The 71,163-nt window shown below is 41.6% G+C and overlaps 4 protein-coding genes across 12 annotated transcripts; 2 read left to right on the forward strand and 2 right to left on the reverse strand.

Moving 5' to 3' along the window:
- Positions 1 to 2,418: 2,418 nt before the first annotated feature.
- On the reverse strand, positions 2,419 to 7,001 carry LOC129830220 (epithelial membrane protein 3-like). Its single transcript, XM_055892606.1, has 5 exons — positions 6,797 to 7,001; positions 4,937 to 5,027; positions 4,690 to 4,792; positions 4,454 to 4,594; positions 2,419 to 3,113 (listed from the first exon to the last, which is right to left on the reverse strand). Exons 2-5 carry the CDS (start codon positions 5,012 to 5,014, stop codon positions 2,938 to 2,940), a joined length of 498 nt encoding a protein of 165 aa, XP_055748581.1. The 5' UTR covers positions 5,015 to 5,027; positions 6,797 to 7,001; the 3' UTR covers positions 2,419 to 2,937.
- A 712-nt stretch (positions 7,002 to 7,713) lies between these two features.
- On the forward strand, positions 7,714 to 40,852 carry ccdc30 (coiled-coil domain containing 30). 3 transcript variants are annotated; one of them, XM_055892607.1, is made up of 28 exons: positions 7,714 to 7,804; positions 8,596 to 8,787; positions 10,239 to 10,421; positions 10,961 to 11,081; positions 11,294 to 11,484; positions 11,643 to 11,732; positions 12,449 to 12,532; positions 13,005 to 13,158; positions 14,856 to 14,927; positions 17,169 to 17,284; positions 17,512 to 17,603; positions 18,011 to 18,203; positions 18,385 to 18,486; positions 18,869 to 18,994; positions 20,576 to 20,713; positions 21,141 to 21,319; positions 22,638 to 22,893; positions 23,132 to 23,254; positions 23,595 to 23,765; positions 26,788 to 26,997; positions 27,692 to 27,849; positions 29,641 to 29,806; positions 30,310 to 30,431; positions 32,399 to 32,540; positions 32,848 to 32,984; positions 36,448 to 36,571; positions 36,656 to 36,723; positions 37,755 to 40,852. In XM_055892607.1, exons 2-28 carry the CDS (start codon positions 8,767 to 8,769, stop codon positions 37,972 to 37,974), a joined length of 3,759 nt encoding a protein of 1,252 aa, XP_055748582.1. In that variant the 5' UTR covers positions 7,714 to 7,804; positions 8,596 to 8,766; the 3' UTR covers positions 37,975 to 40,852. The 3 variants fall into 3 exon arrangements, with proteins under 3 accessions (XP_055748582.1, XP_055748583.1, XP_055748584.1); XM_055892608.1 differs by having other exon boundaries at positions 37,776 to 40,852; XM_055892609.1 differs by lacking the exon at positions 12,449 to 12,532.
- A 1,399-nt stretch (positions 40,853 to 42,251) lies between these two features.
- LOC129830222 (zinc finger protein 362-like) lies at positions 42,252 to 52,277 on the reverse strand. 7 transcript variants are annotated; one of them, XM_055892617.1, is made up of 10 exons: positions 52,089 to 52,176; positions 51,234 to 51,311; positions 50,510 to 50,573; positions 50,028 to 50,247; positions 49,501 to 49,647; positions 48,949 to 49,294; positions 48,428 to 48,652; positions 47,926 to 48,004; positions 47,446 to 47,604; positions 42,252 to 47,157 (listed from the first exon to the last, which is right to left on the reverse strand). In XM_055892617.1, the coding sequence occupies exons 3-10, from the start codon at positions 50,570 to 50,572 to the stop codon at positions 47,041 to 47,043; spliced, it is 1,356 nt and encodes a 451-aa protein (XP_055748592.1). In that variant the 5' UTR covers position 50,573; positions 51,234 to 51,311; positions 52,089 to 52,176; the 3' UTR covers positions 42,252 to 47,040. The 7 variants fall into 7 exon arrangements, with proteins under 7 accessions (XP_055748592.1, XP_055748591.1, XP_055748587.1 ...); XM_055892616.1 differs by having other exon boundaries at positions 50,028 to 50,274; XM_055892612.1 differs by lacking the exon at positions 51,234 to 51,311 and having other exon boundaries at positions 52,089 to 52,277.
- A 6,673-nt stretch (positions 52,278 to 58,950) lies between these two features.
- LOC129830224 (tumor necrosis factor receptor superfamily member 1A-like) lies at positions 58,951 to 70,768 on the forward strand. Its single transcript, XM_055892618.1, has 9 exons — positions 58,951 to 59,285; positions 59,922 to 60,015; positions 60,957 to 61,073; positions 61,510 to 61,624; positions 62,874 to 62,989; positions 63,531 to 63,692; positions 63,977 to 64,002; positions 65,616 to 65,724; positions 67,803 to 70,768. Exons 1-9 carry the CDS (start codon positions 59,268 to 59,270, stop codon positions 68,165 to 68,167), a joined length of 1,122 nt encoding a protein of 373 aa, XP_055748593.1. The 5' UTR covers positions 58,951 to 59,267; the 3' UTR covers positions 68,168 to 70,768.
- The last annotated feature ends 395 nt before the right edge of the window (positions 70,769 to 71,163 follow it).

Genomic DNA, 71,163 nt, shown 5'->3' on the forward strand with positions numbered 1-71,163 from the left:
TGTATCATTTAAGACACTGATGATTATGACAAAACTGAACATTTGTTTTTAATTCTTATATGGGAACTTTTTTGTACACTGAGTGTACAAAACATTAAGGACACCTGCTCTTTCCATGACAGACTGACCAGGTGAATACATGATCCCTTATTGATGTCTCTTGTTAAATCCACTTCAATCAGTTTAGATGAAGGGGAGGAGACGGGTTAATGAAGGATTTTTAAGCCTTGAGACAATTGAGACATGGATTGTGTAGGTGTGCCATTCAGAGGGTGAATGGACAAGACAAAATATTTAAGTGCCTTTGAACAGGGTGTGTTAGTAGGTGCCATGTCAACTAAGTCACACATAGCAGTCATTGTGGGTTTTGTAAATTTTGACTCATCATGCTGAGCTCCACTGAGCATTTGACCTCTTTAACCTTCTCCATTATCTCCTGGATCATCTGCTGCATTTCTGACTTCACTTTCTTAACTGAAACAAAAATAAGTTTACAAAGAGATGTCTCATTGGTTTGTTCCTTACTAATGCATGTGTCCATCATCCACACGCAGTACATACCAACTTTTCTCCCCACTCCCCCAGTGGTTTGTCAGGCTCCAAGTGAATATGTGGTTACGGGTTACCAGGGTGATGAGATTCCATCCAGTGAAAACACTGCCAGGCTCTTCTTCTCAATGTCTAGCTGTGGCTGGGGCCGAGGTTAAGACTTCACATTGGGCAGTATGTCTAGCTTTAGATTTCTCAACAACGTCTCTGATTGTTGTGTTGACATCTACCTCATGTCTTTTCTGGAATCTCTTATTACAGAGTGGACACCGGTACTGGTCACTACTTCCCCAGTATCTACCGATACAAGCCAAGCGGAAGCTGTGGCCACATGTGGTGGTGACTGGGACTGAGAACATCTTCAGGCAGATGGAGCACACTGGTGAACTGCTGGTGGCTGCCATAGCCTGGCAAGAAAGACACATGTTGCTGTTATTGTCGTTGTTGTTGTTATTGTTGTTGCTGTTATTGTTGTTGTGTCTACCCCTAAATTTCAATGACTCCAAAACAAGTTCCAAAGACTATGAGACCAGTGTTTTCCATGTATTGTTTTATTGCTTGTACATTGAACAGTTCTAAGTATGACAGCTTGCTTGCGTTGAAAGATCAGTAGATAGCTGTATTCAGACCTTTGAAGGGGTGTCAGTAGACAAAGATGTGGTCAACAGAAAATGTTCAAACAAGTGATAGAAATACAATAGTGTTTTGTTTGAAGTTTGAGTCATTATTTGAAGATCTACTCTGTGGACAAATTACATATTCAATTAAATTACATCAAATGTTATTTGTCACATGCTTTGTAAACAACAGATGTGGACTAACAGTGAAATGCTAGTGAAATGCTTACTTACGGACCCTTCCCAACAATGCAGAGAGAAAGAAAATAGAGAAGAAAAGTTAGTGCAAAACGGGTCAATGCAGAAAGTCCGGGTAGCTATTTGGTTAACTATTTAGAAGTCTTATGCTGTGGGGTAGAAGCTGTTCAGGGTCCTGTTGGTTCCAGACTTGGTGCATCGGTACCAGTTGCCTTGCAGTAGCGGAGAGAACATTCTATGACTGAGCAGACTGAACAGTCTATGTGTCTATTAGCACTCTACTCCTCTATCTTTTCTCCCTCCTTCTCTCCCTTTCCCATATTTTCCCTTCTCTCTCCTCTCTCTGAGATTCTCAATTGGAAAAAAGTCTGTCCTCTCCGCGACTCCTCCGTCCTCCTCTCCTACCCGGAAAACGATAAGCGGTCGCCACAATAGGAGTGTCAATTCGTTTATGAAGCGAACGGAGGAGTTTTCTCCTCTCCTCGATTTCGGCCGAGGATTCTCACGTTTATCCCGAGGCTCCCTATCGAGGAAGCATTTTGAAATCCGACACACCCTCTTTGAATCAGCTGTTGTTTTTCGCAGAAGAGAAAAGCATGCACATGTTCAAAAACAAAACGCTACTTATCTTTTATGTATGCTATGTCTGGCACCACATTAAAACAAGTCTTTACTGTAACTCTATATCCAATATGCATCCCTTATGCCCTTTTGGCACATTGAATGGCAAGTGTCTAGAGTGGACGTGCATGCACACTAATGATTCAACTCTGTCTTTGATCCTTTCCTGACATAAGTCCATTGAGTTGAATTGTGTAGTGTTATCTGTTATCCTAGGTCCAGGAAAAAAACTTCACCTATAGTGACCTTGCTGCTATTTTCATGTGTGGATAGATCATTTCTGGGACAAAAACAACAGGATATGATCACTACTGGTAACTGTTACTGAATTAAATATAAAAGATGTACGTGGCGTGTTTTGTCCTGCAAAATGAAAATAAGAGCATTTCAATCAAATAAATAAAAGAGAATATAATAAGAAACAACTTCAACGCATATTCTATGTGTTTTATTTAGGAAAGTTAGAGCAGCTCTAGCTGATAGGACTACATATTGCAAGTACAAAAATATATTTCCCTATTCATATACATACATTTCAAATCAAAACAAGCTTGATTCTGCAATATATCAGGAACACTTCTTTGGCTGTTGTCATCATTGGCTTCATAAGTCACCCAGATTTACAATAAATACTGATTTGGAGCTTTCAGACTTTTTCAGACATAGATATTTTGGAAATAGGAAAAATATATATAATTGCCTGTAGCACTGTATACCGATGCTCTATAGGCTACTAAACATGCTATATTTAAAAGCTTCACCAGATTCGCTTTTATGCCAGATCCAATCAATATTTGGATTGACCAGAAATAGCTACTTCTAAATGCCAACAAAGTAACAGACCCAGATCTGTACTCATGTGGTTGAGCTCCATCGCCTCTGATATTATTATAGCTCAATGTCAACAACTATGCTTTTCTGTTTGTGCTCAGTATTCACCTCTATTCCATGGTCACTCTTTCTTACGTAGGTGGATGTACATGACCCCACTGATGAGTAGCAGCGGCACACACACCCAGGCCAGTATAAAACAGTAGCCAAAATGTCCCTCGGTCAGCTTTCTTGAGTCCTGGAGGATCTCTTGGTTGTGCAACGTGTAGATGAGAGCAGCCGCAAATGCAGTGAGACCTAAGAGAATCAAAAGCCAGAGCTAAATTAGGGGTGTACTCACTGCTTAACTTGGACTGAAATAGGTGCCGCTACTCATTTTGGGTGGAGTTACTGTTTATATTTAGGTGCAGGAGCTCCACAATAGTTTGTAGCTAATATTCTGTAAGAGGCGCAGGAGCTCAAGCAGTAGAAAAGTTGAGGTGCCAGTACTCAGCTCCAGTGAGATCCTGCCCAAGTCAAGCACTGGGTGTACTGTGACAGCAAAATGACACATGTCTGTTGAACAATAGACAATAAAGCATCTATTATATTCTTTCCTGTAACCCTCTTAAATGAGTCACATCAAGATAACTCTACTGTATACTGTGTTATGTTGTTGTCCCTGCCTGTTTCGGAGTTAAATTATTCTGTGTGCATTACCTCCCCATAATCAACAAAAAGGAGCATCAGGTGTGAGTATGTGCCCACACCAATCAGAGTGATGAATTGGCACCTCCCATCAGGTATAAAGAGCCTGAGTATGGACTGTTCTGATGAGCTGTCAATCGGTGACTGAACCAGGATAAAGATATTTGCCTATTCATAGCCACAGGAAGTAGGGGTGCTGAGGGTGCTGCAGCACCCCCTGATAAATAAATACCTATATTACAGCACCCCAGCACAAAACATCTGCCCGCGGCCATGCGTCTATTCCAAGTTCGCATAAATCATCAGTACGAGTTTGCTTCCAGCTGAAAACGATAATTTGGACGAAAAAGTCACTAAAATTATATCTTGGATGTCAGCACGCATGGCAACGAAACGCCATGCACAATTTAGGCTCACTGTTTATTTTATAGTGTCAAGAAAAGTCTAAAATAAAGGAAAGAAAAATTGAAATTAAGGAATTAAGGGGGAAGTTAAGCACCCCTATGATTTGATTGATTCCATACTGAAGAGGGCTCTGCTGAAGAGGCATTTGTTATTGATGTTGTCGTAGGCCTACCGTGGCATGTACTCATGAACAAGCTAATGGTTCGTCTTCTGGTTATTGCAAAGCGGTTGACTTGGACTGTAACAACTGACACTCTATACTAGTGTTGAAATAATCCTATACTAGACTTTCATCAAATTGCTATATTAAAACAACCGTAACACAGCACTGAAAAATCTTTCAGAGGTAGGCTGAAAGGATTTGGAGACTGCAGTATTTCACCATAAGGGGACCTCGTTGGTCTTTCACAGCACGTGTGAATGTTTGTAAACATTATCTAGCACTGGTGGTTAGGACCATGCGCTTTTTCTGACCACATGATTTTAAAAACAACTACAACAGTCCTAGTGGCAGATAGAGATGGTTCATTGTTTCACTTCATTACCTGCAAAGACTTGACATAACCCGGTGAAGTAGAATAGCCCCCCTTTGGACATTGTGAAGAGCTGCCCAAGGAAAACCAGAAAGGAAACCGAAGAGAAGACCACAGACAGCACCATCAACACCTGGACTGATTGGAGCCACTCTGAGGAAGAACAAGGAACGATGTATCAATATGCACCCCAAACTGTCAGAGAAGGGAAGATTTCAATGATTTCATGGGGTAAAAAATATGTTTACCAGTCTCCTTGGAGGAGGCACACAACCAGGTTCCAGTGTCATTGTCAAATCTACAGTTATACCAGAGATCTGAGTTCTCCATCCCATCCCATACCCACCAGGACTAAGAGGGAAAGAGAGGCAGTAAGCAAGTAAATGTGTTGTATGGTAAACACCTATTTTTTAAGAAAGGCTGAACTACTTTTATCACACATTTACATCTTAACTAACAATAATGAAATATATATTGGTGAAGTAGAGCTCTCACCTTCTCCATGGTGGCAATGAAGAGCATGGCCAAGGTGATTAGATGCAGCAGGGTCACAAACATCAGCAAGTACGCCATCTGAACAGGGTCCCTGTTAGAAAATGGAGATTGAAATGTGGCTGAAATCACAGATGGTTTACACATAATAGGCAACATTTACTGTTTCAGTTTTGGCTTGGTTGGTGTTTTTATTGGTTTGAGGGCAGCCAAAACAATATTTTGATTGTGGCAAAAAGAAACATGTGGTCTAGAATTAGTTCTTAACTGACTTGACTAGTTAAATGGTTAAATTAAAAAACTTTAAAAACATTTTTTAAATATAAAGTAATATTTGCAAATGTATGTTTTTCATCAGGTTCACATAACTGCCCCACCCCCACATCCACTTCATAACATAGTTATGCTTTCAGGGGTGTAACGTGTTTAAGTAAAAATACTTTAAAGTAAAGTTTTTGGGGGTATCTGTACTTTTTCTTTATTATTCATATTTTTTACTCTACTACATTCCTAAAAAATATTGCCTACTTTTTAATCTGATACATTTTCTCTGACACCAACATTACATTTCGAATGCTCAGGCAGGACAGCAATATGGTCCAATTCACACACCTATCAATATAACGTGTTGTCATCCCTACTGCCTCTGATCTGGTGGACTCACTAAATACAAATACTGCGTTTGTAAATTATGGCAGGGTATTGAATGGTGCCCCTGTCTGTCTGTAAATAATAAAAACAAGAAAATTGTGCAGTCTGGTTTGCTTAACATAATGAATTTAATGTATAGCATTTACTTTTACTCAGGTATCACAATTTAGAATGTTTTCAACTACTGTACTTAAGTACATTTAAAACCAGCTACCTTTAGACTTTTACTCAAGTAGTATTTTACTGGGGTGACTTTTACTTGAGTAATTTTCTATTAAGGTATCTTTGCTTTTACTCAACTGTGACAATTTTGTACTTTTTCCACCACTGTGTGCTCCTGAGCTCGAATAAATGTCACCCCAAACGCAAATGGAAAGTCTGAGCTGTGAAAATACAGGATACTCTCTTACATAAGGCCATAAAACAGAGAGCTATTTAACTATTTCTAAAACTGCTCTTTGACTGGTCTGTGTCACTGTAATAAACATGTATTTAAATGAGAGGGCGGGGCTGGTTGAAATAAAAATTGTGACAAGTTGTTTACTGAAGTAACCTCAAACTTCTGCTATGATGGAAAAGGGGAATAAGTGCTTCATAATTTGGAGGAGAAAACCGTTTGCGACTGGGATAACAAATGGTTTTAACATTAGCTTTATAACATTTAAACTTGTAACGAGCAAATCCAGGTTAATAGATCATACTCACATTATTACAACAACACTGCAAACATTGAACATAGTCATAATATAGTAGTTCTGTAGTAGTATGCTAGTCATAAACATAAAAATATAATTTTACCACAGGGGACATAATGAATTAGCCCAGCAAAAAGGGTAGAAGGATGAACACGTCTGTATAGATCTCTATCTTTAGGAGGGGCCCAATTTGGGGTGGGTATATCGTGATTGTCAAATTATACTATTAAATGAAACCAATTCCATCTGACAACTGAATGAAGGTCTTTGATGTGACGTAATGGTTGAGTTGAATGAGAATTAGCATGGAAATCAAAACATTAATAGAAAATGGTTAAAGTCACAAGCTTTCTCAATTCCATGCGTTATGCTCTGATTACTTCAGTCTGGTGATTTAAGAACATGTTTTTCTTGAATCTGAATTTGAAAAGTAGGTCTATAAAACATTTATGTAACAAACCTCTCTGGTGAATGTACTCCAGAAAGTCAGAATTATCATTGAAGAATCTCTACGCACCTTAGTTTGTGTATTTCACGCTCCTCTGAATCAAGCCTCTCTGTAAAAGTTTCCCCTCTGGTGGTCCTCTCCTTTCCTCTCTTGCCACGCCCCCTTTATTTTTTTCAATCACTCCATTTCCAAAGTTTCCATGAGGAGGAAAGGAGGAGGAATGCTGTAGAGTTTAAAAAAAAGAAACCCTAAACGCCCATTTCCTTTTAGTTGAACAGAGCTCCCTTTGCTCTGCTGACTCCCTTCAGTCCAAAATCACCATCTAAAAATGACTCAAACCAGACCCACCCTTGAGCGGTAGAACAGCAAGCCACATGAAAAGTTGTCTACTGTAAACCTTTCACTTTGAGTTAAAACCACATCTGGTGTCTGTCTATATGATCATAGTGCACTACTTATGCTCACCCCATCTTTAACTCCCAAAGAAAGATATATAAGAAAAAAGAACATTTAAAAAAAACTATTTTAGAGTGGGAGTGTGCTAGGCCTAAATGCGGCTGTACAGTACACAAACCATTATGTTAATTTTCATGGGCGTGTGGTGAGTTACAAAGTTGACTGGCAACAATGAAATAGAAATGCAAATCACGCCACAAAGCAATTCAATTAAATTACACACAGAAGGCTAAATACAGTTATAAGGCATTAATTTTCAGAGGAATTTACTGTACTGACCGAAATAAATGTGGGTGCATTCCGGCCCTGCTATTCCACATGTTGGTGTTTTCAAGTTTATATAGATACAGAACAACTACATGTATAGAACGTAGTTTTTTGTACATAGTTTTATTGTTACCATTTCCTGTTTTGCATAAAATGATAAGAGCCACAGATTTCTCCCCATCATACAATAGATAGATTTCCCCATGTATCCCCTGTATCGCCTGAATGGTATATTCCGTTGCCTAGGTGCTTGTAGAAGCGACCAAACTTGTCCATCCCTGCTGGCTACTGGATACACCAGTGAGTGTCTGCTGCACCTGAGCTTCGGCGCTAGCTAGCTAGCTAGCTAGGAATGTATGTATGTATGTATGTATGTATGTATGTATGTATGTATGTATGTATGTATGTATGTATGTGTGTGTGTATGTGTGTATGTGTGTATGTATGTATGTATGTATGTATGTATGTATGTATGTATGTATGTATGTGTTGCCTGGTGCTGGACGTGGCGGTGTAATAAGTTTGATCGAGCCAAGCGTCCAAGATTTGAAGTCGCTCAGTTGTGTCTACAACTATTAATTCATAACTTTTTGGCATGCATGCAGTCAGCGATCATTCGTTTTGCTGACGTTAGCAAGCGTTAACTCTCTGTGATTGCTAACGTTAGCAAGTCTATCCTCTCTGGCGTTGTCAGACATTTTGGGCAGGATTAGGAATTTCATTCAACTCCAGCTGGCTAACGTTGCACTGCCTCTATTTTATAGCTAGCTAGTTAACTAACTTTGTCTGCCTACTTGTTGTGAGACATTGCACCCTGAAATGTTATCAGTCAGACAGATATTAGTGCAAACTTCAGAGTTTCGTTCTCTGTAGTAGCTAACGTAACGTCAGTAACGTAAGACGATTCATAGACGCTAGCTAGTTAACTCGAGTCTAGGGATAAAGGCAGTAGAATGCCACCTTGGGTTTCTCAAGAGCAACTAACGTAGTAGCTGCTGCTGGACCATCATGACAGCTCCTCAATATAGGTTTTTAGGGGGCTAACGTTAGCTAGCTAACTATAATCGTCTCGACTAAGCCTTGCTTAGCTGTAATCGTTTGCTCATTCCTTGCTCTGTTTATAGTTGCCCTGTCATCTTTTTCAGGTGATTGACTTGGGATGGAAGTTCTAAACTACTGTCTATGGATTTCGTTGTCATGCCTTTCAAACCACAATCTGTTCAACAGTATACCATGTAGCCTGCTACTTGGTAACTTTTTACTGAAGGAAACAGTTCATCACTTACAGATGCTACTCCCTTGGATCTAGCTAGTGTATGGACATGGATCATGATGAGGTAAACTCAACCCTGAATTTGCTTATTTAAACGAGATAGGCATATATATGAAGTCAGACAGCTTGATAAGATGTTAATTTTAAAACTGCATGTCATGCAATGCAAATGTTTTAGTTGCTAAACTTCAGTAGCTAGTTCTTAGTCTAGCCCAGGGCCCTATTTGCCCTTATCCACATTCCTTTTGATTAGCTGAAGGGATTCAAGTGTGAAATGCTCTATCTAGAAACACGAATCCTTGATTGCGATACACTTTTGCAAGCCTTGATTGAATACAACTTAATTATCGTCCACAAATAATTTTACAAATACAAAAGATACACTCACTCTTAGCTGTTTTTACAGATTTCCACTAAGGTTTTTTGTGTAATACAGCTACAGGAGACAACGTTGTTGTTGTTGTTCCCTCCCGAGTTCCCATTAGTTCCCATTAGTTTCCATTAGTTTCCATTAGTTCCCATTAGTTCCCATTAGTTCCCATTAGTTCCCATTAGTTTCCATTAGTTTCCATTAGTTTCCATTAGTTCCCATTAGTTTCCATTAGTTCCCATTAGTTCCCATTAGTTCCCATTAGTTCCCATTAGTTCCCATTAGTTCCCATTAGTTTCCATTAGTTTCCATTAGTTCCCATTAGTTCCCATTAGTCCCCATTAGTTCCCATTAGTTTCCATTAGTTCACATTAGTTCACATTAGTTTCCATTAGTTTCCATTAGTTTCCATTAGTTCAGGTAAATGTGCAATGCAAAACACCTCTGTGGGATTAAATTAAAAAAACGAACAGTATGTTTTTGTATAATAATTTTTCTGTGATATGAAAGTTAAGTTCCAAAGGTTTCCAAAACCGAATCGCAAGCAAGTTTTATTAGCGTTTCTAAATGTAAAAACAGAGTGTCGGGATTGTAGTTCACATTGCCCAGCTGAGGTCCATACCTCAACCCTAGGGCTGGCTGTATGCCCTCTTGGGTACTCTAGAGATAGGGCCCTATGTGATAGCAAAGTATGAGAACAACTGACAGTTCAATTTACAGTTCAATTCCATTGCAGTTTAGTCATTGTGAACTCACAACTAGCCTAACAGAACAATTTTGACTTGGCAGTAATATATTCTGTTAGATCACAACAACAGGTGGGGGTGGATGAGACCTGATGCTCTGTGGCAGTTTGTTGAGCCATTCTGCCTACTAGCATGTTGAACAATGTCTTAGCCTTGTAGTCTCATCGTTGAATGATGAGCCGTCTCAGGTTACGGGGCTTGCAAATTACAGTATTGAATTCTATGTTAGGCAGTGTTTAGCGTTGGCAGGGGTCTCTTTGCGCATCTTCCCATGTGTCACAAAGGAGATCACATTACAGTTAAACTGCAATCACACCAAATTGTACGACATGGCCTCACCTATAAAAAAGGAAATAACTATGACGTATCATTTTGTTTGTGTTTTGTTATGGCGCTCAGGTCCCGTCGGAGTTGGATCAGATTGCCCTGCGTCTGCAGGAGGGCGGCCTAGCTCCCTCGGCAAGTGCGGAGGAGTGTCAGCGGCACCTGTGGCGTCAGCTCCTGCATTGTGAGGGAGACCTGCGCACAGCTACCCAGGAGCTGCACACACTGCGCACACAGCAGGCCACCGAGATGAAAGAGGTGAGGCACGGAGCTCAGCAGACACCACACTCTAATGACTATGAACTGACTTGGGATCAGCAATTCCCACCACAGTTATCCCACTAACCGTTTTGAAGTAAATTACACAATTGGTTCTGGAACAGTTGCCTAAGATGTAATGCACATAATAACACACCAGTCGCCACAGATGGTAGGCTAGGATCGGTTATCTCATGCCTAGTTCTAAAGAATGGTTAATGAGGCATTCATATAACATTTGTGGTGAACCTCTGGTGAATAGTCTTGCCCACAGCTATCTTGTTTTAAATCAAATCTATGACCTACTGTATTCAGTCCACAAATTGCGTTCTACATTTATTTTACATTTAACTCATGGTAGGTAGCAGTGTTTAGAACTGAAAACAGGCACCAAAAGTTCCAATTGGATTCAGTCAGCTCTGTCCAATTTAATACTGGTACTAGGAAAGTACTGGTCCGGTTCTCAATACCATCCCTAATGGGGGGTAGCCTCATCCATGGTCCAATGTCATTCATGGATGGCTGTCGGTCTGTCTCAGGTGGAGAACTATGTGGAGCACATCCGTGGCCTGCTGGAGGAGCGTGAGTCTCTGACAGCCGAGTATGAGCAGGACAACGAGCAGCTCCATGCAGACCTCCAGCAGATTAGGCTCCAGCAAGGTATTTAGGCAAGACCAATGGAAGATGTCTTCACTGGCACGCACTGTTGTCACTTAGCACACTCTGTAAAAAGCTGGCTGAACAACAGTGTAGACACAGAATCTTGCTTATTTCCATCTCCACAAATACCTGGGCGGTTGGGATTAATATCCGTTTGGGATTGGGCAAGATACTGCATTGACCCAATTGCTCTCCTTTCCACTGTCTGACAGATTCCCAGAGGAAGGAGGTGGTGGAGATGCTGGCCCAGGAAGACTTGGGTGAAATTGGCCTCAGTAGCACCAGTGAGCAGGTGGCCTACCTGCTGGTGGAGAGGGCCACGCTGTTGGAGAGACTGGAGGCTGCAGAGAGGAGGCTGGACACGCAGAGCCTCACAGGCAACCTCAGGGAGGTCCACCTGCAGGTAACGGACTATGTTTTTTTGTTGTTATTTTCTACCTCGTTGTGTTACACAATGAAAGCTGTTTTCGAATACAGTCAATAAAATGTATTTCCAAGTCACGGTGTGGAGTTTTACATGTATGCGACTGTCCTGGGGTGTGGGGTTGCCGTGTTTCACAGGACGAGCTGGATCATATTCGCCACACTATGGAGGAAGAGTTAAGACAGCAGAGGGAGACCATGCAGCGTACCAAAGAAAGCATGAACCAGGTAAAGAGGGATAACTGTAGATATCTGGGTGGAAAACCTCCTTGCTTTAGAGTAGTCAGCATCTCTCTCAGGTTGTGAAAGAAAAGAGATAAGGAAGTGAAGTCTGACTTTGAAGGACTAATCTGCAATTGCTAAATCAATTTTTGGACTTTTAAATTCATTATATATACCCATTGATTATTGAATGATATAAGTTATAAATGCCTCATGAGCTTAGTTCAATTGTCGTACCCCATCAGAACCCAAAAATACAAACTCCTTAGTTTGTAAACAGTTTGATTGTAAGCCAACACTGTATAGCCTAAAAACATGGTTAAAACCATAATTTTGATATCATGGATGGTCAGTTTAAATGGTTACATTTCTGGGTGTCACTTTCTTTATTGTTGAAACTGCAGCTTGATCCTTTAATAAATAAATAAAAGTTTCCCAAACTCGGTCCTCTGGACCCCAAGGGGTACACATTTTGGTTTTTGCCCTAACACCACACAGCCGATTCAAATAATCAACTAATCATCAAGCTTTGATCATTTGAATCAGCTGTGTAGTGTTAGGGCAAAAATCCCACTTGGGGTCCTGAGGACCGAGTTTGGGAAACGCTGATTTAGCGTTTAAGTTGATACCGCTTTGACGCAGCTGGCATTGATCCTGGACAGTGGGGATACCCTCATAGGGTCTCTTGTCAATCCTTCTGCCCCGTGGTCTTTCTTCCGAAGGAGCAGCAGTCTCCAGCTCAGAGGCCTTGGAAGAAGCTGTTTGGCCTACGCAAGTCCTCACAGAGCACACACAATGGTGCACCTGTAGGTCCCCATCTTACCTGATATATCCAACTAACCATGATACTGTAATAGCTTGAGGCAAGACTGCATGGGTCAACTTTTCTGTGGTTCTTGTTTTTCAAGTCCTATTTCAGAGCCGTACTGGCAAGGCATCCACGAAACTGCTCACATTGCTAACCCCGGAGCCTCACTAACTGTTTCAATTATTTTCCTTTTAAGACTGGCATTTTGAATGGCATGGGCATGGAGTGTTATGGGTCTGGTGGAAATTGTGCACTTTATATGAAGCTCTGTAAATGTAATTATTACCAAGAGAAACAAAGTGTCAATATGTGGTTTTTAGTTGGGTTTCAGCTTCAGTACATTTATGTACTCTTTCAGATGCAAATATATATAAACATTTTGTCCATCATTTTACCACATGCATTTGTTTAAAGTTCTAACACAGACATGGTATCTTGACTCCGTAGTCTTTGCTCTCCCTCTGTCTCAGGTCCACAATGAGGACGTATCCCAGGAGCACTCCGAGCGCCAGCGGCTGGAGAGGGATCTGGAGGAGGCATCTCGGAGGCTCTCCATGGCCCATGAGGACATCCGCAGACTGACAGACAAGCTGGAATCAGCCAAGAAGACCCAAGCCATGTGTGGTATGAGAAAACAATTATACAATATTATCTTTCTCATTATATTGTACATGTAACTGCCCATATAAAATAAAACACCAACATAAAGTGTCTTAATAGGGCGTTGGGCCACCACGAGCCAGAACAGCTTCAATGCACCTTGGCATAGATTCTACAAGTGTCTGGAACTCTGTTGCAAGGATGTGACACCATTCTTCCATGAGAAATTCCATCATTTGGTGTTTTGTTGATGGTGGTAGAAAATGCTGTCTCAGGTGCCGCTGCAGAATCTCCCATAAGTGTTCAATTGGGTTGAGATCTGGTGACTGAGACGGCCATGGCATCAAACCATTCAGTGACCACTCGTGCCCTATGGAGAGGGGGGCATTTTCATCCTATGGGGGCCTAGCCATGGTAGACAAAATAATGGCCAAAACAATGGCCTGCCCAGCATTTTTATACATGATCCTAAGCATGATGGGATGTTAATTGCTTAATTAACTCAGGAACCACAGCTGCTTTCAATATATTTTGTGTTCTTCACTTATTCAAGTGTTTCCATAATTTTGCCAGTTACCTGTAGTACCAAGCAATAACATGAACATCTTCTCAATGCTGAGGATTAATATAAATGAGAATTTAATTGATATTCCCCTACACACTTTCTTAGTACACTATTTGCTGGGCAGTTCATGGTGTAATCCTGCAGTCACACGAATACAATTAGCATTTGGTCTTATCAATCTGTGTTACGGCCCAACAATAACTGGAAGAGATACCACAAGTCAAACACATCAATACATCCCAAGTCAGAAGTTTGGCTTCTTGTCATCGGGTGGATGGTGTAAGTTGTTTGGCGTGAGTGGTGGTAGCAAGAGTACAGAGTAGGAGAAAGTGGTTGAGTTGCCACCCTGGCTGCACATTTGTGGTACCTGAAAAAGGCAGAACCCCTGTAGTGAACAGATGGGTAAGCCAGCAAATGACTGAGGATAAACAGGAGTATGCAGCAGGAAATTCCGGAAAGGAGGTGAGGCCTATTTTTATCAATGGATTGGATCATTCTGAACCCCACTGTATATATCAAAAAGGGCTATAAGAAATACTAGGAATTTAGGTAGCATACTGTATAATTAAGCAGTAACGCCCGGGAGGGTGTGATATATGGCCAGAATACCACGGCTAAGGGCTGTTCTTACGCACAAGGTAATGCGGAGTGCCTGGACACAGCCCTTAGCTGTGGTATATTGGCCATATACTACAAACCCCCGAGATGCCTTATTGCTATTATAAACTGGTTACCAACTTAATTAGTGCAGTAAAAATAAACCTTTTGTCATACCTATGGTATACGGTCTGATATACCATGGCTGTCAGCCAATCAGCATTCAGTGCTCGAACCACCCAGTTTATAATACATGTTTAACACTTACTTTTAAATACTCCTACAATATTATAATAATAACACATTGATTTCTTATGATTTTCACACACAACGGGAAAGGAGAATATGCTGCAGTGTTGCATCACCATGAAAGGATTGCTAATGTTCAGGAGGGAAGTTCATCCCTTTACACCATAACATGAGAAATGTTGGGAATTTAAAACAATTATTTTTAAACAATTTAATCAGTGTGATATTAGTGAGAGAAATGCTGGCGTAATAGAAGTGTGTAGCCTGCTCTTAAAATCATGTCACAATTTGTCATTTGTAAAAAATGTAGGACCTGAGCTTGAGCGAACTGGTCAAGAGGTGGAGAGCCTGAGGAAGGAGGTGGACAAGCTGAAGCAATGTGGTGAGATACTTATGTTGCCTTGACCTTGATAGTTCCTCTTCCATCATTTTTTTTCACAATCCATATTAACGCATTAAGCATCCCGGAGTCGCCTCTTCACTGTTGATGTTGAGACTGGTGTTATGCGGGTACTATTTAATGAAGCTACCAGTTGAGGACTTGTGAGGCGTCTGTTTCTCAAACTAGACACACTAATGTTCATGTCCCCTTGCTCAGTTGTGCACCGGGGCCTCCCACTCCTCTTTCTATTCTTGTTCGAGCCAGTTTGCGCTGTTCTGTGAAGGGGGTAGTACACAGCGTTGTACGAGATCTTCAGTTTCTTGGTAATTTCTCACATGAAATAGCCTTAATTTCTCAAAACAATAATAGACTGAGGAGTTTTAGAAGAAAGGTCTTTCTTTCTGGCCATTTTGAGCCTGTAATCGAACCCACAAATGCTGATGCTCCAGATACTCAACTAGTCTAAAGAAGGCAAGTTGTATTGCTTCTTTAATTAGGACAACAGATTTCAGCTGTGCTAACATAATGGCAAAAGGGTTTTCTAATGATCAATTAGCTTTTTAAAATGATAAACTTACATTAGCTAACACAACGTGCCATTGGAACACAGGAGTGATGGTTGCTGATAATGGGCCTCTGCACGCCTATGTAGATATTCCATAAAAAATCTGCTGTTTCCAGCTACAATAGTCATTTACAACATTAACAATGTCTACACTGTATTTCTGATCAATTTTAATGGAGATTTTTTTTAAGTTTTTTTTTTTCAAAAACAAGGTCATTTCTAATTGACCCCAAACTTTTGAACAGTAATATGCACACATATAGTTGAAGTCGGAAGTTTACATACACTTAGGTTGGAGTCATTAAAACTCGTTTTTCAACCACTCCACAAATGTCTTGTCAACAAACTATAGTTTTGGCAATTCGGTTAGGACATCTACTTTGTGCATGACACAAGTAATTTTTCCAACAATTGTTTACTGACAGATTATTTCACTTATAATTCACTGTATCACAATTCCAGTGGGTCAGAAGTTTACATATATTAAGTTGACAGTGCCTTTAAACCGCTTGGAAAATTTCAGAAAATAATGTAATGGCTTTAGAACCTTCTGATAGGCTAATTCACATATTTGAGTCAATTGGAGGTGTACCCGTGGATGTATTTCAAGGCCTACCTTCAAACTCAGTGCCTCTGCTTGACATCATGGGAAAATCAAAAGAAATCAGCCAAGACCTCAGAAAAAAAATTATAGACCTCCACAAGTCTGGTTCATCCTTGAGAGCAATTTCCAAATGCCTGAAGGTACCACGTTCATCTGTACAAACAATAGTATGCAAGTATAAACACCATGGGACCACGCAGCCGTCATACCGCTCAGGAAGGAGATGCGTTCTGTCTCCTAGAAATGAACGTACTTTGGTGCGAAAAGTGCAAATCAATCCCAGAATAACAGCAAAGGACCTTGTGACGTGGCCTGAATGTCAAGCATCACTTCTGGAGGAAACCTGGCACCATCCCTACAGTGAAACATGGTGGTGGCAGCATCATGCTGTGGGGATGTTTTTCAGCAGCAGGGACTGGGAGACTAGTCAGAATCGAGGGAAAGATGAACGGAGAGTACAGAGAGATCCCGGATGAAAACCTGCACCAGAGTGCTCAGGACTTCCGACTGGGGCGAAAGCTCACCTTCCAACAGGACAACGACCCTAAGCACACAGCCAAGACAATGTAGGAGTCTCTGAATGTTCTTGATTGGCCCGGACTTGAACCCGATCAAACATCTCTGGAGACAACTGAAAATAGCTGTGCAGCGTGTGTACCCATCCAACCTGACAGAGCTTGAGAGGATCTGCAGAGAAGAATGGGAGAAACTCTCCAAATACAGGTGTGCCAAGCTTGTAGCGTCATACCGAAGAAGACTGGTGCTTCAACAAAGTACTGAGTAAAGGGTCTGAATACTAATGTCAAATGTGATATTTCAGTTAATTTGTTATACATTTGCTAAAATTTCTAAAAACCTGTTTTTGCTTGGTCAGTATAGGGTAATGTGTGTAGATTGATGGGGGGGGGGCAATTTAAACTGTTTTATAATAAGGCTGGAACGTATCAAAATGAGTCAACAGTCAAGGGGTCTGAACTTTCCCAATGCACTGTAATAGCACTTATTAAGTAGCACTTTATCTGTGGAGGTCCAAGTGAAGCCCCTCTACACAATGCTTGTTTGTTTTCCTTAGATATGCTGGAGCTGCAGAGGGCGAAGGAGCACAATGAAAGACTGGATGGGGAAATCCGGGTTCTGAGAGAGCGAGTGCGCTCCCTGGACTCTGAGAAGAAAACCCTCTTACAGATGGTGCGCATTGACTAAACATATAAGCCTATTTTTGGGCCCTAAAATATTGGGTTACCACATATTACCTAGCTGATTCTTTGTAAGCTCGAACAGTAATGTCACAGACTGACAGACTCCCATCACTATGGGATGTGGGTAGTACTTTTATGAGCCTTGTGAAGTAGAGCGAGGCTGTGTTTCCTGTACAGAAGGAATGATGTGTGTACAACAATGTTTGTATTTGTCAGGGGGAGGGCAATAGCAGTGAGCACCCTAAAGATCTGCCTACGCTGTTGTTGACAACATCGAAACCTGAGGAGCAGGAGCAGATTCATAAAAGGTATGGATGCACCCTCAGCCCCATTGCAATAATTACGTTTATCCTGCATCTGTAGAATCATTCTGTTCAGAGGTCTTTCTCTGGTTGTGCTGACCAGGAGTCACCTCATGTCAGTCATGTCCACATGTCAGTCATAAGAAGTAGCATTCACTCTGTTCAATCAAATGTATTTAATGAAGCCCTTTTACGTCAGCAGTTGCCATTCATCAATGATCTGACATCTTTCTTGTTCTCTCTTTCTGACACTCTCACACATTTATCTTACTCCCTTGTGCCGTCTTTCTCTCTCCCTCCCCTTAACCTCCTCGCATATCTCACACTGTCTTTCTTTCTCTCCCTCCCTCTCTCTTACACACTTTTCTCACACGATCTCACTCTCTCCCTGACTCTCTCACCTTGTCCTGCAGGTGTCGCGAGGCTTTGGAGGACGTGGGCTGCCAGCTGCGGGAGCTGCAGCGGCGCATGCAGAGGCAGCAGCGGGAGCAGGAGGAGATGGTGGAGAGGAACGAAGAGCTGGAGGCGCTACTGGGAGAGGCCCAGAACGCCAGCAAGGAGGAGTCCCAGCGCCACGAGGGTGAACTCGAGGGACTGCACCGCAAGGTGGGAGAGGGGGTTGAACGAGAAGGGACAGAAATAACATAATCAAGAGAAAAATTCTCAGTACTTTTTGCCAACAAAACATAGAAAATCTCTTCACAGATTTAGACACTGTTATGGTGCTGGAGATAATGAATATGAGGTTATAAATCATAAAGTGTTCCTTTTAAACGTCCACTCACAGATTAAAACCCTAGAGGCAGAGCTGAAGAAGATATGTGCTCAGGACCAGGTACTGAAGGATGGTGGTGTCGTCGGCAGAGAGACCGAGACGTACTTACATCAGGTAGGGAAACGTTGTGCTGTTAGCTTGTAAATTTCCACACTAAACTAACTTGCCTGTGCCATTGTTTTGTCTTATCCAACTACTTTCTCAAAAGTGTCAGGCACCCATAAATGGTAATCATTTAAAACCAATGTAGCAGGCCAAAGAAGTTCTTCCCAGGCACCCAGAGACACCCAGACTGGCCATCACCTAGAGCTATTTGATTGCCAGTGACCTATTGTACATCTTAACGGTTTGTGAACTTTGAGGACAGGAGCTGTGCTTGAGTTACAAGTTTCCCCTAACCACAAAACAGGAAGGACTATCAAAATTAATTGAACTTTCATCAGTGAATAAGGACTTTTACCCACTGTGATTATGTTTTTCTGCCTCCACTACCTAGTTAAGGGACAGCAGCCAGGAGAGGGTGGCCCTGCTGGAGGCTCGTCTGACTGAAGAGAAGGATTGGAGGAGACAGCTGGAGGTAGACCTCGGCGCTGCCCAGGCTGCACTTAAAAATAACAAAGAGGTACACTGCATTGCATGCTTGGTAAAATAATGGGTTTTGCGAAGTCCAATGATGTTCAGTACCCATCAAAGGTTTGGATACACCTACTCATTCAAGGGTTTTTCTTTATTTTTACTATTTTCTACATTGTAGAATAATAGTGAAGACATCAAAGCTATGAAATAACACATATGGAATCATGTAGTATCAAAAAGTATTAAACAAATCAAAAAAATATTTAATATTTAAGATTCTTCAAAGTTGCCACCGTAACAGCCTTTCACACACGGCATTCTCTCAACCAGCTTCAACAGTGTTGAAGGAGTTCACACATATGCTGAGCACTTGTTGGCTGCTTTTCCAATCTGTAGTCCAACTTATCCCAAACCATCTCAATTGGGTTGAGGTCAGCTGATTGTGGAGGCCAGGTCATCTGATGCAGCACTCCATCACTCTCCTTTTTGGTCAAATAGACCTTACACAGCCTGGAGGTGTGTTTTGGGTAATTGTCCTGTTGAAAAAAAAATGATAGTCCCACTAAGTGCAAACCAGATGGGATGGCGTATCGCTGAAGAATGCTGTGGTAGCCATGCTGGTTAAGTGTGCCTTAAATTCTAAATAAATCACCAACAGTGTCACCAGCAAAGCACCATCACACCTCCTCCTCCATGCTTCACGTTGGAACCATACATGCGGAGATCATCCTTTCACCTACTCTGCATTTCACAAAGACACGGTGGTTGGAACCAAAAATCTCAAATTTGAACTCTTCAGACCGAAGGACAGATTTCCACTAGTCTCATGTCGATTGCTCGTGTTCCTTGGCCCAAGCAAGTCTCTTCTTATTGGTGTCCTTTAGTAGAGGTTTCTTTGCAGAAATTTGACCATACTATATATAAACCCTGGATTACAGAATTGCTGCTGTATTACTCATTGAGTGGCTCATTGAAGCCACTGGTCGGCCATTATGGCACTCCCCAGTAGGAGCAATCGTCCATAGGAATGAATAGAATTGTACAGTATTTCAATTAAATGTTTCAAGGGCAAAATTACATGTATTTTTGTTGTTGTAGTGGGGACAGTAACGTTAGTACTCCAAAAAATATATACTTTAAGGAAAATGTTTAGATATTTTCTTTTTAATGTTTAGTTCACACAATATAATTTAAGTATGCTTTAAAGTGTCTGTAGTAGAATATACTTGGCAAAAATGTATGTAGACATAAATGCATTTCTATCGCTTCCAAAATCTTTTTTACAATGGAGGAGAACCAAGATGGCTGTGCGGTGGGTTCAATACAGCACTCCCTGTCAGTCATCCAGGGTTTATACACATCATTGGTTACCTCCAATGGTTGAATTGGTCAGACTCCTCTATTGGATAGCTATCTGTCAGGGGCCTACTTTGTCCCCTGAATACATCTCGCATGGTTTTAACCTAAAGCATGTGGACAGGTTACAACAGTCTATCTCATTCATTTGGAAATACACAACAGCAATATATTTTTCCTTTGGTTTCATAGCTGTAGTTTATCTGTAGTAGTATAGCTTTAGCAACTATAGTTGTTTATTGATAATACTGTCATTGTCTGTCACCTCAAGACACTGCAGAGAGATGAGAGGGAGCTGAGGAAGCTGCGATTGGAGCTGCAGGGCCTGCAAACTGAATGTCAACAAGGGAAAACGCTCATCAAGAGCCTAACGCAAGTTAAAGGGGAAAAGGGAATCTTGGAAGAGAAAGTGAGTTGAATTCACCAAATTGCCCCTGCCATCGTTCATCACTGAATACAGTCTGTACACCATTGTTATACGTTCATCAAAAACATAAACTCTGATTCACACTATAGGGCCAAGCTGAGATATACTGGGCTGACCTGGTTAAATGCTGAAACTGCGCTGAAAAGGACAAGATAAAAGTCCAGTTTGGGCCAGCAAAGTACGGTTTGAGACGGCCCTATAGTGCGACTTAGGCAATAGTGTTGGGTTTGTGATGATCCTATGATCTATCCTTCATTGTATTCGACTGCACTGATCAAGAGACTATTGTGGCGTAGGAGTGAAGCTGCCAAACGGAAGACCATCCACTGACCTAATATAATTTTCTCTTGATCTGAATGGACAACATGTCTAGTGAAAGTGTTTTTCATTCACGTTGTGCTCATGGCAGGTGGCCCAGTTGGAGCGAGCTCAGAGCAGACTCCAGAGTGACCGGGAGCACCAGACAGAGAGCAGCCGGACCCAGGAGGACCTGAGGGAGAGCAGGACGCAGGTGGCGGAGCTGGGAGCGAAAGTGGAGCGACTCACTTCAGTGCTCTCCTGCTTGGAGGAAGAGCATTGCACACTGCGGTCATTATCTAGACAATAGATTGTGTGTGTGGTCATTATCTAGACCAGTGGTCACCAACCGATAGATCTTCTAGGCATTCCTAGTTGATCACCAAACATTTCTGTAGAAAAGCCAACGATAAAGGCTTGCGTTCCTTTATACATTTTTTATTTTGACTTTGCGCTTTTGGTGGAAGTGCACTTGATTCAGAAGCCTTGCGCGCCGGTTAGGCAAAGTGTTCCCATGTTGAACCATTTAATTTGTCTGAAGGGGCAAACTCCGCCTAATCAAGTGCGCCTACTGTCCTGGCCAATCGCATAGCTCAAATCAACGTGTCTAGTACAGCTTCCGCGACCCCACAGCAAAGTTTGATACCAGCCTACCAGAGAGCAACTGTCAAAAGAATACAGCAAAGAGCTCCTGTTTTTATGACTGAGTTCATGTTGAAGTTTTTATTCAGCGCTATCAACAAAGTTTTTATTAAACATAAAACGAGCTTCTCCCGACTCTCGCGCTGCACTGAATTAGCAGCCAAGTGTATCGATAGGCCTGGGTTTATATTGTTAGCAGCTCGTTATGTCTGTTTTAATATCAAGGAATATTTCAGTTTCTCTGGTCATAGAAACAACGTTCATTTGTTCATGCGACAGAAATAATGCGGCGCGACTGGAGTTTCACCATCAGTAGGAGGACGGTATCCCTCTGGTCAATAAACAATACAATTATTTCCATTTATGCTCTGCTGTGCCTCACAAGTAATACAACTGATCTGTTTTGTTGTCAAAGCTCAAGTTTTGAAATCTAATATTGCCTGAGAATAACAATATTAGCAGGCCAGGCACATAGCCAATATTCTGTGATAATGTAATAGGCCTACTGCCCAAAGATTATTCCTACAGAACTGGTTTTATTAATGTTGCATAGGATTACATTTTTCACGTTTAAAAAAAAAAGCGGTATATCTCGGCTTGCTTTTTGACTGTGAAAGTGATCTTGACTCAGAAAAGGTTGGTGACCACCACTTTAGACCTGACCTTTTCTTTACATAGTCATTTTGTGACTGGAGGTTTGAAATGTGATTTTTTTGTTATGTGGTACACATGATTATACAGTGAGCCTTGTTGCGGCACCGGTTGGTGTAATTGTCCTCTACAGAGTGCAGCTCTATCCCTATGATTCCTTGTACCGTTCCCTCCAATCTGTCGTCCTCACACTCCCCCGTATGGCCTTGCGGTTGTGTACTGTTAGGTTGCCATACAGTCATGCGTCCTAGTCAGGTCACACTCAATGATGCCACGGTAACAGTTCCCACGTCTGCCTGTCCATGCCAAATTTCAGGGATGAGACGGTGCAGGAGAGGAGGCGCGCCGCAGACCTCCAGGCTCAGCTGAGTGAGCGGGTCCGGGAGAAGCTGACCGCTGAAGGGGAGAAGGAGAGACTGGGCATCGAGCTACTCCGGCTCAGGGAACAACTCCAACTCTCCACCCAGACCCGACAGGAGACCGCAGGACCCACCAGGCCCAGACAGGATACCCCAGAATCCGACTACAGCTTCCTCCTAGCAGAGAGGACCAAAGACGAATGCCTCAACCAGGTACCTGGATAAGCATTCACATAGAAACATAAGGTGAACATGGTTACTTTCATAGGGTCTTAAATAGAAAAACATCTTATCTGATTTATGACAAGCCAAAGGATGTATGAATATCGAATTGTGTTGCCACATACATCAATTATCAGTAGATTGTTTATGTATCTTCCATAACAAAGATTTTGTGTCTGTCTCTGTCTTTCTGTGTGTTCTGTGTGTGTGCTCTGCGCTCCCCTCCTAGCTGGCGTCTCTGAAGTGTGAGCTGAGTCATCTGCACGCCACCCTGGAGGAGGAACGGCAGCTGGCCAATCAGCACCAGCTGGCCCTGCAGGCCCAGATCAACGAGGCCCAGGCCCGCACTAAGGTCAGTACCCAGTGTCCCCTCAACGGCCTGTCAGTGTAACTCAATCAATACTGTCACACATAATGCACTGAACAACGATAAGCCAATATTACTCAACGTTATCCCGTGACGATAAGCCAAAATTACTCAATCAAATTACTGTCACACCTGATGCTCTAAAGTCTAAGAAACAAACAGTCTAGTCCCTAATATAAACTCAAATATAAAGCCAGGGGAAAAGTGTTTCACGCGGCACTTTTTAAAATATTGGCTGATATTCTCCTTATTGAGGTGAACCAGCCCTTCCAATTCAGTGGCGTTTCTGTTCCCCCACCATCCCTCTTCCACAATGCCTCCCCAGTCCCAGGACTCCGTGCTGGGGCAGAAAGCTGAGGAGAGCAAGCAGCTGAAGCAGGACCTCCAGAGAGTCCAGAGTCTGTTCACCTCGGCTGAGAGGGAACTACGCTACGAGAGAGAGAAGAACCTGGACCTCAAGAGACACAACGCCCTCCTGGACCAGGAGAAGATCAAGGTACACTTAACACAACCACATGTTCACTGACGGCCAATTCTAACTTTCACTGACAGTTTCACTTAGTCATGCATTGATGTCAATGGGACTGAGACTTAAATGCTTAAGTGGAAGTTAGGATTCGCCCGTTAATTCGTACCACCATCGAGCCTAGACATCATTTTGTTATCCTCTTAAAACATTGTTTTATTTATATTTATATATATATATATATATATATATATATATCATATACAGTCGTGGCAAAACGTTTTGAGAATGACACAAATATTAATTTCCACAAAGTTTGCTGCTTCAGTGTCTTTAGATATTTTTGTCAGATGTTACTATGGAATACTGAAGTATAATTACAAGCATTTCATAAGTGTCAAAGGCTTTTATTGACAATTACATGAAGATGATGCAAAGAGTCAATATTTGCAGTGTTCTTTTTCAAGACCTCTGCAATCCGCCCTGGCATGCTGTCAATTAACTTCTGGGCCGCATCCTGACTGATAGCAGCCCATTCTTGCATAATCAATGCTTGGAGTTTGTCAGAACTTGTGGGTTTTTGTTTGTCCACCAGCCTCTTGAGGATTGACCACAAGTTCTCAATGGGATTAAGGTCTGGGGAGTTTCCTGGCCATGGACCCAAAATATCAATGTTTTGTTCCCCAAGCCACTTAGTTATCGCTTTTGCCTTATGGCAAGGTGTGCCATAATGCTGGAAAAGGTATTGTTCGTCACCAAACTGTTCCTGGATGGTTGTGAGAAGTTGCTCTCGGAGGATGTACCATTCTTTATTCATGGCTGTGTTCTTAGGCAAAATTATGAGTGAGGCCACTCCCTTGGCTGAGAAGCAACCCCACACATGAATGTTCTCAGGATGCTTTACTGTTGGCATGACACAGGACTGATGGTAGTGCTCACCTTGTCTTCTCTGGACAAGCTTTTTTCCGGATGCCCCAAACAATCGGAAAGGGGATTCATCAGAGAAAATGACTTTACCCCAGGCCTCCGCAGTTCAATCCCTGTACCTTTTGCAGAATATCAGTCTGTCATGGATGTTTTCCTGGAGAGAAGTGGCTTCTTTGCTGCCCTTCTTGACACCAGGCCATCCTCAAAGTCTTCGCCTCACTGTGCGTGCAGATGCACTCACACCTGCCTGCTGCCATTCCTGAGCAAGCTCTGTACTGGTGGTGCTCGATCCTGCAGCTGAATCAGTTTTAGGAGACGGTCCTGGCGCTTGCTGGACTTTCTTGGGCGCCCTGAAGCCTTCTTCACAACAATTGAACCGCTCTCCTTGAAGTTCTTGATGATCCAATAAATAGTTGATTTAGGTGCAATCTTACTGGCAGCACTATCCTTGCCTGTTAAGCCTTTTTTGTTCATAGCAATGATGACAGCACGTGTTTCCTTGCAGGTAACCATGGTTGACAGAGGAAGAACAATGATTCCAAGCACCACCCTCCTTTTGAAGCTTCCAGTCTGTTATTCGAACTCAATCAGCATGACAGAGTGATCTCCAGCCTTGTCCTCGTCAACACACTGTTTTAACGAGAGAATCATTGACATGATGTCAGCTGGTCCTTTTGTGGCAGGGCTGAAATGCAGTGGAATTTTGGGGGGGATTTGGTTCATTTGCATGGCAAACAGGGACTTTGCAATTAATTGCAATTCATCTGATCACTCTTCATAACATTCTGGAATATATGCAAATTGGCATCATACAAACTGAGGCAGCAGACTTTGTGAAATTAACATTTGTGTCATTCTCAATACTTTTGGCCACGACTGTACACTACCGTTCCAAATTTTGGGGTCACTTAGAAATGCCCTTGTTTTTGAAAGAACACTTTTTTTGGTCCATTTAAAATAACATCAAACTGGCAGCTTCATTAAATAGTACCCGCAAAACACCAGTATCAACGTCAACAGTGAAGAGGCGACTCTGGGATGCTTGCCTTCTAGACAGAGTTGCAAAGAAAAAGACATCTCAGACTGGCCAATAAACAGAAAAGATTAAGATGAGCAAAAGAACACAGACACTGGACAGAGGAACTCTGCCTAGAAGGCCAGCATCCCGGAGTCGCCTCTTCACTGTTGACGTTGAGACTGGTGTTTTGTAGGTACTATTTAATGAAGCTGCCAGTTGAGGACTTGAGGCATCTGTTTCTCAAACTAGACACTCTAATGTACTTGTCTCTTGCTCAGTTGTGCACTGGGGTCTCCCACTCCTTTTTCTATTCTGGTTAGAGCCAGTTTGCGCTGTTCTGTGAACGCAGTAGTACACAGCGTTGTACGAGATCTTCAGTTTCTTGGTAATTTCTCACATGGAATAGCCTTCATTTCTCAAAACAATAATAGACTGACGAGTTTCAGAAGGAAGGTCTTTGTTTCTGGCCATTTTGAGCCTGTAATCGATCCCACAAATGCTGATGCTCCAGATACTCAACTAGTCTAAAGAAGGACAGTTGTATTGCTTCTTTAATTAGGACAAAAGTTTTCAGCTGTGCTAACATAATGGCAAAAGGGTTTTCTAATGATCAATTAGCCTTTTAAAATAATCAACTTACATTAGCTAACACAACGTGCCATTGGAACACAGGAGTGATGGTTGCTGATAATGAGCCTCTGTATGCCTATGTAGATATTCCATAAAAAATCTGCTGTTTCCAGCTACAATAGTCATTTACAACATTAACAATGTCTACACTGTATTTCTGATCAATTTGATGTTATTTTAATGGACATAAAAATAGCTTTTCTTTCAAAAACAAGGACACATTTCTAAGTGACCCCAAACTTTTGAACATTAGTGTATATTTTTTAACATTACAAAACATACACATACAAACGACAACATACAGAAACACACAAACATTTTCATCACCACCCCTGCCCAGATCCATCTGCTCATCCACTTATTGTCATTGTGTGTTCGTGTGTGAGATGTAATTATCTTCACCACACTTACATTTGGAGTTTCAGTACACAATCATTTTGTGCTTGGGGGTTTTGAAATGTGGACTTCTTTTTCCAGGTGTGTGCGGAGCTAAAGCAGGCCCAGGCAAAGCTTTCCCAGGCAGAGCAGAGTGGCTCGGGGCAGGCTGCAGAGACGGAGCGGCTACAGCAAAGGCTCCGAGAGCTGGAACTGGAGCTGGCCCGCAGCGGGCAGAGCCGCAACACCAACGCAAGCCTGCATGAGGAGCTTCAAGCAGAGAGAGTTCGCGTCATCTCCGCAGACAAGAAGGTTCCTCAGTTCTCACTCAATACTGAGCCATCATGATTGCTTAGCGATAGTGGAACAGGCCATTTAGGGTTTTTGATTCATCATATTTTACAGAAACATTTGTCCTTTCAGTGCAAACACATCAACACATCCTGCTCTTCAACAGTTTAAGCTAGACACACCAGTCTAACTATATAATATGCAGCTTGGCTCAACTTAGTTTGCCATTAATTTTTCTTTTTGTGTTCTTTTTTTATACTTTTTTTTAAATTGTAGGAACACAAATAAAGTAAAAGAAAAGAATAACAAAAAAGATCTGGCAGTTACAGTGATCATACCTTCATCATATTAGTTACATTGACATCTTTGAATTAGACCTTTTTCAAGTACGAAACTCATTTTTCCCAGTATTCCTGACTTCTCTCTTGTGTTCTTAAAGCAAAGGTCATATGGCTCCATGTGGTGTATTTCTTTTACGATGTCTATCCATTGTGTCACTGTGGGAGGGTCTTTTTGTAGCCATTTCCTAGTGATAGCCTTTTTACTGGCTGCCAGTAGGACCTTCAAGAGGTACTTTTCTCTATTGAGTAAGTTATCAGGTATTTCACCCAATATTTCTACTTTTTAAACTATAAAGCTTTTTGGACCCTCCCAAAAGTATGTATATTCTTTCATGTAAGTGAACCCCTTGCTGTGACCTGGCTGTGTTCTATAGGTGTTGGAGCTGCAGCAGAAGCTGAAGAGTGCCCACCACCAGCTTCGTCTGGAGGAGGCCCGGGCCGGGGAGACCAGCCGGCTAGAGAGGGACAGTAGGGACATGTCCGACACCCTCTCCTCTCTCCAAGCCAGACAGCTGGAGGACCAGCTCCAGAGGTGATTACTAGTGTAAAGAAAGCAGAGGCATTGGATAGCTGAATATCCCATTGACTCGCACTGGTCAAGGGGCGATTGGTAACTTCCACATAAGTCAAATTTTCCCTTAGTCATGAATTGATGTCAATGGATTTGCCCCCAAGTGGTTAACTCATTTCAATTCAATTTAGTCTAGTTCCTCTTCCAACTCGTAGTGTGTGTGTGATAGTGAGGGTTAGTGCAGAGCCACACATTGGAGGTGTCATAATACCCATAAAACCTAGCGGTCAAACACCATACATTTTATTCCATAGGGGATTTTAGAAACACTTAAAATAAGGGCTGTGTTTGTGTAGGCTTACCCTGGCGTGACGTTTTGATAAGCATGTAAATCTCTCTCGGACAAGGCGACTCTCTTATAAATATATTTGGCTCTATTTACTCTGATTCGAAAATGCTAATTCGCATCAAAGTAGACATCATCATGTAAAACTACAAATCCCTGCAAGCTCCTGCATGTAATCTCTAGCTGACACCTTTGCTAACAGGTGTTGTGTCAATTTAGAACTTGCACAAAACATGGCGCTGCATGGTCAATCGTCCGTCTGCATTGGCCGTGCAGAATTTACGGTAATATGTCTACTTCAGAAATCAGGGCATTCATACTGTACTTCCTGCTGTTGTCAAGGAAGTGAGTTTGTGTTTATACAGGACCTCCCGCCCTCACCTACCATCAACCAATCGTGTCAATGCAGAGCTATACAGAGCCCTCCGCATTGTTACAAAATTTGAGAGTCGGTGCGGAGCTCAATTTGGTCTCTGCGTGCCTCCGGAGGCTCCCAATTGCGTCACCACCGTCCATACGGCGCTTTAGACCACATTTTTCGATCAAGCATAAATTGGCATTTACACGGTTATCAAAACATCACGCCAGGGTAAGCCTACATGAGAAGCAGCTCTTATTTTAAGTGTTTTTAAAATCCTCTATGGAAAAAATGAATGGTGGAAAAATGGTTTGACCGCTATGTTTTATGGGAATTATGACTCATACTGTGGTACTCTACAGTCAGAGAATAATAGTCTGCTGAGGCACACCAGGGCACTTTATAAAATACACTACTTTGGATCTTTTCTCTCTCACTCACTACTATATTGCTTTTACCCCCACAGCCTTTAAAGATCATTGAGTGAGTTGTAGGACAGAAGAAAAGGCCTCCAGGGATCACATTGAAAAAGAGACTCGTAGCTCAATCAAATTTTATTCGTCACATGCTCCAAATACAACAGGTGTAGACTTTACTGTGAAATGGTTATTTACGAGCCCTTTCTCAACAGTGCAGTGTTAAAAAGTAAGAAAAGTTTAGCAAGGAAGTAGTAACACAATAAAATAACATTAACAAGGCTATATACAAGGAGTACCGGTACCGACTCAATGTGCAGGGGTACGAGGTAATTTAGGTAATATGTACATGTAGGTAGGGGTAATGGTGACGAGGAACTCAGCATAGATGATAAACAGTAGCCGCAGCATATGTGAGGAGTGTGTGAGTGAGTGGCATCAATATGTTTGTGTGTGAGTGTATGTAGTGTGCGTCTATGTTTGTTGGAGTGTCAGTGTAGTGTGTGTGGGTAGAGTCCAGTGAGTGTGCATCGAGCCAGTGTGAGAATATCAGTGCAAAAAAAAGTGGGTCGATGCAAATTATTTATATTAAAAAGGATGCCACTTTTTTTAAAGTACCATCACCTAACACAGAGTGCCTGATCTCACTATGGCTGTATCTCATGTCCCCACACCACTGCCCCCTTAAACAGGAAGCTGTTGGAGCAGAGGGAGGAGGAGCTGCAGCAGCAAGTGCGTTCTCTGCGGGGGAAGGAGGTATCGCTGGGACGCAGCAACTCAGAGCTCAAACACCTCACACAGCAGCTAGAGACACGCCTAGCCGTCCTGGAAGCCGAGCATGGCAAGGCCAGAGAGGAGGTCAGTGATACTGGGCCCAGACGTGGGTTCAAATACTATTTGATATTTTTTTTTTACTTTGAGCTTTTGTTTTAGTCTGTCAAGAATGCCAGGGGGGTGGGGTTTGTACTTTTGGGACTTTTGTATTTGTTCCATGGCAACAGGGAAGCTCACTGCTAATGTTTTTGAAATTATCTCAAATAGTATACCTACAGGATCTACCTCTGAAGCGAGTTTCCAATCCCATAGTTCTGTTACTTTTCTCTGCCCTCATTCACCTTTACTGGGTTTCTGCGCCCAGAAAGGTGGAAACAATTTGGCCAACACTTTAATTAAGCTAATGTTTTGATTAGTGTATGTATTTTTAAAGGCCGAGCTTCATGTTAAAAATGTCATTTCGCGACTATTCAAATCAGATAATTTGTATAATTTGATATTCGTCAATTCGACTCCATGGGGTCAACCCTAGTAATAGGAATACAGATTGAACGTTGTGTTTTGCGTATGCATGCTCTGCTCTGCAGCAGAGAGAGAGCCAGAGGTCGTGTCTTCAGCTGGGACAGGAGCTGGTGGCCAGTCAGCAGGAGAGTGAACGGCTCCAGGAGGAGCTCCAGCAGGTCATCACACAGCTGGACACTTACATCAGGTCAGAGCCTGTTCATCAAGTAGCCTATAAAAGGATTTTCACAGTACTGTACCAAACTGGCCTGGCTACGTATCTCACCACAGTTGCTGGAACTGTGCTGGAAAGGAAATATCAGTCAGCACAGTTCGGGTAGTTTGTGCACAATAGTGTGAAAAGGGAATATATATATACAGTGGGGAGAACAAGTATTTGATACACTGCCGATTTTGCGGGTTTTCCTACTTACAAAGCATGTAGGGGTCTGTAATTTTTATCATAGGTACACTTCAACTGTGAGAGACGGAATCTAAAACAAAAATCTAGAAAATCACATTGTATGATTTTTAAGTAATTAATTTGCATTTTATTGCATGACATAAGTATTTGATCACCTACCAACCAGTAAGAATTCCGGGTCTCGCAGACCTGTTAGTTTTTCTTTAAGAAGCCCCCCTGTTCTCCACTCATTACCTGTATTAACTGCACCTGTTTGAATTCGTTACCTGTATAAAAGACACCTGTCCACACACTCAATCAAACAGACTCCAACCTATCCACAATGGCCAAGACCAGAGAGCTGTGTAAGGACATCAGGGCTAAAAATGTAGACCTGCACAAGGCTGGGATGGGCTACAGGACAATAGGCAAGCAGCTTGGTGAGAAGGCAACAACTGTTGGCGCAATTATTCGAAAATGGAAGAAGTTCAAGATGACGGTCAATCACCCTCGGTCTGGGGCTCCATGCAAGATCTCTCCTCGTGGGGCATCAATGTTCATGAGGAAGGTGAGGGATCAGCCCAGAACTACACGGCAGGACCTGGTCAATGACCTGAAGAGAGCTGGGACCACAGTCTCAAAGAAAACCATTAGTAACACACTACGCCGTCATGGATTAAAATCCTGCAGCGCACGCAAGGTCCCCCTGCTCAAGCCAGCGCATGTCCAGGCCCGGCTGAAGTTTGCCAATGACCATCTGGATGATCCAGAGGAGGAATGGGAGAAGGTCATGTGGTCTGATGAGACAAAAATAGAGCTTTTTGGTCTAAACTCCACTCGCCGTGTTTGGAGGAAGAAGAAGGATGAGTACAACCCCAAGAACACCATCCCAACCGTGAAGCATGGAGGTGGAAAAATCATTCTTTGGGGATGCTTTTCTGCAAAGGGGACAGGACGACTGCACCATATTGAGGGGAGGATGGATGGGGCCATGTATTGCGAGATCTTGGCCAACAACCTCCTTCCCTCAGTAAGAGCATTGAAGATGGGTCGTGGCTGGGTCTTGCAGCATGACAACGACCCGAAACACACAGCCAGGGCAACTAAGGAGTGGCTCCGTAAGAAGCATCTCAAGGTCCTGGAGTGGCCTAGCCAGTCTCCAGACCTGAACCCAATAGAAAATCTTTGGAGGGAGCTAAAAGTCCGTATTGCCCAGCGACAGCCCCGAAACCTGAAGGATTTGGAGAAGGTCTGTATGGAGGAGTGGGCCAAAATCCCTGCTGCAGTGTGTGTAAACCTGGTCAAGAACTACAGGAAACGTATGATCTCTGTAATTGCAAACAAAGGTTTCTATACCAAATATTAAGTTATGCTTTTCTGATGTATCAAATACTTATGTCATGCAATAAAATGCAAATTAATTACTTAAAAATCATACAATGTGATTTTCTGGATTTTTATTTTAGATTCCGTCTCTCACAGTTGAAGTGTACCTATGATAAAAAATTACAGACCTCTACATGCTTTGTAAGTAGGAAAACCTGCACAATCGGCAGTGTGTCAAATACTTGTTCTCCCCACTGTATATAAAAGGGCACATTTGCTCACACACACCACCAACCTCTCCAGCGACTTACTGTACACATACACAAACATTAAGATGACTTCGTCCATGAATACCATAAACACTATAGACTAATAGTAAACTATAGACCTCAATGACACATCATGAACGCTCCAACATCTCTCCCACCTCCTCGTTCCACATACAGGAAGTACAATGAGAAACAGTCGCAGCACAAGACCAAGCTGAGGAAGGCCAAGCAGATCTTCCTGATGGCCACGGCCCAGAGAGACCGCACCATCCAGAAACTGGAGAACGACCTTGCCCTGGCCTCAAGCCTCTCCCACAAGGTCAGTCTGTCTGTCAATCAGTCTGTCCGTTTGTCAGTAATTTAATTGGTTTCATGGTTAATTTCATGAATAGGGACAGGTACAAACACATTGACACATTGATGTAACAATCATCCGATGCTATATGCTAGTTTTCAACATCCCTAGATGGGTTTGTTTGCCCTTTTTGAAAGAGTGACTGTAGTCTCATGGTGTCTGTTGTGTCTGAGAGGGCATTGAGATGTGGCATGAGCAGTTGCTGTAGTAGTAATAATAGTGATGATAGCCTTGAAGGACTCTACCTCTCTGCCTCTCTTATGGTATGCAGGAGAAAGACTGGATCAGGACAGTTATGGAGGAGAATGAAAAATTGCTGGTAGAGAAAAGAGAACTTCTGAGGAGGATGAGCGAGGCAGAGGAGATGGGGAGCAACGGCCTGAGAAAGGCCTCCAATGTTCAGCACAGGTACTGAGTACTCTATCTATGAATTTGAGTGTGGTTACATTTCTCCAGCCCCATTCCTTATTTTTGTAATAAGTAGTTAAAGCAAGGTGGGGCTGCCAAATGAAGAAGTGTCTTTCGGTCAAGTGTTGATGTGAATGTGTTCACCACACGCAACTTCGGCTGTAACATAGTCACCTGGGTAAAGTTCAGCGAAATTAGGGAAAGTTCCACAAAACCAACGTGTGAATTTCAGTCACTGCTTCTCCATAGACTGCTTTCAAGGTAAGGAAACAAATATCTGAATACCGTAAAACTTCAATTAAAAGCCTTTTTAAAAGCCGGGCAACGGCACGCATTTCAGCAAATAAATGCCTGTTTCAAATAAACACAGGATCCTAATGAATTGTTTGAGGTTTGATTTGTTACATTAAATAATTCAGTATTGACTCAAAAAAATGTCAATCATCCATTTTTATCGCCAGTAAGAAACAACTAGCCATTGGCTGGCAACAGCTGAGAACTTCAAGCTAACTGGCTAGAAGAAAACAGTCAGTAATTGGCAGATCGCCCTCTAGTGGTGAAAGTACAATTGCAGGAAATGCAGTCAGTCAAATTATTCTGTCAAGGAAAAGTAATATATTATTTAAAACATTTTATGGAGGTATACTAAGACAAAAGAAAAGTTACATTAACTAGGTTTCCATTAAATTGGCGACAGATTCATGTGATTTTTTTTTTTAAAGCATATAGAAAATATTTGCATTTTCCCACCAGTGGTGTTTCTACTAAAACGGACTGGTTTTGGATAAATAATCACTGCGTGATGCTGTAGTGCAGACAAAATGTATTTTTTTGCTTATGTTTTCATGTACCAAATAAAATCTAAAGTTCAATGTCTTTTCATCGCATTTTCAACAGCTTTTGTCACAAAAACTGTTGTGTTAAATAGCAAATGTGCCTACTATGGTCTTGGTACGTGTGCTCTAGCCAACAGCTCGCAGATACAGTGTGGGTAGGCTGTGCAGGTAGTCTAGTCTACATGATGAGATTATTATGGATAGCCTAACATGCTGGCCAGACCGCTCATGCGCCGCCATCGTGCATATGTTGATTTTGTCCACCCATAGCAGATGCAATCAGGACACGCAGGTTGAAATATCGAAACGAACTCTGAACCATCTGTATTAATTTGGGGACAGGTCAAAAAGCATTAAACATATATGGCAATTTAGCTAGCTAGCTTGCTGTTGCCTGAAATGCACAAGGTCCTCTACTCCGACAAATAATCCACAGATAAAAGGGTAAAAGTTTGTTTCTAGTAATCTCTCCTCCTTCAGGCTTCTTCTTCTTCTTTGGACTTTATATGACGGTTGGCAACAAACTTTAAGGTGCATTACCACTACCAACTGGACTGGAGGGTGGACCTCAGTTCATCTTTCAAACATCCACGTGGGTATATGCCCCTAAAAACCAATGAGGAGATGGGAGCGGCGGTACTTGCTGCGCATCAAGCGTCACAAATAGAACCAAGTTCTATTTTAGCGCCTGGCTACTCCGACGCGCGCGAGCAGTGTGGGTGCAATGATTGAATAACATGTATGACTACATTTATTTTGCAACGCAAGTGTTGTGGTCAGCATTTTTTGGGGGTCAAATGGCAGTCAAGCATCGAACATGTCAGTAAAATAAGACCCAGTAAAATAAGACCCGATATTTATTGGAAAGGAGCATCAAAACCACCATTCACTTTCACCACCCTGGGAAATTCATCATGACTTATTTCTTCTGTAGCCTAATAAACTGCATGTTTTCCCGAGTCGTAATGGGAGAACCACACACCATATCATCGCGTGCCTCAAAGCTTACTTCTATATGATTATTATTTCAATATTTTCCACCACCATTTTTCACACAATTCATTTTACAGACATAAAGATGTTGAACAAACAAGTTCTGTCAGCATTTAAAAATGTTTACTGAAACTTTTGTGATTGTTTTCAAATATGGTATGACTCGCATAAACTCTGGATGGAGACGTGGTTACAGTGTGTAAATGATAACACATTAGTGCAGGAAATGAAGAAATGTATTAAAATGCTGGAAGTGAATGCTGGAATTAAACAAATAACTATGCAAAAGCTGTGTGCATTAAGGAAATGGAAGACTGGCTCAAATAGAAGCCTATCTCTAATAAATGCCAATTGTGTTCAGTGATTTAAGCAAATAAACTCCTGGGCTATTAATACAAGTTTTACACTATGTAATTTTGCCGACTTGTCCCTTTTTAAGGTACAGTACCAGTCAAAAGTTTGGACAAACCTACTAATTTAAGGGTTTTTCTTTTCTTTTTACTATTTTCTACATTTTAGAATAATAGTGAAGACATTAAAACTATGAAATAACACATGGAATCATGTAGTAACCAAAAAAAGAGTTAAACAAATAAAATGGTATTTGAGATTCTTCAAAGAAGTCACCTTCTACCTTGATGACAATGTTGCACACTCTTGGCATTCTCTCAACCAGCTTTACCTGGAATGCTTTTGCAACAGTCTCGAAGGAGTTCCCACATATGCTGAGCACTTGTTGGATGCTTTTTCTTCACTCTGCTGTCTAACTCATCCCAAATCATCTCAATTGGGTTGAGGTCGGGGTGATTGTGGAATCCAGGTCATCTGATGCAGCACTCCATCACTCTCCTTCTTGGTCAAATAGCCCTTACACAGCCTGGAGGTGTGTTTTGGGTCATTGTCCTGTTGAAAAACAAATGATAGTCCCACTAAGCGCAAGCCAGATGGGATGGCGTATCGCTGCAGAATGCTGTGGTAGACATGATGGTTAAGTGTGCCTTGAATACTAAATAAATCAATGTGTCACCAGCAAAGCACTATCACACCTCCTCTTCCTTGCTTCACGTTGAGAACTACACATGCTGAGATCATCCGTTCACCTACTCTGCATCTCAGAAAGATACGGCAGTTGGAACCAAAAATCTCAAATTTGGAGATCAGGCCAAAAGACAGATTTCCACCGGTCAAATGTCCATTGCTCGTGTTTCTTGGCCCAAGCTAGTCTTTTCTTATTATTGGTGTCCTTTAGTAGGGCTTTCTTTGCAGCAATTCAAACATGAAGGCCTGATTTCACGCAGTCTCTCTCCTCTGAACAGTTGATGTATCTGTTACTTGAACTCTGAAGCATTTATTTGGGCTGCAATTTCTGAGGCTGGTAGCTCTAATGAACTTATCCTCTGCAGCAGAGGTAACTCTGGGTCTTCCATTCCTGTGGCGGTCCTCATGAGAGCCAGTTTCATCATAACGCTTGATGGTTTTTGCGACTGCACTTCAAGAAACTTTCAAAGATCTTGAAATGTTCCACATTGACTGACTTTCATGTCTTAAAGGAATGATACTGTCATTTCTCTTTTCTTATTTGAGCTGTTTTTGCGGTACTATGGACTTGGTCTTTTACCAAATTTCTCTTTCAGGGTCAACTTTCTGGAGGTGGAGAACAGACAACTTCAGGAAAGAACTTTAAAGTTGGCCAATCAAGTCGGAACGCTAGAGCGGGCTCTGAGGAACGTCCAATCACAATCGCTCTGCAACCTAGAGGTACCAATCCCATGGTCCCTGACATTGGCACAAAAGAGCATCATGTTTTCCTAACAAATTTTTAATCTGCTTTCCCCCCCTCAGGATATCAAGAAAATGTTTCCTTCTGAAAGTCTTGCGAACGACAGCGTCCTTCATAAGTCAACATTAAGGTACAAATTGCATAGATGCATACAATATATTGCATATATTTATAGTTCATATATTATATATGGAACAAAAATATAAATGCAACATGCAACAATTTCACTCATTTTACGGAGTTACAGTTCATATGAGGAATTCAGCCAATGTAAATAAATTCATTAGGCCCTAATATATGGATTTCACATGACTGGGAATACAGATATGCATCTGCTGGTCACAGATACCTTAAAAAAATTAGCCTCATAGGATCTCGTCATGTTATTTTTGTGCATTCAAATTGCCATAGATAAAATGCAATTGTGCTCGTTGTCTGTAGCTTATGCCTGCCCACACCATAACCCCACCGCCACCATGGGGCACTCTGTTCACAATGTTGACATCAGGAAACCACTCGCTCTGACACGACGCCATGCACATGGTCTGCGGTTGTGAGGCCGTTTGGACGTACTACCAAATTCTCTAAAACGATGGTAGAGAAATGAACATTAAATTATCTGGCAATAGCTGTGGTGGTCATTCCTGCAGTCAGCATGCCAATTGCACGCTCCCTCAACTTGAGACATCTATAGCATTGTGTTGTGTGACAAAACTGCACATTTTTGTGGCCTAAAATTGTACCCAGCACAAGGTGCACCTGTGTAATGATCATGCTGTTTAATCTGCTTCTTGATATGCTGCCCCTGTCAGGTGGATGGATTATCTTGGCAAAGGAGAAATGCTCACTAACAGGGATGTAAAAAAATGTGTGCACAACATTTGAGAGAAATAAGCTTTTTGTGCGTGTGGAACATTTCTGGGATCTTTTATTTCAGCTCATGAAACATGGGACCAACACTTGTGTAAAGTGTTGGTCCCATGTTTCTTTTATATTATTGTTCATAAATATACTCAGGGCATTCTACATTATTTGTTTGTATGTTCTTATTTGAAGCTGCTCTTCAAAATTGTGACTGCTCTGGGCTTGAACAACATTTTAACTGCACTTGTAGCAAGGTCATTCATAACTTCTTGCACCATTCATCCATTGTTCTTACAGTAACCACCTGTCTGTCTGCAGTCTGACATCAGGTGCGTGTGACCCTCTGGGCATCCTCAATGCCATCTGCCGGGTGAAGGTGGGTGAGCGCGTGGAGGGCATCCAGACGTCGTCCTCCACGCCCCATTCCCAGTTGCAGTCCTTTGAACTGGGCTACCTGAACCTCACCTCCCCTGTAGCTCCCCCAGACTCCAAAGACCCAGAGGAGAGTGACCAGTGACCAGAAAGTGATCAGTGTGGGGAGTGACTATGTATGAGGAAGGGGTTAAAGGGTGGTGAGGACCCTGGTATACAAAATGACTGCTCCATTGACCACAGGAGAATCTGTCACTGTTACTCTAGTCTTGCGTTACTATTCTTTCAAGTCTCTAAGGAAGCCTGGAAGCTGAGGCTACTGTTACTTACCTTTGAGGTGTTGACCTGAGTGGTGATTTTACAAGACAATCATGTCATTGTGTACAAAATAGACAGTTGTGAGAATTTTTATTGCGATGCCTCCACTGTAACGACAATTCATGGTCTTTTCTGCTTTGCCCGTGGAACACAGTTTGAATTGTGGAATTATACCACTGACTCCCTCATTTGGCTTGCAGCTGCTGCCTTCTCTCCCTTGTGGTCACAGTGGGGTGTTTGAAAAGTGAGCTTTTGGGGGTTTGGCTGGTTAGGTCTGTGGGAGTGTGTCAATGGAAAACATTGAAAATAGTATTTTTAACAGTGACTTGCGTGATTTGAGCTTCAGTGCAACTATTCGATTGGAAGTGGAAGTAACTAGTTAAGATATGGTCTTTTTTGGATGCACTAAATGTGGATGCACCTAATTTTAAATCCTCCAAATGCTACGATGGTCTTTATATTCAGAAAATAAGGCCAAACTGACCATGGAGCCTTATGAAGGTCTGGAGGTGGTATGACTACATTTACATTGAATCAAATATGTGTCTTTGTATTCAAGGAAAAAAACGGTAACTTTTTAAAAATTGTTCTAGATACTAGCATCACAATTTCTACACTAATACAGTGAGGTCCAAAAGTATTTGTAAAGTGACTCATATTTTGTTGTTTTGGCTCTGTACTCCGGCACTTTGGATTTGAAATGGTACAATGACTAAGGTCCAAGTGCAGACTCTCAGCTTTAATTGTATGGTATCTTCATCCATATCAAGTGAATCGTTTAGAAATTACAGTACTTGTTGTACATAGTCTCCCCATTTTACGGAACCAAAAGTATTTGGACAAATTCACTTGTGTGTATTAATAGTCAAAAGTTTAGTATTTGGTCCCATATTCCTAGCACACAATGACTACATCAAGCGTGTGACTCTACAAACTTGTTGGATGCATTTGCAGTTTGTTTTGGTTGTGTTTGAGAAAAGTTTGTGCCTAATAGAAATTTGTGGTAAATAATGTATTGGTTCATTTTGGATTAACTTTTATTGGTAAATAAGAATAGAATATGTTTCCAAATATTTTTACATTCATGTGGATGCTACCATGATTACGGATAATAATTTAATGAATCATGAATAATTATGAGTGAGAAAGTTCGAGGCATAAATATCATAAGTACATTTTCCCCAAAACTTTTGGTTTCCTAGAATCATGGGACGATGTACAAAAAGTGCTATAATTTCTAAACGGTTCACCCAATATGGATGAAAATACCCTCAAATCCAAAGTGCTGGAGTACAGAGGCAAAACAACGAAACATTTGTCACTGTCCCAATACTTTTGGACCTTACTGCATGTGTCTGACATCAACGTACAATAGTGACAATTAAATGACAGTGGTGTGAAAGAGCCGTTTGAAATTCTCACTTTTTTTTTAGAACATGCTCGAGTTGGTTTACATTCTGAGGAAAGTGGCAGTGAAACGGTAGCTGTAGGATTTAACTTAAATCCATTGTTGGCTTTTTATTTTCTATGAAAACCTCATGCCTTTTGGGATTGTAATATGTTTTAGGATGTTTTCTGAGATTAAGTCTTAACGTGGTTCAAAGCGTATCTGTTAAGTTTACAAACGTGTTTTCTATCGAGTGTAACATTGGTGTTACGAGGGTGAGAATGTTACATACAACTGGATGTGTTGTAATGAGGAAGATACAGTATGTGTGTGTAGCCTAATGCTAAGAAACAGATTGTTGGCTTTCAAATAGCCATTATTAGCAATCCTAATATTATCACTCAAACCACTACAAACCTGTACTCTGGTGTAGGCTATACTATACCTCTGTTCATTATGTTCTTAACTAGAACACGTTTTAATATGGAGGACAATACAGTTTGTTGTCTCTTATGTAAGAGATTCTCCCGAGTGGCGCAGCATCTCAGTGCTAGAGGCGTCACTACAGACCTTGGTTCGATCCCGGGCTGTATCACAACCGGCCGTGATCGGGATTCCCATAGGGCGGCGCTCAATTGGCCCAGCGTCGTCCAGGTTAGGTTAGGCCGGGGTAGGCCATCATTGTAAAATAATAATTTGTTCTTAACTGACTTGCCTAGTTAAATCAAGGTTAAACATTTTAAGAAAGATAGCAAGTTTTACAATAGTTTGTTTTGCTTTGAATGGGATCCACTTGCATGCCCGTTTAGAGGTCAGGGTTTTTAGGTACTTTATCATTAAAGGTGGTAGTCTTGGAAAATACCATATTCACAGTATACACAGCATTTGATCACCTGTTACAGTAATGCATTTCTTTTTCACTATAGATTTTTAAGTTTGTGTAGTATGACTCTTAGATGTTTTAACCACAAAGCGATTATTTAATTTAGCAATGTTTTATAAACTTGGAATTTTAACCTTTTATTTAGCCACTGACAACTTCACTGTAGCCTTTAGAGATTGATTCAGCAAGGAATGTATATGATATTGTATGATATGCTTTGTAATCCTCCATTTTGTCTTCAACGTGCCTGTAATGATAAAGTGTAATGCTCTGTCTTGCTGCTAAACTGAGAGGGAATATCAATCTACAAATAATTCTTTCTATTAACAGTCATTTTCATTAGAGTAACATTAACTTTTAGGTACTAATGTAAATGTGATTTTTTTATAAAGATAATAAACATGTATTTTCATAAATAAAGGTCATTCAATCTTCCCATGTGTATTTGATTCCTTTGTTTAGTTTAAGCGCACCTGGGGTGTATTCATTAGTGCCAAACAGAAGCAAAAGTTTGGGCAACTGAAAATTTTAGTTTCTTATTGGACAAGTTCAGGTTAGTCCCTCCCCGTTTCGACTGTTTGCTTCTGTCTGGTTCCTAATGAATAAACTCCAGGTCATATCTGTCACGTTCCTGACCTGTTTTCTGTTATTTTTGTATGTGTTTAGTTGGTCAGGGTGTGAGTTGGGGTGGGCATTCTATGTTTTGTGTTTCTATGTTTAGGTCATTTGTAATTAGCCTTATATGGTTCTCAGAGACAGGTGTTTGACTTTTCCTCTGATTGAGAACCATATAAAGGTAGGCTGTTCACACTGTTTGTTGGTGGGTGGTTGTCTTCTGTGTCTGTGTATGTTGCACCACACGGGACTGTTTCGGTTTGTTCGTTCGTTTGATGTAGTCTGTTCCTGTTCGTGAGTTTTTCGTGTCTTTATGTAAGTTCCATGTTCAGGTTTCGTCTACGTCGTTTTCTTATTTTGTAGTTTGTTGAAGTGTTTTCGGTTTTCGTCTGTACTTTAATAAACTTCATTATGTCCAAATATCACGCTGCATTTTGGTCCAATCCCTACTCCTCCTCTTCGTCTGAAGAGGAGGAGGACAGCCGTTACAATATCTTGGAACAGAAGGTCAAACAATCATGTTGTTGATGATAAATGTTGCAATATTGAATGGCGAATACAATAATTAACCCATGTTTTACATGCTGGGGCTGCAAACTGTTTGGTTTTAAATTATTCATCAAAGTTATGCAGTACAATTTTTTGTTTAAATGTCTGTTTATTAAACAAGGTAAAGAGTTTTTCTTAAACATTGATATTCTTAGTTTTACTTCTCAGTCTTGTGTGCATATTAAGTTGTCTAAAAACCTTATATGAAATCACAAAGAGAGAGGTGTAATAAATCTACACATCTTTTCATAGAGAATATGGGTTAACAGTTCATTAATATACAGATTACAGTTTGGATATTCCATGCGGAAAAATAAAAATGTTTACGAGACTGAATACTGAAGAACACAATACAGAATATGGAAATAAAATGGTTGTTCAATGATAAAATAGTTAAGGCGTATACGTAAACTGAAAACATTAATAACAAATTATCAATATTCTGATAGACTAAAATCATTACAATAAGTTCATACATAAACATACCTGTACAAAACTCTAAACCAAAACAACAGTTTATGAAAATGGTACTAAAATGAGGATCATTACAATACAGCAACATGTACATTTCCCTATAATTTTTCTCAGAAGAGACTAAATTGAAGAGGCAGGGTCTGTTGGCATAAATGTTTGTTTCCAGGCCAGTGGCTTGAATTATAGTTTTTTTTAATTTATTTTTTAACATACTATAAATGTATTTAACAATCTTCTCAGCTCCATCTCAAATAAACATCTAGCCTTAGCACCTTTTCTTAAGCAACTTGGAAGAATACAAGCTACTAGTACCATCCAGAGCAACCAGAAGGTAAAATTACAGTAAAAATACAACAAACAATACTGTGTATACTATGATGAAAGAAACACTTGCAGTAACACTGCCAGTTCATATGAAGTTATATATGGTATGAACCTTTGAACAAATTCATACTGACTATACTTTACGGTAATTAAATGTAAACCTGTTGAAAATCAAGATGAATCTATCCTGAATGTAGTGGGCTTAGCGGTTAATATTAGTTCACTTTTTGGTCCACTTTCAAATACTATTGTCATGTTTAAACTGTTTTATTGACTGACTTTCTATTGATGAAGCAGCACGGGCCTGTTACCGGGCTGGGCAATAGCTTTAAGTTGACTTGATAAGATTCTGAAGTCACATGTGACACAAGTGAGAGTATAACAATCTAGAAGTCAACATAAATACCAAATACTTAACCTCCAGTAAATGTATGCTCGCTATATATTTCTCTATATTTGGAGTAGAAATGTTCTACTCAAGTAACATAGACCTAACAACATTACCAACGTGGCAACACTTGATGCCCCCTGTCAAGGCCTGCCTGACTCGGTCACAATCATGAGAGCCATCATCAGCTGTTGTGACTTATTATAGAACTATCGTGACAAAAGCATTACTCTGTTATTAGCACCCTAGCTAACAGTAGCTTGTATTATGAGGACCATCGGAAGTTACTCGACAAAAGCTGGCATGACTGTAAATGACAGTTGTAATGCTCATCGTGATAGCTTTGCGTATGCCTATTGAGGGCAGTGCCAAGTAATACCGTAAAGCTGGCACACTAGCTAATGTTAGCTTGCTTTCCTAATGACTCTTGACTTGGCTCACATAGGTGCAAAGCTGCCATCTGTACTACCTGGCCGCAAGGAAAACCGGTGAAATGTTCTGTTGATTTAAACAGTTCAGTTGATTGAATTAGTGTCTGGTCATATAACCCATATGATCTCGATTCGATTAACCATAAACAATGATTGAAATGATCTAGACAAAACAAACATTCGTTCCTTTTTTACATGTTGGTGCACTTGAGTTTGTTTCATCATTCCCCCGAGAGAAACAACCTTACAATCGAATTGTCCACATAGTTCCAATTGCTTTCCGCGTAAATGCCACTTTTATAGTTTGACCCTGTATACTTGCATTGAACAAAAATATAACCAAAAAAAACAGACTTTCGATTAGACACAGTCAATACTCTTAGCTGCCTCAAGCAATGCTTTTGCATTTCCATTGGAAAAGATGGAAACATTTGGAGTCAAAACCACAAAGGCTGAAAGTGCTTTAAAGGGACAATCCGCAGTTGAAACAATAACTAAATGTTTTCGCCGCCACTGTTTCAGTAAAAAGTTGAGGGATGGGGCTGGAGAAATGTAACCACTGTCAAATTCATAGACCGGGCTATAGATGCAACGACTGACCACCCATGATATAAAAATGATAGTTTTAACCATGTGTTAAGGTTATACATTTACCTTGATTACAAACATTGGTGTAAAACAAGCTTATATTTTGGGTTCTGATGCGGTATGAAAGTTCACCTAAACTTATGAAGCATTTATAAGTTATAATCTTGAAGAATCAATGGGGACATAGAATACCTTTCTACATCCAGAAATGTATGTAGCAACTGCATATTGACCCTTTAAGATGCTCTTTGGATGTCACCAGAACACACCCAGATTTTTTCAAATCTATTTATTTTCCGTATAAGGGCAAATATTGTCTGGCACATTTTGGAAATCCATTTTATGGAATATATACAGTACCAGTCAAATGTTTGGACACAACTACTCTTTCCAGGGTTTTTCTTTATTTTTACTATTTTCTACATTGTAGAATAATAGTGAAGACATCAAAACTATGAAATAGCACATGGAATCATGTAACCAAAAAATAAATAAAAATAAATGTTATATTTGAGATTCTTCAAAGTAGCCACCCTTTGCCTTAATGACAGCTTTGCACACTTGGCATTCTCTCAACCAGCTTCATGAGGTAGTCACCTGGAATGCATTTCAATTAACAGGAGTGCCTTGTTAAAAGTTAATTTGGGGAATTTCTTTCGTTCTTAATGCGTATGAGCTGAGCTTGTGTGTGACGAGGTACGGGTGGTATATAGGAGATAGCCCTATTTGGTAAAAGACCAAGTCCATATAATGGCAAGAACAGCTCAAATAAGCAAAGAGAAACGACACTCCGTCATTACTCTAAGACATGAAGTTCAGTCAATACGGAACATTTCAAGAACTTTGAAAGTTTCTTCAAGTGCAGTCGCAAAAGCCATCAAGCGCTACGATGAAACTGGCTATCATGAGGACCGCCACAGGAAAGGAAGACCTAGAATTACCTCTGCTGCAGAGGATGAGTTCATTAGAGTAGCAGCACCTCAGATTGCAGCCCAAATAAATGCTTCACAGAGTTCAAGTAACAGACACATCTCAACATCAACTGTTCAGAGACGACTGCATGAATTGGGCCTTCATGGTCGAATTGCTGCAAAGAAACCCCTACGAAAGGACACCAATAAGAAGAAGAGACTTCCTTGGACCACGAAACACGAGCAATGGACATTAGACCGGTGGAAATCTGTCCTTTGGTCGGATGAGTCCAAATGTGAGATTTTTGGTTTCAACCGCAGTGTCTTTGTGAAACGCAGAGTAGGTGAACGGATGATCTCCGCATGTGTGGTTCCCACCATGAAGCATGGAGGAGGTGGTGTGATGGTGCTTTGCTGGTGGCACAGTGTGATTTTTTTAGAATACAAGGCACACTTAACCAGCATAGCTAACACAGCATTCTGCAGTGATACGCCATCCCATCTGGTTTGCGCTTAGTTGGACTATCATTTGTTTTTCAACAGGACAATGACCCAAAACACACCTCCAGGCTGTGTAAGGGCTATTTGACCAAGAAGGAGAGTGATGGAGTGCTGTATCAGATGACCTGGCCTCCACAATCACCTGACCTCAACCCAACTGAGATGGTTTGGGATGAGTTGGACCGCAGAGTGAAGGAAAAGCAGCCAACAAGTGCTCAGCATATGTGGGAACTCCTTCAAGACTGTTGGAAAAGCATTCCTCATGAAGCTGGTTGAGAGAGTGCCAGAAGAGTGCAAAGCTGTCATCAAGGCAAAGGGTGGCTACTTAGAAGAATCTAAAATATATTTTGATTTGTTTAACACTTTTTTCGTTACTACATGATTCCATATGTGTTATTTCATAGGAAAGGAAAGAAAATGAGTAGGTGTGTCCAAATTTTGACTGGTACTGTATATATAAATCACTGTTTGCAAAACGCCTTTGTAAGTGCTCAGTTTTATTCGACGCGAGACATTATCCGACATTTGTTTCCTTTGACAAAACCTTTGCAAAGAATGTGTTCATTTTCATTTAACCGACCCAATCTGTGTCAAAATAGAACAAGGGGTTTGGAAATGAATGTCAGGTGTCATGTGATGCATACAGTGTTTTCGGAAAGTATTCAGACCCCTTGACTTTTTCCACATTTTGTTACGTTACAGCCTTATTCTAAAATGTATTAAATTGTTTTTTCCCCCTCACCAATCTACACACAATAACCCATAAAGACAAAGCAAAAATGGGTTTTTAGACATTTTTGCAAAAAAACGGAAATATCACATTTACATAAGTATTCAGACCCTTTACTCAGTACTGTGTTGAAGCACCTTTGGCAGCGATTACAGCCTCAAGTCTTCTTGGTTATGATGCTACAAGCTTGGCACACCTGTATTTGGGGAGTTTCTCCCATTCTTCTTTACAGATCCTCTCAAGCTCTGTCAGGTTGGATGGGAAGCGTTTCTGCACAGCTATTATCAGGTCAAGAGATGTTCGATCGGGTTCAAGTCCGGGCTTTGGATGGACCACTCAAGGACATTGAGACTTGTCCCGAAGCCTCTCCTGCGTTGTCTTGGCTGTATGCTTAGGGTCATTCTCCTGTTGGAAGGTGAACCTTCGCCCCAGTCTGAGGTGTTGAGCGCTCTGGTGCAGGTTTTCATCTGGGATCTCTCTATACTTTGCTCTGTTCATCTTTGCCTAGATCCTGACTAATCTCCCAGTCCCTGCCACTGAAAAACATCCCCACGGCATGATGCTGCCACCACCATGCTTCACCGTAGGGATGGTGCCAGGTTTCCTCCAGATGTGACGCTTGGCATTCAGGCCAGAGTTCAATCTTGGTTTTATCAGACCAGAGAATATAGTTTCTCATGGTCTGAGAATCTTTAGGTGCCTTTTGGCAAACTCCAAGCAGGCCGTCATGTGCTTTTACTGAGGAGTAGCTTCTGTCTGGCCACTCTACCATAAATTACTTTGAGTCTCATAGTAAAAGGTTTGAATACTTATGTAAATAAGGTATTTCTGCTTTTTATTTTATTTAAATTTGCTACAAATTCAAAAAACCTGTATTCAATTTGTCATTCTGGGGTATTGTGTGTAGATTGCTGAGGATTTTTATTAAAAATCAATTTTAGAATAATGCTGTAACGTAACAAAATGTGGAAAAAGTCAAGGGGTCTGAATACTTTCCAAAGGCACTGTATGTAGGCCTTGTGTCGATGGCCTTATATGCAGGGTCCCTAAACTACAGCCTTACATAGAAAATGAATACAACAACATACAGTAATGCTGTGTGGGTGGAGAGCTCAGATGAGGGAGATGCGTATTGGGATACTGGGAGACTCTGTCCTCTGGGGGGACTGGTGGCTCACTAGGTGCTCAACCACTGTATGTTTGGACATGTGCTTCATAAGGTAGGTTTCCTGCAAAGACACAAAATGGACGACTCAAAACCTGTTAGTTTTCCCACACAAATGCCTAAACACAGGAATAGGTTGGCAACCCTAGTCCCAAAATTCAGTAATCGCCTGCAGGTTTTTTATAAAAGTCAGTAAGCAAATTATTAATTCATGCTTAATTATGTTGTGGTTTTATGTGCGGCTTCTGCAAATGTTAACAGACGCTATAACTGACCAGGACTATAGTAATGCCTTGGATTTGCTTACACTACTACTAACATCTAATACTGAACAGAGGGATAGGATACTCACTGAGGTGTATGCCCGGCCACACATACTGCAGCAGTAGGCCTTAGCGTTTTTGATGGCGTGCGTAGACAGGTGGATCTGTAACGATGCTGAATCTGAGTAGGCACGGTAGCAGTTGGGACATTTGTACGGCTTGTCCTTGTTGTGCTGCCTCTGGTGAGACTACATAGAGAGAGAGAGAAGGGGAGGGGGTGGGCAGAGCGAGAGCGAGAGAGAAATAGAAGAGATAAGCACAACTCAGTCACTCATTAGAGGATAACTATCATTCAGAGCATCCCAGGAAAGTAATTATTGTATGGTTTAGTAGACCATCTTTTTCTCTCATGGAATCTTATACCTTCACTTCTGCAGTATGCCATTTAGGGCTACATTCAGAATTTTACTATGTAGCACCTTTAATATTATCAATAGGCTCGGAGCCATTCAGCACTGAGATGGACTGTAGAGCATAAGTAAGTAATCCTGCTGTGATGTAATACTGACCTGTAGGTTAGAGAGCTGGGTAAAGGCCTTTTCACATCCAGGGGCCGCGCATTTATAGGGTCTGTCACCAGTGTGGATTCTAAGACACATGCAGAGGAAAATAGATGCATGTTGGAGAGAGAATGGACTGAAATATTATGTTTTATTTAGCAATTATGGCAGGAAATATAATGACAATGTAAAAGAATATGGTGTACAAAAAATAAAGAGTTATAAAACAATGGATACATAATCATACATTTCTCAATGCTGCCCAATGTCAGGGTCACTGATGCAAATCAAATGTTATTTGTCACGTGCCAAATACAACAGGTACCAAAACAACCTTACGATGAAATGCTTACTTACAAGCCCTTATCCAACAATGCAGTTCTTTAAAATATGTTTTTAATGTTGTCATTGCCATTGTGAAGCCACAAACACATTTTAATATGGTGTGGATTTTGGTGGATGACTTTTTTTCCCTATTCCTTCCTATTCCATGAAGGTGAACTCAAATGACCTGGTGTGCTGCTGCAGGTGCGAGAGCTGACGGAAGGAGTTCTCGCAGTAGGAGCAGTGGTAAGGCTTGATGCCCAGGTGAATGCGGAGGTGCTGGGCCAGGTAGGACGCATTGGCAAACGACTTGGAGCAGTGGGGACACTTGTGGGGTTTGGCCTCCGTGTGGGACTTGGAGTGGATCTGCATCTCCGACTTGGACAAGAAGGTAAGCGGACACACTTTGCATCTGGGTGGAGGTATACATACAAATGGGACTGGGTCATATCATATGTCATGGATGAAGGTTGTGTTATGAATGATACTGCAACACTCAAAAAGGTGTCATGACAGATTTTTGAGGGTGTTATGAATGTCTTATGCATAACACTGTGTTACCAATAACACCGTTACCGATATGTGCATGTGACTAAAATGTCTCTAGGTCTACAACCACTGAAATGGGTGCTTATTGCAGAAATAAGAATTATTATGTAGACTTGAAACTAAGCTAAATTGAATCCGTTTTACAAACATTGCCCATACCTGTACGTTTTGCCCTCTTTGGCAGGGAAGGTGATGCAGCCCTGGTCTGCGCCAGAGGCCATGATGGGATAGGGCACCACCAGAAGAGGCCCTCCGCTTTCCGCTTTGATTTTCTTCCGCCCGCGGGGTGTCTTGGGTGGAGGGCCGAGGAGTCCGGCCAGGCCCCCGCTCTTCATCTGCTCCATGCCAGGCCCACTGGCCAGCCCGGAGATGATGTTGACCGATGGGGCCCCTCCCAGTCGGTTCTGGCTGCTGGAGGTGGGTGTGGTGGGCGTGAGGGCCTCGGAAATGCTGTGGCCGTCTGGCCGGGACGACGGGGCCAGACCTGTGTATGGGCACATAAAGACTTACAAATGATAAGCCATGCAAAAGGTTAGCGATTTAGCTTGCTGAGACTGAGCTTTGACACAAACTAATTAGGGAAGGTGTCAGAACTTAAGAGGCACACTGAAATGTATTTGGCTCTTGTCTAACCCTTGTGAACTACACAGCTTTTTAAAGTTTTCATTGACGATTGTATGTTTCCAATGAGAAAGGTGGTGTGGTTATTACCTGACCGATGGTTGACTCTAGAGGGCTGCTCTACGATCTGTCGCATGTGCCACTCATCCCACAGTCCTTTTGCCTTCACTGCTGACTTGTCATCCATATTCACGTCTGCATCATCGACATTGAAGGTAATAAAATTAACTGATCTAACTGAGGGACAAATGAGAAAATAACTTTATAAATAGCACCAATTTATACTCAACATCCATCCTGAGATCTTACAACGCTCCATAATACAACGGGGATGATTAAAAATGTCTACATCTATGGCTGCATTTAAGCTACATTTTTGACTTACTTTCAATCCTCTGCACCGATATGAAAGAACTACACTGGTAGGCATCCACCATATGACTTTCATCTGTGCTTTCCTAATCAATGCAGATGACGGAGAGGAGATGCGAAGGGGAAGGCACTTCAGACTATTGAGATTGAGACCATTGAACAGAATATAGGTCTTTACGTATGACCAGAGCCAGGTGGTGTCTCCAGTGTGGTGAGCAGACAGCAAACACTGTTACAGTACCTACCTGGCACAGAGCTGGAGGCTGGGCGGGCGTGCAGGGCGATGTCGGGCTGCTGGACCGAGCCCTGAGGGTGGTGCTGCCCCTGCTGGTGCTTGGGCATGCCATGCTGCTGCTGCCCCCCGTCCGAGGGGGAGGAAGCCACCAGCAGGGTTTGCTGAGAGGGGGCTGAGTTGGGTGGCAGGTGCAGGGGTCGGATCTTCTCAGCCATCAGCTGCTCCTTGATCTTGTTGATGAGCACCAGGTTATCCAGCTGAAAGGGTTAACCGGTCATGTTCAACAGAAAACAGCTCCATTGTATCAACCATCAAGCTAAAGATGATCCCATTATAGTCATACTTTTGTTGCCGTTTTATACCTTAGTTGTTAACCTCTTCTGATGGGCATTTACCTAGATTTAAATACTTTTAACTGAGAAAATAATGAGCTGAGTATGCATAACCATGTCAGCCTAGATGGAAGGACATAAAAAATTAAGATGTCCTTACCTGGCCAGGCATGGAGGGAGGCGGAGGCCAGAAGTAGGGGTTGTTGAACCGAGGCTCAGCCATCCTGCGATAGAAACACACGTTTTATTGCGGTATTTTATCATTTTCCAAATACCATTATCTACAAAGCATTATCCCATGTATTGGGAGGTTAAAACGTATTAGATTTAAACTAAGAATAAAATGGACAGGTATTCTGATGTTTCATGTGACTGTTTTGTTTTTGAGCATCCCTCCTATTTTCCTTTGTACAGAGCAGAAGTAGTAGAGTGGAAAAAAGTACAATAGCCTTAATGGGAGGCAGACTCAGGTCTCTACCTCTCAAGACAAAGAGACCAGTTTTGTACCATATGGCTTATGAAATTAGATTGTGACTGTGTGAATTGGGCTGTTATCATGAGTTTATTACCTAATAACTTACGTTATATTATTCTTTCTACTATATTACATGAATACGTCGAAAAAATATATGATATACCAATAATGAACTATTATACAATAGAGTAACTTTGTCACATTCGGATTTGGGTAATTAACAGAACAAACAGCACAATTCACACATAGTCACAATAATACATGTTCATAATTATTGTATAAAAACCTAGCATGTTCAGTTCAAACTGCAGTCAATCACAGGCCTCAAAAGACATTACAAGAATGCAATCAAACATCCAAACTTTCACTGAATACGGTCACACCTGTCAGTCATTTTTGATAGGCCTACCTTCAATATTCTTTATCCCATTCCCAAAGGTTTATGCCAGAGGTTTTATGCCTAGACAGTTTAGCACACATTGTTGGTCTACGGAAATCAGAATAGGCTCAATGTCAACGTTTTATTCTTTACAAAATATATTTCCTGTAAAATATTAGTTACGTCCCCTTCCAGTTATAATTAATTTAGGCAGGATTTCATGTTTCCTTTGGTAGTCTAGACTTTTCATAGCATGTGTGCCCCTCGACAGTTCTGAAATTCAGTCACATTTGGCGATGCGACAATCCGATACGATGCCACACAGAAACATTCTCAAGACACATTTATTAAAACATTTTCAGACAAAAGAGAAACAAAAATGGCAGCCTGACTTATTTTTATAAGGCGGGACGCCATATTCTGCAGACCCCAAAATTAGGAGCATCTCATTTTCTCCTAAAAGGAGGCCGCTTAACACAAATGTGTGTTTATGTCAAAAACATGAATCAATGTTTACGACGAATTGCAGGTTTGAATAGCCCGGCCTCCCCACCTCTTAAAAAACGGACACTTCCTAAACAGACCATGCCCTGCAAATAGCACGGAAATAGGTAAGATGCTCGAGCTTTGCGCTTAAATGTTTTTATAAAAACATCATCAATGCGTAAAGGTCACAATGTAACAACCGCACGCTGACAGAAAGGTATTCTAAAAGACGTTATGCCAGTCTTTTCCAAAATGCGTTCACTTTGGTATTTTTTACATTCCAACTTTTTAACGAATCGAGGGGCATAAATGATATTATCTGCATAATGCATACATTTGGGGTTTATCAACTTCCAGAAATGCACATTTACAAACAAATTCCATGAATTGCACACAGACCTGATGTCCCGATTGCAGATTTTGTCTTGCTTTATTATTAAAGATTGGTATTCTTTCTGCCTGCCTCCAATTGGTTCAGCGCTTCCGGGTCGCTTTGTTCGCTTCTGGGTGCTGCTACACACTGTACGTAGCTGCTGTTGCCAAGCTGTCCGAAGGCTGGACATTTTTAAAAGTAGGCTAATCTGAATCCAACTGCAGTGGTTTTTATTTTAACTTGGTTATAATGCAAAACGACGCGCAAAGCGTTGATCTAATATCCATTAGGTGTCAATGGCAAACATTACTCAAAAAGAGCATTTTTCGATACATGACTTCTTGATCTTATCACACGCCCAAAACGTGTTACATTGGCACTTGATTTTTTTCCACTAGTAATGATAGCCAAGTGACTTTTCTTTATTATGGAATTGTTTTATAATTAATGTTAGAGAGTGTACAGTCCAAGGGCAGTGGATATAGCATTCCTGGGGATACTACAATAATGATTTAGTCAAGTATTTCACCACAATACACAAGGAGACCTGCAATATTGCTGTTTGCTACACTGGTGTCAGAAGTGGGATGGCATAGCAAACGGTGACAGGGCAACTCCCCCTGCCAGTCTCGAACGTATGTCTAACCAAGGTTTTTATAGTAAATAAAAACTGAAACAAAAACTTGTCAGGAAAAAACTAAATTTGTCAATTTAAAAAAAAGAATTAACAAACCGGTTTGGAAAACGAAAACTATTCTGCAACTATTATCTTTGACTCAAACTAACTAAAAAAACTGAATTACGTTTATTTTTTCTTTAAGCTGCAATATATAACTTTTTGGGTGACCCGCAATGTTGCTGTTCGCTACACTGGTGTCAGAAGTGTGATGGCATAGTATAATGCTTGTTTTGTCGCATATACTGAAATTAGGCACACTATTCTAATTTGAGCAACCAGGAAATGGTGGATCGATTTTTGCATAATGCATCTTTACCTTTTTTTTACCCCTTTTTCTTCCCAATTTACTGGTATCTAATTGGTAATTACAGTCTTGTCTCATCGCTGCAACTCCCGTATGGACTTGGGAGAGGCGAAGAAGGTCGAGAGCCATGTGTCATCCGAAACACAACCCCAACTTAACCTGGAAGCCAACCGCACCAATATGTCAGAGCAAACACTGTACACCTGGTGACCGTGTCAGCGTGCACTGCGCCCGGCCCGCCACAAGAGTAACTAGTGCGCGATGGGACAAGGACATCCCTGCCGGCCAAACCCTCCCCTAACCCAGATGACGCTGGGCCAATTGTGCGCTGACCCATGGGTCTACCGGTCGCGGGCCGGCTGCGACAGAGCCTGGACTCGAACCCAAAATCTCTAGTGGCACAGCTAGCACTGTGATGCCACTCTGGAGGCCTTTGCATCTTTAACTTTAACCAAACATCTAATGGGGTTTCAAGCTTTTGGGAGGTTTTCAAGCTACTGAATCTGACAGGTAAATGAATCCAGGAGAACGCAACTTTTCAAATAGGCCTAGCAGGCCTAGCTATCGCTAGCTATCACAAGCTAACAGGGAATTTTTTAAATATTTTTTTTAACTAGGCAAGTCAGTTAAGAACAAATTTTTATTTACAATGACGGCCAAACCCTAATCCAGACGATGCTGGGCCAATTGTGTGCCGCCCCATGGGACTCCCAATCACGGCCTGTTGTGATACAGCCTGGAATCGAACCAGAGTCTGTAGTGATGCCTCTAGCACTGAGATGCAATGATGCAGTGCCTTAGACCGCTGCGCCACTCAGGAGCCAACTTTATTATTTTTGTCCTACTAAAGTTTAAAAGCATTGGATTGGTGTAAACATATTTTTTAGCATCAGTCTCTGCGCTATTCTTTTTAAATCCAAGTCACATTGAGATTGACTTTATAATTTACAGAGCTGCTGCGGATCTGACTTTTACTGGACCTCTCTTCCCGACAGCTAAAGGTCAAAGAGGGCTTGCGCATGTGCGGGATAGTCTACGTATAATTTTTTACGTACAGTTGATGTCGGAAGTTTACATGCACTTAGGTTAGAGTCATTAAAACTCATTTTAACAAATTATAGTTTTGGCAAGTCGGTTAGGACATCTACTTTGTGCATGACACAAGTCATTTTTCCAACAATTGTTTACAGACAGATTATTTCACTTAATTTCCTGTATCACAATTCCAGTGGGTCAGAGGTTTACATAGACTAAATTGACTGTGCCTTTAAACAGCTTGGAATATTCCAGAAAATTATGTCATGGCTTTAGACGCTTCTGATAGGCTAATTGACATAATTTGAGTCAATTGGAGGTGTACCTGTGGATGTATTTCAAGGCCCACCTTCAAACTCAGTGCCTCTTTGCTTGACATCATGGGAAAATTAAAAGAAATCAGCCAAGACCTCAGAAAAAAAAGTGTAGACCATCGTTATGTTTGGAGGAAAAAGGGGGAGGCTTGCAAACCGAAGAACACCATCCCAACCATGAAGCACGGGGGTGGCAGCATCAGGTTGTGGGGGTGCTTTGCTGCAGGAGGGGTTGGTGCACTTCACAAAATAGATGGCATCATGAGGGAGAAAAATTATGTGGATATATTGAAGCAACATCCCAAGACATCAGTCAGGAAGTTAACGCTTGGTCGCAAATGGGTTTTCCAAATGGACAATGACCCCAAGCATATTTCCAAAATTTCTTAAGGACAACAAAGTCAAGGTATTGGAGTGGCCATCACAAAGCCCTGACCTCAATCCTATAGAACATTTGTGGGCAGATCTGAAAAAGCGTGTTCAAGAAAGGAGGCCTACAAACCTGACTCAGTTATACCAGCTCTGTCAGGAGGAATGGGCCAAAATTCACCCAACTTATTGTGTGAAGCTTGTGGAAGTCTACCTGAAACGTTTGACCCAAGTTAAGCAATTTAAAGGCAATGCTACAAAATACTAATTGAGTGTATGTAAACTTCTGACCCACTAGGAATGTGATGAAAGAAATTAAAGCTGAAACAAAGCATTCGTTCTACTATTATTCTGACATTTCACATTCTTAAAATAAAGTGGTGATCCGAACTGACCTAAGACAGGGAATTTTTACTAGGATTAAATGTCAGGAATTGTGAAAAACTGAGTTTAAATGTATTTGGCTAATGTGTATGTAAACTTCCAACTTCAACTGTATATGCAAAACACCTTCCTAATAATGAGTTACTACATCCCCCTCTATCATTTTGCCCTCAGAACAGCCTCAATTACGCCAGGGCATGGACCAGGATGTCTTGCTCCCAGACAGACTAAATAACTTCTTTGCTCGCTTTGAGGACAGTACAGTGCCACTGACACGGGCCTCTACCGAAACCTGCGGAATCTCCTTCACTGCAGCCGACGTGAGTAAAACATTTAAACGTGTTAACCCTCGCAAGGCTGCAGGCCGAGACAGCATCCCCAGCCGTGTCCTCAGAGCACGCGCAGACCAGCTGGCTGGTGTGTTTACGGACATATTCAGTCAATCCTTATCCCAGTCTGCTGTTCCCACATGCTTCAAGAGGGCCACCATTGTTCCTGTTCCCAAGAAAGCTAAGGTAACTGAACTAAACGACTACCGCCCCGTCGCACTCACTTCCGTCATCATGAAGTGCTTTGAGAGACTAGTCAAGGACCATATCACCTCCACCCTACCTGACACCCTAGACCCAATCCAATTTGCTTACCGCCCCAATAGGTTCACAGATGATGCGGTCACCATCACACTGCGCACTGCCCTATCCCATCTGGACAAGAGGAATACCTATGTAAGAATGTTGTTCATTGACTACAGCTCAGCATTCAACACCATACTACCCTCCAAACTCATCATTAAACTTGAGACCCTGGGTCTCGACCCCGCCCTGTGCAACTGGGTACTGGACTTCCTGACGGGCCGCCCCCAGGTGGTGAGGGTAGGTAACAACATCTCCACCCCGCTGATCCTCAACACTGGGGCCCCACAAGGGTGCGTTCTGAGCCCTCTCCTGTACTCCCTGTTCACCCACGACTGCGTGACCATGCACGCCTCCAACTCAATCATCAAGTTTGCGGACGACACTACAGTGGTAAGCTTGATTACCAACAACGACGAGACGGCCTACAGGGAGGAGGTGAGGGCCCTCGGAGTGTGGTGTCAGGAAAATAACCTCACACTCAACGTCAACAAAACAAAGGAGATGATCGTGGAATTCAGGAAACAGCAGAGGGAGCACTCCCCTATCCACATCAACGGGACAGTAGTGGAGAGGGTAGTAAGTTTTAAGTTCCTCTGTGTACACATCACGGACAAACTGAATTGGTCCACCCACACAGACAGCGTTGTGAAGAAGGCGCAGCAGCGCCTCTTCAACCTCAGGAGGCTGAGGAAATTCGGCTTGTCACCAAAAGCACTCACAAACTTCTACAGATGCACAATCGAGAGCATCATGTCGGGCTGTATCACCGCATGGTACGGCAACTGCTCCGTCCACAACCGTAAGGCTCTCCAGAGGGTAGTGAGGTCTGCACAACGCATCACTGGGGGCAAACTACCTGCCCTCCAGGACACCTACACCACCCGATGTCACAGGAAGGCCATAAAGATCATCAAGGACAACAACCACCCGATCCACTGCCTGTTCACACCGCTATCATCCAGAAGGCGAGGTCAGTACAGCTGCATCAAAGCAGGGACCGAGAGACTGAAAAACAGCTTCTATCTCAAGGCCATCAGACTGTTAAACAGCCACCACTAACATCGAGTGGCTGCTGCCAACATACTGACTCAACTCCAGCTCACTTTAATAATGGAAATGGATGGAAATTGATCAAAAATGTATCACTAGCTACTTTAAACAATGCCACTTAATATAATGTATAGGTACAGTATATACTCTACTCTATATCATCTACTGCATCTTGCCATCTTTATGTAATACATGTATCACTAGCCACTTTAAACTATGCACTTTTATGTTTACATACCCTACATTACTCATCTCATATGTATATACTGTACTCAATACCATCAACTGCATCTTGCCTATGCCGTTCTGTACCATCACTCATTCATATATTTTTATGTACATATTCTTTATCCCTTTACACTTGTGTGTATAAGGTAGTAGTTGTGGAATTGTTAGGTTAGATTACTCGTTGGTTATTACTGCATTGTCGGAACTAGAAGCACAAACATTTCGCTACACTCGCATTAACATCTGCTAACCATGTGTATTTGACAAATAACATTTGATTTGATTTGATTTTACAAGGTATGAAAAACGTTCAACAGGGATTCTGACTAATGTTGACTTCAATGCTTCCCACAGTTGTGTCAAGTTGGCTGGATGTCCTTTGGTTGGTGGGCCATTCTTGACACACACGGGAAACTGTTGAGCGTGAAAAACCCAGCAGCTTTGCAGTTCTTTGGAAAAACGTGCCTGCCTATGGAAATCAAAGGCCTGATCAAGCAACTCAAGAGTAAATGTCAGTTGGCTTTTCATAGCCGAGCATTCAGAGTTTGAGACAGCAGGTGGGGTAGAGAGAGAGAGAGTCGAAAATGGCAGCTCCGGGACAAGGTAGCACGTCCGGTGAACAGGTCAGTGTTCCATAGCCACAGGCAGAACAGTTGAAACTGGAGCAGCAGCACGACCAGGTGGACTGGGGACAGCAAGGAGTCATCAGGCCAGGTAGTCCTGAGGCATGGCCCTAGGGAGAGAGAGAGAATTAGAGGGAGCATACTTAAATTCACATAGGACACCAGATAAGACAGAAGAATTACACCAGATATAACAGACTGACCCTAGCCCGCCGACACATAAACTATTGCAGCATAGATACTGGAGGCTGAGACAGGAGGGGTCAGGAGACACTGTGGCCCCGTTAGACGATACCCCCAGACAGGGCCAACAAGGCAGGATATAACCCCACCCACTTTGCCAAAGCACAGCCCCCACACCACTAGAGGGATATCTTGAAACCACCAGCTTACTACCCTGAGACAAGGCTGAGTATTGCCCACGAAGACCTCCACGGCATGAAAATTGATAATCAAGAAGACTGTGAATGTCCCTGTGCGGCCGAGTTACAGTTTTGAATTAAATCTGCTTGAAAAATCTATGTCAAGACCTGAAAATTGTTGTCTTGCAATGATCAAAAGAATCATAAAACACGGGACGAGATGTTAAAACTGTCCATTGTGCCAATAGATGGTATGCACTCACATGAGATTTGCCGTGATGTTGACAGAGTGGCATGGGAGGTTTATTTCTTAGACTGGGTTAAGATGTCAATTTTGGGACACATCCTCAGTAGTGTGCCTTCGAATCAGTGGGTGTTTCGGCCTTTAATCACTAAACACCCTCATCAACGGTGGCCAGCTAAAGGGTGATCAAGCCTTAGCTTGTGTCCCATGCCCAAACATCAACAACCAATTTGACAGAGCTTGAAGAATTTTGAAAAGAAAAATTGGCAAATGCTGCACAGTCCAGGTGTAGAAAGCTCTTAGAGACTTACCCAGAAAGACTCACAGCTGTAATCGGTGCCAAAGGTGAATCTAACATGTATTGACTCAGGGGGTTGAATACTTATCTAATCAAGATATGAGTGTTTTATTTGTCATATTTCTTTTTACAAATGTTAGAATTTTTCTTCCACTTTGACATTAAAGTATTTTGTGTAGGTTGTTGACAAAAAATCCATTTGAATCACACTTTGTAACACAACAACATGTAGAAAAAGTCAAGGGGTGTGAATATTTTTTGAGGGCAATGTACAGTAAATTGCATCTTTACAAACTTAAACAGAACTGCTTGCGTACGTATGGTTGTACCAGCAATGGAAAGCAGTATTTTATCTGACTGAGTTTCCTGTTGCCTTATCAGTTCTCTGAAGTCTTGAAAGAGCTGACACTATAGACTTCCTTTGACCTACTTCTAACTCATCGCAGCGTATTAAGAGCCATTTTAGCTTTTTTGTTCAAATTTCTACTCGGAAATTGGCAAATGGCTAGCTAGAATGCCGCAAACACTTTGTATTGACTCGCTATGTATTTTTGGGGTGTTATAGTCTTTTTAATATTGATCTTAAGTTTTGTTTTATGATTGAGTTGAGTACATCCATTTAATTCAGATGAGAGAAGCAAATCACTGCCTACACTTTATAATTTTAAATTATTTTCAAAATGTGGTTCTATGTGTTGGTAAGTATTTACGCAATTATTATCTAAATCAAATTTCTGTATATTCTAGTTGCGTTCATTCAAATTCCTCTACTTTGATTGAAAAATCACATTTTGCTTTACATTAATTTGGTTAATTTTTTGTTGTTATTGGCCTGTCATATTGCTTATATAACGGCATCATAACGGATATGTAAAGTGATATCATGGCAGATTATTTATATAATGACAGACAATTATTTAATGTTACTGTCAATGGATTAGGTTTAGGGTTATTTATGACGATGCTCAAAATGTTTACTATTTCATGTTTGGTGATAATAGTTGTCATAGGTGTTACCAAGGTTGTGAATTGGAAGGCAATATTTCTAAATGTGTTGACTGGCCAGTTCTTATTAAGTGTTCCTAATTATCACATATCGTTTGCTCATATGTAGACACTGGTATTGTGCTGGAGATAATGAATATGAGGTTAAAACCCTGCACAATGCCCCTTTAATTGTGGGGCATTAGTGAGGTAATTTCCAAATACACATAAACGTATTTTGGAAGAGTATATCAGTATGTTGGCGTTGTAAGCTGTAGCAGTTTATGCACTCCTCAAGAACAAATGCCATATCACTAATGACAAACCTCTGTGTCTCCTTTGTCTGCCAGGTGTTGACACTAGCCTCTTTTGACTCTGTGCGGAGTTGCACAGAAGAGATGCTAAAAAATCTCCCGGAAAGTACCTGCAATGAATGTCCAGCAGGTAAACATCACTGAGTAACACAATTCAAATCTGAGCTTGAACAGAAGTGGGACTAGTTAGTCCGGAACTACACTACAGTATAGTGTATACCAGCCATACTCAATAGGCTGACAGCGGTTCGGATCCGGACCCAGAATGGTGTCAAAAAGGACAGTGGGTCCCAACTTTTTTATTTATTTTTTAAACTAAGTCGGGCTTTCAACTTACTGCTATTGAGAGTTGTAGTAGTAGGTGCAATTTTGAAATGTGGTAGTGCATGGGCAGATTTCCTCTTGTTATGTCATTTACTGACAGAGCTATTGTATCATATGAACACACACAAGACATGGCTAAATGTGTAGAATTGCCGGAAATTAGCTTAAAAGATGGAATCCGCAGTAGTGTGAAGAAGCTGAGGAGCAGCATGATCAAAACAAGTTGTACATATTGTGCTCTTCTATCGCTCGTGCAATGATGTCCGAGGTGTTCGTTGTTTGCAGTAACTTCTTTGTTGTTATAGTATTGCAAACAGACATGGCTGTTTCACCATTAAGGACTCCAGCTTTAAAATGCCAAAATGTTCTCTCCACCCCATGGCAAAATGTGTAGAATTGCAAGAAATTTGCTTAAAAACTGCAAAATTGTATCTCTGCCAACAAGAGTGGTGTAAACAGTTTGAACAATTTGGGGATGCATGGTTTGTGAGATGGGGGTTTGTTACTATGCTGATAAATTACAATATCCATCCGGACCTTTGCCACCTAGGAAATTTGTGTGACCGGATCTTCTCCGATAGTATTTGAGTACCCCTGGTGTATACAGTATTGTCGCAGCTTTGTTCACAATCTTGATGTAAGACCGTAGTTAAATTGAGACACATTACAGTGCATATAATACAATGTTTGTGCATCACTTGGCGAAAGATACATATACATTGCACTGTATTTCAACATGTCTTTCAGGCTTTCACATTGAAAAAGGAACCTCCAAATGCATAAAATGTATTGCGGGCAAAGAATTCACTGCAATACGAAATAGTGATGTAGCTTGTAAACGCTGTAAAGCATGTGATGAAAGAGGTAAGCATTCTTCACTCCTATTTACGTGACCATTTACTGTATGGATTGCAATCTAATAGTGCTAATAGTCTAATAATAGTCTAATAGTGATGCAGTCTTTTTTCAGACGTGTTCATGTTTGTGTGAAGAACATCTGTGTGCTTATTTATGGTGTGTGACTTGAGAGTATTCTGTCAGCAGAACCACACTACCAGTGTGCAAAAAGAACAATTTTAATATTTTACACTGCTAGAACTGTTTCTATCAACAGAGAGAGAGAGAGAGAGAGAGAGTGTGTGTGTGTGTGTGTGTGTGTGTGTGTGTGTGTGTGTGTGTGTGTGTGTGTGTGTGTGTGTGTGTGTGTGTGTGTGTGTGTGTGTGTGTGTGTGTGTGTGTGTGTGTGTGTGTGTTAGGAGTGAGACTGAGACAGTGTCTTTGCTTTGTCTTTGTGTCTTAGCCTCTCAAATGGTGGTGAAGAGTTGTGAGCCCAAGAGTGACACTGAATGTGGCTGCATGAAGAGTTACTACCCAAAGAAATCCAGACATAGTTTGCAATGCTTCAAATGTCAAACGTACGACCACCAGATTCCAGCTTCTACAATATTTATACATTTAGTAAGCTGAGCATATGCACCACCTTTTCTGTTTAGCTCTGACAATACAATATTCTGTAGTGCCAAGGAGTAGTGCTCAAACACGTCTTTAGTCTCACAAACCCATCACATTTTGACAGAGGCAATGACCATGGAACATCCTAGAACATTTTTTAAATCAAATTTGTATTCTTGTCAAAGTACCTCATACACATCCACAGTGTTTCACATTGAGACCTTCATGCATCCCAAATTGCATCGTGGTCCCTATATAGTGCACTACTTTTGATATGGGCCCTGATCAAAAGGGCTCCCGAGTGGCACAGTGGTCTAAGACACTGCATCTCAGTGCAAGAGGCGTCACTGCAGTACCTGGTTTGAATCCAGGCTGCATCACATCCGACCGTGATTGGGAGTCCCATAGGGCGGCGCACAATTGGCCCAGCGTCGTCCGGGTTTGGCCAGGGTAGGCCATCATTGTAAATAAGAATTTGTTCTTAACTGACTTGCCTAGTTAAATAAAGGTTACATTTTTTTTTAATTACAAAAGTAGTGCGATATATAGAGAACATCTTCAGTATAACCCCTCAAAACCCACAGTTTTTGTCGATGTAGACTTCATTTCCCTGAAATGACTCAGCCAGGGGTTTTAATCCAGTGTACTAGAAAGTTAATGCGCTCTGTTGTTGACGTCAACTAAGGGAGCACAGTTATTTGTTGGATGCTGCTGAAAGATCAATCAGATCCTGTAATGACATGCATTGAGGTCAGTGGGTTGAGGACTTCCTCTCAAAGTGGTGCTTTATCAGATTTATAAGTTCCTGAACATCCCGTCTATGTTTCTGAGGTACTCTTGTGTTTCTGGTAATCCATGTTCTAAAGGCACGCCCACTTGTCACAGATACAATATTTATTTTTATCCCTCTGTTTTAAGTAAAAAATCGTTGTGACACTAAGATTGAGGAAGTTTAAGCTTCTAGACTGGATTGGGTACAACGCAAAAGCACAACATACAAAAAACATCTGTATCTTAACCTTCCTTTCGTTGAAAATTTTCTAAACATTGGATCCATCTGACGTTCCCTTGTCCAGTCTTGAAATGTATACATAAGTGTTGTTCGTATCATATAAAACAATTGTTATGAATGTCAAGGTGATAGGGTTTTCTGGGAAATCCCCTCTGGTTTTAATGTGAGTGACCTTGAGTTTTTCTGTCTTCATGTTTCAGTAAAGACTGTTCAAACTATTCAGAATGTACTGGCACCTCCTGCACCAGTACTACGACTCAGAGACTCCCAACCTTGACACCCAACCCCAGCATCATTCAAACAGGTCCAGACCATTGTGAGTTCCACCAATAACTTGGCTTCCACAGATCCTTCTTTCAGTCATCTCATGAAGCCTTTGTAATCCTGTCACAGCGCCTGTCATTAATGGTCAGACAACCTTACCTTTTTACAATTCTAAAATGGTTTGTTTGAATCCTGGATGCTGATTGGATGAGCAGCGTTCCAAGCCATCCTGTATTCACCGACACAGGCACACCTATATGCCTGCTAACAGTTTCATCTGAATTATCACTGCACCTCCGTAAGAGTATAATCATGTTCATGTTGCTGTCCAAATCATCTGGCACTATTGCCACTGAATTGATAGCAGGAATCTATCTACAGCGTTAGTGCATCATACTGACAAATTCTATGATGTACATTTTTTTTTTTACAGTAACTTGAATTTCTCCTCCATGCAAAAAATGGTGCTCTAGTTTAATCTTGTTGCTCTCTCCCCTTCATTCTTCTGAACCTTAAATGTAGTCACATAGTTCAGTTGTTTTTGTGGTATGAAAAACACCACTGATGGTTATATTTATTCATATCCTCAACAGATTCCCTTCTGACCATCGGGTATGTCTTTGTGGTTGTCCTGGTGACCACTCTGTTAATTGCCGGTCTCCTTGTCCTGACTAAGGGTGGATGGATGGTATGTGGCTGTTGTGCGACCCCTGAAAAGGACCTTGAGTTGCCTACAAGGGACAGATCAGCCAACGGTAATGATAAACTATCCAGTAACCCATTTGACAGTGTGGGCTCTGGCTTATCAATGGCCTACTGAGATTGAACCCCTTAGAGCAATTCATATATAATAGAAAGTTATTTTATTTTTTGAAGTGTTGAATGTAATATATGGTTTACGTGAAAATATGGGTCAACTGTTGTTAGCAGCAATTGTAATTATTCATCTTAAAGAGATCTGATGTGAATACACTTTACAAGTTATTCACTGCAACAGTTGGTGCAGGAAATGCTGATAGTCTGTCTTTAACTCAAACAGGTCAGCCAAATGGCCCAACATCACTGGTAAGTATCAGTTTATTGTGTTACATTTGGATCATGATCAGTGATAGTGTGGGAAAGGAAGCAAATGAGAAACGATAAAGAACATGTGAAAAATACATTTTATTTACATGTAGACCAATTTACCAATCCTGACTAGCACATGCATTATGAACACTACTAGCACGTGCATTATGCACTCTACTAGCACGTGCATTATGCACTCTACTAGCACGTGCATTATGAACACTACTAGCACGTGCATTATGCACTCTACTAGCACGTGCATTATGCACTCTACTAGCACGTGCATTATGAACACTACTAGCACGTGCATTATGCACTCTACTAGCACGTGCATTATGCACTCTACTTGCACGTGCATTATGCACTCTACTAGCACATGCATTATGAACACTACTAGCACGTGCATTATGAACACTACTAGCACGTGCATTATGCACTCTACTAGCACGTGCATTATGCACTCTACTAGCACGTGCATTATGCACTCTACTAGCACATGCATTATGAACACTACTAGCACGTGCATTATGCACTCTACTTGCACGTGCATTATGAACACTACTAGCACGTGCATTATGCACTCTACTAGCACGTGCACTATGCACACTACTAGCACGTGCATTATGCACTCTACTAGCACGTGCATTATTCACTCTACTAGCACGTGCATTATGCACTCTACTAGCACGTGCATTATGCACTCTACTAGCACGTGCATTATGCACTCTACTAGCACGTGCATTATGCACTCTACTAGCACGTGCATTATGCACTCTACTAGCACGTGCATTATGAACACTACTAGCACGTGCATTATGAACACTACTAGCACGTGCATTATGCACTCTACTAGCACGTGCACTATGCACACTACTAGCACGTGCATTATGCACTCTACTAGCACGTGCATTATGCACTCTACTAGCACGTGCATTATGCACTCTACTAGCACGTGCATTATGCACTCTACTAGCACGTGCATTATGCACTCTACTAGCACGTGCATTATGCACTCTACTAGCACGTGCATTATGCACTCTACTAGCACGTGCATTATGAACACTACTAGCACGTGCATTATGAACACTACTAGCACGTGCATTATGCACTCTACTAGCACGTGCACTATGCACACTACTAGCACGTGCATTATGCACTCTACTAGCACGTGCATTATGCACTCTACTAGCACGTGCATTATGCACTCTACTAGCACGTGCATTATGAACACTACTAGCACGTGCATTATGCACTCTACTAGCACGTGCACTACATTACGGGGAAAAAATTGATGGACTCACTACTGTAAGTTACTCTGAATAAGAGTGTCTGCCAAATTACTAATAATATCAAAGCAAAATCATTGTTAATTACGTTACTATGTTTACATCAATATATTTTTTTTTTCTTCCGATCATTTGTCTTTATCCTCTTTAATTACAAAGTCAGTGATTATAAACCTGTAAGGACTTATCTAGTTTAGAAAATGACCTGTATCTGTTTTGATATGTTACCATATACATATACTGTATGTGCGTATGGAAACTTTTCTGTACTGCTTAGAGAGACAGATGCTAAGGACTTTTGTCTGTCTGCCTGTCCCTTCCAAGACACTGAATATTACTCAAGGGATTCCCATGACGACATTCTCTCACAGTGCTGCCAAGACGGAGTATCACACCCTTGTCACACCCCTGTTGCAAGGCAGAGAGCCCAGAAGTAAGTCTTTAATGCAGTTTGTTGCTTTGCCATCAGCCTTAGTTGGGCAACATTGCATTTCAGCTTCTTTAGCAAGCTACAGTAGTACTACTTAAGGTTGGGTTCAGAAGCTTGGATTTATACTAAATGTATATGACATATTGTAATAACGTTAATGTTTCAAAAATCTGAAGCAAGAGTCCCTGTACTCTTAAGATAAAATAGGACTGACATCCCATCAAGCACATTTCTGAGTAGTGTGTACAAGTAGTACTTACTACCTGTTCCTGTTCCTGGTGTGGGTAGCATCTCTGTTGTGGTTTGTTGTGTTCTCAGAATGAAAACAACCACCTTTCCTTCAACACCCCAGCGTGTCAGCGTAAAACTTATCTCTGGTCAGCCACGTGGTTGTGGCATGCATGTGTAGGAGGAAACTGGGAAACTTTGATGATATGAATCAGAAATAAGCCGAGCTTCAGAGAAAATGGCAAATCAGATACCAAGAAGTAGCCAGCTGCTTGACCTTTAACATTTGAGCGTGTTGCCTTATCCACCTTACAAATTACACTCTGATTCCAACATCCAATCCACTGAAAATATGCACCTGATAAGCGTGATATTAGTTAGCGTAGTTTTAGCACTGTGAGAGTAAGGGTTTGTCCCGAGTCTTTCCACCCGGGTCTAACCTCAAATGTTAGGTTTACTTGTTGATATTTCAGTCAAAGTCTCTTTATGATGAAATAGTCTGCCCACGTTTAGTTTACATGAAGATTGCTCATGGTTGTCAACATCAGAATTCCCCTGTGGTGACGTTATAAGGTTATGAAGCATTTGTGTAGCTCAGTTTGCGTGTCATTCCCATCCAGACTGAGGCTTCCCCCACAAAAACAAATTAATTGGACTGGGATTTTAAACTATTATCCAAATGAATTGGATAATTTTAAACTATCAGCATCACACTTGCCAGGTCTCATAATTTACACAGACTAGACAGAGATATGTTAATGTTGATAAAAAAAACAATTGTCTCTCCTAAAAACACAACCTCACAGTGTTTTCTCTCATCCCAAAAAAATGATTTGATACCAGTTTTGATGGAATCTCGCCCGCACTCTCTATTACTTATAGTGCCTATAGAAAGTGTACACCTCCCTTGGATTTCTTCACATTTTATTATGTTACAAAGTGGGATTCAAATGGATGTGTCATTTCTTTGTCCACGATCTACACAATAATAGTTGAATCTGTGCTTGAAATGCAATACTTGACTGAGGGACCTTACAGATGTTGTATGTATAGGGGACAGAGGAAGGAGTAGTCATTCAATAATTTCAACCCCTATTATTTCATCCAGAGTCCATATAACGTATTGTGATTTGTTAAGCCTAATGTTACTTCTGAACTAATTTAGGCTTGCCTAAAGCCTCTTAAATGTAATGGCAAAAATGTAGCTTTCCGTCGAAATAGACATACTCAAAAGTAACTGCTTTTAATAAGCAGTTATGTCAAAAGGACATGCGTGAACTTGGTATCATTAGAAAGAAAACACCTGGGAGATAAGGAAATGGTCAGAACATAGATAGGAATGGCACAGTTCAGATCACACACGATTAAGCACACACGAAGTAACTGTTTTTTTGCTTACCTTGTAAGTTGTTTGATGTTTAGTGAAAACGACTCTCTGGGCTGTGAATCGACAATGGTAGGTCACAGACTGACAAATAACATATCCCTATCGTCTGTGGAGTCTTCGCTACCAACACATATCAACGTTGTTCAAGATTTGTATAGTTTTGGCTTCTTGAGTCGCAGCCATCTAAAATGTAAAAATGTGTAGAATTGTATTTTTCAAGAATCTCTCTCACCTATTACAGTACCTTTCGGATTGCCTCCCTCCCCCTTTTCTCTGTTCCTCAGTCGAACAAATGGTTTCCTCATACCATTTCATGTCCTGATATGTCCTGATACATGTCCTGATACCATACCATGTCCTGATACCAGTTTTGATTGAATTTTCACCACACACTCACCACACCACCTTGCTCACCTGAACACTACAATAATTTCTTTCTTCCCCACCTTTCCCCTCTCTTCCTCAGTCCCTCGACAGGAGACCCAGGAGGAGCGCTGGCCCGCTAAGGTGTTGTACGCCATCATCAAGGAGGTGCCTCTGCGACGCTGGAAGGAGTTCCTGCGCCTGCTCTCTTTGCCCGACCGACATCTGGAGCGTGTGGATCTGGAGCCAGGCCTAGGCTCCATGGAACGGCAGTACCAGATGCTGCGGCTGTGGAGCCAGGGCCCGGCTGCAGGCCTGGAGGATGTCTACTCTGCTCTGCTCTACATGGACCTGGCCGGCTGCGCCCACCAGCTGCAGGACAGCCTGGAGCAGCTGCAAGCGCTCCAGTCGATAGCCCCAACCAATGACATCACTGCAGAGAACCACAGAGTCTGGAGGCTTACTTAGCCCCAGCACCACCACATATGATTGTGGAGGCTGCTGGGACATCACTTATGACTTCACCCCAGAATAAGATCATACCCAGATGTGAATATGACATCATGACAGCATCATAAGACCATGAAGGCTGTTCTTTTCTTCTTCTTTTGAAATAGATTTGAGTCTTTTTATATTTTATTTACAGTAATTCACGAATGAGAATGAGAGACTGATGGAGAGAGTGAATTAGACATAGATCAAACCCCCACCACCAAGGACCATGTGACATCAGGAGTCGGCAGTTCTACCACTACTATAGTCACCGGTGCTAGAGGCGTCCCTCACCCACCGAACTGTAAATATGATGTCACCACCTGGACAGTAGTCTTCCTGTTCAAGTCCCACTTCAGAGACTGGTCACCTGCAGGGTTTGGCAGGTTACTTTCTAAATGTAATCCGTTACAGTTACTAGTTACCTGTCCAAAGTTGTAATAATTAAAAACTTCTTGACGCACGGATCCCTTTAGCGGGATCATTTTCATCAACAACCGCTAAATTGCAGAGCGCCAAATAAAATAAAAAATGCTAAAAATATTTATATTCATGAAATCACAAGTGCAATATAGCAAAACACAGCTTTACTTGTTGTTAATCCACCTGTCGTGTCAGATTTTGAAAATATGCTTTACAGCGAAAGCAATCCAAGCGTTTGTGTGAGTTTATCGATCACTAGACAAAACATTAAGAACACCTAGCAGCAATGTAGATTGGTCACTAAAGTCAGAAAAGCAATACAATTAATCGCTTACCTTTGATGATCTTCGGATGTTTGCACTCACCAGACTCCCAGTTACACAATAAATGTTATTTTTATTCGATAAAGATTATTTTTATATCGAAAAACCTCCATTTGTTTGGCGCGTTATGTTCAGTATTCCACAGCCTTAGGCAGTTCATCAAGGCTTGACGAAAATTCCAAATAGTGTCCGTAAAGTTCGTAGAAAAATGTCAAACGTTTTTAATAATCAATCCTCAGGTTGTTTTTAACATAAACAATCGATAATATTTCAACCGGACTGTAGTGTTGCACCTTGCTCTGCAAGGGCCGTGGCTTTTGTGGAGCGATGGGTAACGACGCTTCGTGGGTGACTGTTGTTGATGTGTGCAGAGGGTCGCTGGTTCGCGCCCGTGTCGGGGCGAGGGGACGGTTTAAAGTTATACTGTAACATTGATGCTGTTGACCCGGGTCACTGGTTGCTGCGGAAAAGGAGGAGGTTGAAAGGGGGGTGAGTGTAACGGATGTGAAATGGCTAGCTAGTTAGCAGGTACGCGCTACTAGCGTTTCAATCAGTTACGTCACTTGCTCTGAAACCTAGAAGTAGTGTTGCACCTTGCTCCGCAAGGGCCGCGGCTTTTGTGGAGCGATGGGTAACGACGCTTTGTGGGTGACTGTTGTTGATGTGTGCAGAAGGTCCCTGGTTCGCGCCCGTGTCGGGGCGAGGTGACGGTTTAAAGTTAGACTGTTACATATGGAACAGTTGGAGATATTGAAACAATGTTGCAAATGTCGGAGAGACAGACAGTAAGGTTTATACAAATCTCCTCTGTTGAAAACTAAATGTGAGATAATGTTTAGATGCTTTTTATGTGAAGTTTAACTTCCCTGCCTAGGCTGAGGAGACAGTGTATTGCGCAGTCATTTTAACGTCATAGATTTAGCCGGTGGTAACTTCTGGAATAGACACCGGCTGGAATGCGCTTTTAACCAATCAGCATTCAGGATTAGACCCACCTGTTGTATGAAGGGAAATAATGCATGCTCTAGAATGCCCTTCAAGCCAATCAGAAATGAGTGTTCAACAATGCCATGGTATAAATGGAATTAATACTAAGTACACATAGTATTATGTATAGATTCTTAGATTCTTACCTTGTCACCTCAGGGATTAGATCTTGCAACCTTTCGGTTATAAGTTTAATGCTCTAACCACTAGGCCTGCTGCCCCAAATAATGACATCATGGCAGCATCACAAGACCAATCAAGAGGACCATTTCAATCCCAAAAAAACTGAATCAAGCAGTGGAACAACTTAGTATCGTATAGAAATGGGTTTGTTTGGGGTGATAATGTGTCAGCTATTATGTAACCTTGGTGAAGACTGTATCAGAGGAGGATCGTTGTAATGATGGGGCAGTGAGTCGAAAGCAGGAGCAGGTGAAACGTTTTAAGAAAACAACAACACCAAGAACGCGCCGCTAACATAAGGCAGTACGCCGAGACACAAGAACAATATCAACTAGTGAGTGAACCTGGGAGAATGACATAGAAAGGGGAAGAAATGATGAAGGTAATGGAGTCCAGGTGATTCACAGGTGCGCGTAATGATGAGTGCCAGGTGTGCATAATGATGAATGCCAGGACCAGTGGTTGGTGACAGATGTGACAATCGTAATACAAGCACACTATCCCTTTTCCGTAATTTTTTAAAATTATATATATATATATTTGATTTGAGATTTTTTGTGTTATCAGTAATGTTCTGGTATTTTTTTAAATGTGTTTACCCATTTCTGGTGATAAGTATGTTAATAACATAAGTATGTTAATTGTCAGAGAAAGATTTGTACTGCATATTGCTACATAGAGTAATAAAAGTGAATATTTTTTAAACAATTCCAAACCCTGTAGGGCATGATATTTTACTTTTTTTGTATTATTCTCAATTACAGCAGACATTTCATTAAAGCTAGAGTCCTTAATTGAAACAATAACAAAGTGTTTTGGTAAAAAGCTGAGAGATGGGCCTGGAGAAATATAACCACTCTCAAATTCATCGGGAAAGATACTTAGTTCTTTGCACAACTGAATGCAAATGTGTGTTCAGCACCTCTGAATCAGAGAGGTGTGGGGGCTGCCTTAATCAATGTCATCTGCGCCCGGAAAGCAGTTGTTGTTGGGCGTTAAACTGCCTTGCTCAATGGCAAAATGGCTGATTTTTACACCTTGCCGGCTCAGGGTTTT

Source organism: Salvelinus fontinalis, chromosome 31 (genome assembly GCF_029448725.1).
Source record: "Salvelinus fontinalis isolate EN_2023a chromosome 31, ASM2944872v1, whole genome shotgun sequence".
In the NCBI taxonomy this organism is placed as follows: Eukaryota; Metazoa; Chordata; class Actinopteri; order Salmoniformes; family Salmonidae; genus Salvelinus; species Salvelinus fontinalis.

Excerpts from the sequence above, each read along its gene's own strand:
- LOC129830220 (XM_055892606.1), bottom strand. The coding sequence starts at position 5,014 with ATGGCGTACTTGCTGATGTTTGTGACCCTGCTGCATCTAATCACCTTG. Across the intron at positions 4,793-4,936 it reads TCATTGCCACCATGGAGAAG|TCCTGGTGGGTATGGGATGG; the intron begins GTGAGAGCTCTA and ends TTTCCCTCTTAG. Across the intron at positions 3,114-4,453 it reads GTTATGTCAAGTCTTTGCAG|GTCTCACTGCATTTGCGGCT; the intron begins GTAATGAAGTGA and ends TGATTCTCTTAG.
- ccdc30 (XM_055892607.1), top strand. The coding sequence starts at position 8,767 with ATGGACATGGATCATGATGAG. Across the intron at positions 17,285-17,511 it reads AGAAAACCCTCTTACAGATG|GGGGAGGGCAATAGCAGTGA; the intron begins GTGCGCATTGAC and ends TGTATTTGTCAG. Across the intron at positions 18,204-18,384 it reads TCGAGGGACTGCACCGCAAG|ATTAAAACCCTAGAGGCAGA; the intron begins GTGGGAGAGGGG and ends GTCCACTCACAG.
- LOC129830222 (XM_055892610.1), bottom strand. The coding sequence starts at position 52,252 with ATGTCCAGCCTTCGGACAGCTTGGCAACAGCAGCTACGTACAGTGTGT. Across the intron at positions 50,275-50,509 it reads CTCCCTCCATGCCTGGCCAG|CTGGATAACCTGGTGCTCAT; the intron begins GTAAGGACATCT and ends TAACCCTTTCAG. Across the intron at positions 48,653-48,948 it reads AAAGAGGGCAAAACGTACAG|ATGCAAAGTGTGTCCGCTTA; the intron begins GTATGGGCAATG and ends ACCTCCACCCAG.
- LOC129830224 (XM_055892618.1), top strand. Across the intron at positions 60,016-60,956 it reads CTGCAATGAATGTCCAGCAG|GCTTTCACATTGAAAAAGGA; the intron begins GTAAACATCACT and ends CATGTCTTTCAG. Across the intron at positions 63,693-63,976 it reads AAGGGACAGATCAGCCAACG|GTCAGCCAAATGGCCCAACA; the intron begins GTAATGATAAAC and ends TAACTCAAACAG.